This window comes from Zea mays, chromosome 3 (genome assembly GCF_902167145.1).
Source record: "Zea mays cultivar B73 chromosome 3, Zm-B73-REFERENCE-NAM-5.0, whole genome shotgun sequence".
Classification (NCBI taxonomy): domain Eukaryota; kingdom Viridiplantae; phylum Streptophyta; class Magnoliopsida; order Poales; family Poaceae; genus Zea; species Zea mays.
The window spans coordinates 191,439,992-191,508,771 of NC_050098.1; the positions used below are offsets into that span (position 1 = coordinate 191,439,992).

General features: G+C 50.9%; 5 protein-coding genes across 18 annotated transcripts; 2 read left to right on the top strand and 3 right to left on the bottom strand.

Moving 5' to 3' along the window:
• The first annotated feature begins 22,633 nt into the window (after positions 1-22,633).
• On the top strand, positions 22,634-28,048 carry LOC100281037 (uncharacterized). Of its 2 annotated transcripts, none has more exons than NM_001366159.1 (5): positions 22,634-23,042; positions 23,129-23,302; positions 26,573-26,735; positions 26,820-26,975; positions 27,580-28,048. In NM_001366159.1, exons 1-4 carry the CDS (start codon positions 22,783-22,785, stop codon positions 26,946-26,948), a joined length of 726 nt encoding a protein of 241 aa, NP_001353088.1. In that variant the 5' UTR covers positions 22,634-22,782; the 3' UTR covers positions 26,949-26,975; positions 27,580-28,048. The 2 variants fall into 2 exon arrangements, 1 of the variants encoding a protein (NP_001353088.1); NR_158753.1 differs by having other exon boundaries at positions 22,655-23,042; positions 26,573-26,700; positions 27,580-28,037.
• A 538-nt stretch (positions 28,049-28,586) lies between these two features.
• Positions 28,587-38,409, top strand: LOC100216791 (uncharacterized). 11 transcript variants are annotated; one of them, XM_035965686.1, is made up of 8 exons: positions 28,587-29,306; positions 29,868-30,295; positions 30,800-32,654; positions 33,885-34,278; positions 34,366-34,485; positions 35,159-36,681; positions 36,817-37,519; positions 38,102-38,409. In XM_035965686.1, the coding sequence occupies exons 2-3, from the start codon at positions 29,903-29,905 to the stop codon at positions 31,370-31,372; spliced, it is 966 nt and encodes a 321-aa protein (XP_035821579.1). In that variant the 5' UTR covers positions 28,587-29,306; positions 29,868-29,902; the 3' UTR covers positions 31,373-32,654; positions 33,885-34,278; positions 34,366-34,485; positions 35,159-36,681; positions 36,817-37,519; positions 38,102-38,409. The 11 variants fall into 11 exon arrangements, with proteins under 11 accessions (XP_035821579.1, XP_035821577.1, XP_035821576.1 ...); XM_035965684.1 differs by having other exon boundaries at positions 35,113-37,519; XM_035965683.1 differs by having other exon boundaries at positions 35,159-37,519.
• On the bottom strand, positions 32,663-33,512 carry LOC111591137 (UDP-glycosyltransferase 72B3). Its single transcript, XM_023302028.2, has one exon. It carries the CDS (start codon positions 33,222-33,224, stop codon positions 32,736-32,738), a length of 489 nt encoding a protein of 162 aa, XP_023157796.1. The 5' UTR covers positions 33,225-33,512; the 3' UTR covers positions 32,663-32,735.
• A 50-nt stretch (positions 38,410-38,459) lies between the features above and the next one.
• LOC100382299 (Pentatricopeptide repeat-containing protein chloroplastic/mitochondrial) lies at positions 38,460-40,720 on the bottom strand. The gene is made up of 2 exons (NM_001175048.1): positions 39,673-40,720; positions 38,460-39,363 (listed from the first exon to the last, which is right to left on the bottom strand). The coding sequence occupies exons 1-2, from the start codon at positions 40,642-40,644 to the stop codon at positions 38,536-38,538; spliced, it is 1,800 nt and encodes a 599-aa protein (NP_001168519.1). The 5' UTR covers positions 40,645-40,720; the 3' UTR covers positions 38,460-38,535.
• Positions 40,721-43,124: 2,404 nt separating this feature from the next.
• Positions 43,125-47,528, bottom strand: LOC100217067 (uncharacterized). 3 transcript variants are annotated; one of them, XM_008674062.4, is made up of 6 exons: positions 46,771-47,528; positions 46,012-46,189; positions 45,545-45,650; positions 44,662-44,752; positions 44,498-44,563; positions 43,125-44,062 (listed from the first exon to the last, which is right to left on the bottom strand). In XM_008674062.4, exons 1-6 carry the CDS (start codon positions 47,359-47,361, stop codon positions 43,403-43,405), a joined length of 1,692 nt encoding a protein of 563 aa, XP_008672284.1. In that variant the 5' UTR covers positions 47,362-47,528; the 3' UTR covers positions 43,125-43,402. The 3 variants fall into 3 exon arrangements, 2 of the variants coding, with proteins under 2 accessions (XP_008672284.1, NP_001346484.1); NR_158551.1 differs by having other exon boundaries at positions 43,154-44,062; positions 46,728-47,418; NM_001359555.1 differs by having other exon boundaries at positions 43,200-44,062; positions 44,501-44,563; positions 46,771-47,401.
• Between the last annotated feature and the right edge of the window lie 21,252 nt (positions 47,529-68,780).

Genomic DNA, 68,780 nt, shown 5'->3' on the forward strand with positions numbered 1-68,780 from the left:
GGAGGGCATTCCGAAGCAGACGAGAAGGTCGAGTCGTCCGAGGGGCTGGACGCGCTTCCCGGGAATGATCCCGTGGAAGGGCGCAGCGCCTGCTTGGACGGAGGACAGATCGACGCGCAGGAGCCTGAGGGTCTCGGCGTAGATGATGTTGAGGCAGCTGCCCCCGTCCATAAGGACCTTGGTGAGCCTGACGTCGTCGACAATGGGGTCGACGACGAGCGGGTATTTCCCCGGGCTCGGCACGTGGTCGGGGTGGTCAGCTTGGTCGAAGGTGATGGGCTTGTCGGACCAGTCTAGGTAGACTGGCGCCGCCACCTTCACCGAGTAGACCTCCCGGCGCTCTTGCTTGCGATGCCGAGCCGAGGCATTCGCCGCATGCCCACCGTAGATCATGAAGCAGTCACGGACCTCGGGGAACTCTCATGCTTGGTGATCTTCCTGCTTGTCGTCGTCGCGGGCCCTGCCACCCTCCGCGGGTGGCCTGGCCCTGTGGAAGTGGCGCTGAAGCATGACGCACTCCTCAAGGGTGTGCTTGACGGGCTCCTGATGATAGGGGCACGGCTCCTTGAGCATCTTGTCGAAGAGGTTGGCACCTCCGGGGGGCTTCCAAGGGTTCTTGTACTCGGCGGCGGCGACAAGGTCCGCGTCGGCGGCGTCGCGTTTCGCTTGCGACTTCTTCTTGCCTTTCTTCTTGGCGCCGTGCAGAGTAGACGCCTCGGGAGCATCTTCCAATGGGCGGCCCTGGGGCTGCTTGTCCTTTCGGAAGATAGCTTCGACCGCCTCCTGGCCAGAGGCGAACTTGGTGGCGATGTCCATCAGCTCGCTCGCCCTGGTGGGGGTCTTGCGACCCAACTTACTCACCAGGTCGCTGCAGGTGGTGCCGGCAAGGAACGCGCCGATGACATCCGAGTCGGTGATGTTGGGCAGCTCGGTGCGCTGCTTCGAGAATCGCCGGATGTAGTCCCGGAGAGACTCTCCCGGCTGCTGCCGGCAGCTTCGGAGGTCCCAGGAATTCCCGGGGCGCACGTACGTGCCCTGGAAATTGCCGGCGAAGGCTTGGACCAGGTCATCCCAGTTGGAGATCTGCCCCGGAGGCAGGTGCTCCAACCAGGCGCGAGCGGTGTCGGAGAGGAACAGGGGGAGGTTGCGGATGATGAGGTTGTCGTCGTCCGTTCCACCCAGTTGGCAGGCCAGGCGGTAGTCCGCGAGCCACAGTTCCGGTCTCGTTTCCCCCGAGTACTTTGTGATAGTAGTCGAGGGTCGGAATCGGGTCGGGAACAGCGCCCGTCGGATGGCCCGGCTGAAGGCCTGCGGACCGGGTGGTTCGGGCGAGGGACTCCGATCCTCCCCGCTGTCATAGCGTCCCCCACGCCTGGGGTGGTAACCTCGGCGCACCCTTTCGTCGAGGTGGGCCCGACGGTCGCGATGATGGTGCTCGTTGCCGAGGTGGCCCGGGGCCGCAGGCGCGGTGTTGCGCGTGCGCCCGGTGTAGACCGAGGCTTCCCGCACGAATCGGGAAGTCGCGGCATGAGGTCCCGAGGGGTATCCCTGCCTTCGGGAGGTAGAGCTCTCGGCCCGTCGGACCGCAGTGCCTTCCAGGAGATTCTTGAGCTCTCCCTAGATTTGCCGACCCTCGGTGGTTGATGGCTCCGGCATCGCGCGGAGAAGCATCGCTGCTGCAGCCAGGTTCTGACCGACCCCACTGGATGCGGGTGGCGGCCTGAGCCTGACGCCGTCGGCGACGCGGCGCTGGAGACCCTGGGGCAGGTGACGTATTTCTCCGGCCGGGGGTTGGCCCGCCCATGCCTGCCCGACGTCCCGGCGGATCGGCTCAAGCGCTTCTGCTCCCTCGTCGAGCCTGGCCTGCGCCCCACGGACTTGCTCGAGCTGTGGGTCGTGACCCCCCGCCGGAACGTGGACCACAGCTAACTCCCGCGGGATGTCAGCGCGAGGCACCGGCCTAGGGAGATCACCGTCCTCCGGTATGCCGAGATGATTGCCTTCGAAGGGATCCCCTAGCTCGACGTGGAAACACTCGCGGCTTGGGCCGCAGTCCTGGTCATCGAGGCTGCGGCTACCGTCGGAACAGTCGGAGAGGCAGTAGTCACATGCGGTCATGAAGTCCCGCATGGCACTGGGGTTGCCAAATCCAGAGAAATCCCAATAGATGTTGGGGTCGTCATCTTCCTCGGACCCAGAGGGCCCGTAGGTCGAGACGTCCGTCAGCCGGTCCCAAGGCGACCGCATGCGAAACCCCAGAGGGTTTGAACTCGCCTCTACGAGAGCGCCCGCCAAAGCAAGGTCGCTAGGCGGGTTGAGGCTGAGTCCAAATGACGTGGGATGGGAATCGGTCGGTACCTTTCGGTCGACGAGCAGCGACATAGTCACGTCGGGGACTGATTGCACCGCCGTCTCAGGTACGAGGGCGACGTCTTGCAGGCTCTCCGCGAGCGCGCTGGCGTCGTCCACTTGCTCGGGATTGGCGTGTCGCGGGGAGACGGCGCTCGCCTTCGTCTCAAACGCGAGGTCGATGCCCGGCGCGCCCCCCGTTGGAGCGCTGGGGACGTCGACTCGCTCGACAGCCGACGAGGCGCGGCCTCCCGCTTGGCCTTGGTTGCCCCGCCTCCTCCTCTGTTGGTGGGGGAGAGGACGGGGCGAGCTCGAATGTTGTTCTTCCACCGCGCGGGGAAGACGTCGTCGATCTCGCCGCCGGCGGGCGGGCTGTCGGCCGCCATCGTTGTTGTCGCGCGGCGGTGGAAGGAGTATCATGTCGTAGCTGCCGTCGAAGGACATGAACTCAAGACTCCCGAAATGGAACACCGTCCCGGGCCGGAGAGGTTGCTGGAAACTGCCCATCTGGAGCTTGACGGGAAGCTGTTCGTCAACACGCAGCAGGCCCCTACCTGGCGCGCCAACTGTCGGCGTTTCGAGACCGGGGGGTCCCTAAGCCGACGAGTGAATGTCGCCGCGTGCCCCAGCCCAGATGGGTTGAGCGCGTGGGCGAGCGCGAAGGGGGGAAGTGAGGTGGCCGGAGATGGGCGTGAGAGAGGTGGAAATCCCGCGGCCTTCGTGTTCGTCCCGCGCCCAGGTCGGGTGCGCTTGCAGTAGGGGGTTACAAGCGTCCACGCGGGAGAGGGAAGCGAGCGGCCCCAAGAGAGCGCTTGTCCCGTCCTCGTCCCCGCGCGGCCAACCCTCTCTAAGAGGGCCCTGGTCCTTCCTTTTATAGGCATAAGGAGAGGATCCAGGTGTACAATGGGGGTGTAGCAGAGTGCTACGTGTGTAGCGGGGGAGAGCTAGCGCCCTAAGTACATGCCGATGTGGCAGCCGGAGAGATCTTGGCACCCAGCTGGTGTGATGTCGTGGCCGTCGGAGGAGCGATGGAGCCTGGCGGAGGGACAGCTGTCGGAGCGGTTGAGTCCTTGCTGACGTCCTCCTGCTTCCGTAAGAGAGCTGAGAGCCGCCGTCGTCACAGAGCTTGCGGGGCGCCATCATTGCCTATCTGGCGGAGCTAGCTAGATGGGACACCGGTCTTGTTCTCTGCGGCCCGAGTCAGCTCGGAGTAGGGTGATGATGGTGCTTCCTGTTAACGTGGCTGGCTTGCGCCCTAGGTTGGGCGACGTGGAGGCTCCTCCGAAGCCGAGGTCGAGTCTGTCTTCCGTGACCGAGGCCGAGTCCGAGCCCCTGGGTCGGGCGAGGCAGAGGTCGTTCGGCAGAGGCCAGGGCGGAGTCCGAGCCCTGGGGTCGGGCGAAGCGGAGTTCGTCGTCTTCTGGGGCTGAGCCCGAGTCCGAGCCCTGGGGTCAGGCGGAGCGGAGTTCGTCGTCTTCTGGGGCTGAGCCCGGATCCGAGCCCTGGGGTTGGGCGGAGCGGAGTTCGCCGTCTTCCGGGACTTAGCCCGAGTCCGAGCCCTGGGGTCGGGCGAAGCGGAGTTCGCCGTCTTCCGGGACTTAGCCCGAGTCCGAGCCCTGGGTCGGGCGGAGCGGAATTCGCCGTCTTCCGGGACTTAGCCCGAGTCCGAGCCCTGGGTCGGGCGGAGCGGAGTTCGCCGTCTTCCGGGACTTAGCCCGAGTCCGAGCCCTGGGGTCGGGCGGAGCGGAGTTCGTCGTCTTTCGGGACTTAGCCCGAGTCCGAGCCCTGGGTCGGGCGGAGCGGAGTTCGCCGCCTTCCGGGACTTAGCCCGAGTCCGAGCCCTGGGTCGGGCGGAGCGGAGTTCGTCGTCTTCCGGTACTTAGCCCGAGTCCGAGTCCTGGGTCGGGCGGAGCGGAGTTCGCCGTCTTCCAGGACTTAGCCCGAGTCCGAGCCCTGGGTCGGGCGGAGCGGAGTTCGCCGTCTTCCGGGACTTAACCCGAGTCCGAGCCCTGGGTCGGGCGGAGCGGAGCTTCCTATGGTGCCTTTGGCAGGGCCTGACTGCCTGTCAGTTTCACTCTGTCAAGTGGCACTGCAGTCGGAGTGCTGCAGCCTGCAGGCGGCGCTGTCCTTTTGTCAGGCCGGTTAGTGGAGCGGCGAAGTGACGGCGGTCACTTCGGCTCTGTCGGGGGGCGCGTGTCAGGATAAAGGTGTCAGGCCACCTTTGCGTTAAATGCTCCTGCGATTCGGTCGGTCGGTGCGGCGATTCAGTCAGGGTTGCTTCTTAGCGAAGGCAGGGCCTCGGGCGAGCCGGAGATGTGTCCGCCGTTGGAGGGGGGCCTCGGGCAAGACGGAAATCCTCCAAGGTCGGCTGCCCTTGTCCGAGGCTAGGCTCGGGCGAGGCATGATCAAGTCGCTCGTATGGACTGATCCCTGACTTAATCGCACCCATCAGGCCTTTGCAGCTTTATGCTGATGGGGGTTACCAGCTGAGAATTAGGAGTCTTGAGGGTACCCCTAATTATGGTCCCCGACACTTTTGATGCATCTTATGTTTTGACTAATAAATCCGGCAAGGTAGTTGCCAAATATGTTGGGGGCAAACACAAGGGATCAAAGACTTGTGTTTGGGTACCCAAAGTTCTTGTATCTAATGTCAAAGGACCCAAAACCGTTTGGGTACCTAAAATCAAGAACTAAATTTGTTTTGTAGGTTTATGCATCCGGGGGCTAAAGTTGGATCATCGATAGCGGGTGCACAAACCATATGACAGGGGAGAAGAAGATGTTCACCTCCTATGAGAAAAACCAAGATCCCCAACGAGCTATCACATTCGGGGATGGGAATCAAGGTTTGGTCAAAGGTTTGGGTAAAATTGCTATATCACCTGACCATTCCATATCCAATGTTTTTCTTGTAGATTCTTTAGATTATAACTTGCTTTCAGTTTCGCAATTATGTAAAATGGGTTACAACTGTCTTTTTACGAATATAGGTGTTACTGTCTTTAGAAGAAGTGATGATTCAGTAGCATTTAAAGGAGTGTTAGAGGGTCAGCTATACTTAGTAGATTTTGATAGAGCTGAACTCGACACTTACTTAATTGCTAAGACTAACATGGGCTGGCTCTAGCATCGCCGACTAGCACATGTTGGAATGAAGAATCTTCACAAGCTTCTAAAGGGAGAACACATTCTGGGACTAACAAATGTTCATTTTGAGAAAGACAGGGTTTGTAGCGCATGTCAGGCAGGGAAGCAAGTTGGTGTTCATCATCCACACAAGAACATCATGACGACCGACAGGCCACTCGAGCTCCTACACATGGACCTATTCGGCCCGATTGCTTACATAAGCATCGACGGGAGTAAGTACTGTCTAGTTGTTGTGGATGATTATTCTCGCTTCACTTGGGTGTTCTTTTTGCAGGAAAAATCTCATACCCAAGAAACCTTAAAGGGATTCTTGAGACGGGCTCAAAATGAGTTCGACTTAAGGATCAAGAAAATAAGAAGCGACAACGGGACGGAGTTCAAGAACTCTCAAATTGAAGGCTTTCTTGAGGAAGAGGGCATCAAGCATGAGTTCTCTTCTCCCTACACGCCACAACAAAATGGTGTAGTGGAGAGGAAGAATCGAACTCTATTGGACATGGCAAGGACCATGCTTGATGAGTACAAGACTTCGGATCGGTTTTGGGCGGAGGCGGTCAACACCGCCTGCTACGCCATCAACCGGTTGTATCTACACCGAATCCTCAAGAAGACATCATACGAACTCCTAACCGGTAAAAAGCCCAATGCTTCATATTTTAGAGTCTTTGGTAGCAAATGTTTTATTCTTGTTAAAAGAGGTAGAAAAATCCAAATTTGCTCCTAAGGCTGTAGAAGGCTTTTTACTAGGATATGATTCAAACACAAGGGCATATAGAGTTTAACAAGTCATCTGGACTAGTTGAAGTTTCTTGTGACATTGTGTTTGATGAGGCTAACGGCTCTCAAGTAGAGCAAGTTGATCTTGATGAGCTAGATGATGAAGAGGCTCCGTGCGTCGCGTTAAGGAACATGTCCATTGGGGATGTGTGTCCTAAGGAATCCGAAGAGCCTCCAAATACACAAGATCAACCATCTTCCTCCATGCAAGCATCTCCATCAACTCAAGATGAGGATGAGGCTCAAAATGATGAAGGAGAAGATCAAGAAGTTGAGCCACCTCAAGAGGAGAGCAATGATCAAGGGGGAGATGCCCATGATCAAGATGAGGAAGATGAACAAGTTCAAAGACCGCCACACCCAAGAGTCCACCAAGCAATCCAACAAGATCACCCCGTGAACACCATCCTCGGAGATATTCAAAAGGGGTAACTACTCGATCTCGTGTTGCTCATTTTTGTGAACATTACTCTTTTGTTTCCTCTATTGAGCCACACAGGATAGAGGAAGCACTTCAAGATTCGGATTGGGTGGTGGCGATGCAAGAGGAGCTCAACAATTTCACAAGGAGGTATGGCATTTAGTTCCATGTCCTAACCAAAATGTTGTAGGAACCAAGTGGGTCTTCCGCAATAAGCAAGATGAGCATGGTGTGGTGACAAGGAACAAAGCCCGACTTGTGTCCAAGGGGTATTCACAAGTCGAAGGTTTGGATTTCGGTGAAACCTATGCACCCGTAGCTAGGCTAGAATCAATTCACATTTTACTTGCCTATGCTACTTACCATGGCTTTAAGCTTTACCAAATGGACGTGAAAAGTGCCTTCCTCAATGGACCAATCAAGGAGGAGGTCTATGTTGAGCAACCTCCCGGCTTTGAAGATAGTGAGTACCCTAACTATGTATATAAACTCTCTAAGGTGCTTTATGGGCTCAAGCAAGCCCCAAGAGCATGGTATGAATGCCTAAGAGATTTTCTTATCACTAATGGCTTCAAAGTCGGAAAGGCCAATCCTACTTTATTTACTAAAACACTTGCAAATGATTTGTTTGTATGCCAAATTTATGTTGATGATATTATATTTGGGTCTACTAACGAATCTACATGCGAGGAATTTAGTAGGATCATGACACAAAAATTCGAGATGTCGATGATGGGGGAGTTGAAGTACTTCTTAGGATTTCAAGTGAAGCAACTCCAAGAGAGCACCTTCATTAGCCAAACGAAGTATATTCAAGACATTCTCACCAAGTTTGGGATGAAGGATGCCAAACCCATCAAGACACCCATGGGAACAAATGGGCATCTCGACCTCGACACGGGAGGTAAATCCGTAGATCAAAAGGTATACCGGTCGATGATAGGTTCTTTACTCTATTTATGTGCTTCTCGACCGGACATTATGCTTTCCGTATGCATGTGTGCAAGATTCCAAGCCGATCCTAAGGAAGCTCACCTTAGGGCCGTAAAACGAATCTTGAGATATTTAGTTTATACTCCTAAGTTTGGGCTTTGGTACCCTAGGGGATCCACATTTGGTTTAATTGGTTATTCGGATGCCGATTGGGCGGGGTGTAAAATTAATAGAAAGAGCACATCGGGGACTTGCCAGTTCTTAGGAAGATCTCTGGTGTCTTGGGCTTCAAAGAAGCAAAATTTTGTCGCTCTTTCTACCGCCGAAGCCGAGTATATTGTCGTAGGCCATTGTTGCGCGCAATTGCTTTGGATGAGGCAAACCCTTAGGGACTATGGTTACAAATTAACCAAAGTTCCTCTTCTATGTGATAATGAGAGTGCAATCCGCATGGCGGATAATCCCGTTGAACATAGCCGCACTAAACACATAGCCATTCGGTATCATTTCTTAAGGGATCACCAACAAAAGGGGGATATCGAGATTGCATATATTATCACCAAAGAACAATTAGCTGATATCTTTACCAAGCCACTAGATGAACAATCATTTAACAAACTTAGGGATGAGCTAAATATTCTTGATTCTCGGAATTTCTTTTGATGTTTTGCACACATAGCTCATTAATATACCTTTGATCATATCTCTTTCATGTGCTATGACTAATGTGTGTTTAAGTGTATTTCAAACCAAGTCATAGATTGAAAGGGAATTGGAGTCTTCGGCGAAGACAAAGGCTTCCACTCCACTCCATCAAATTACTCACCCTTCGCCGTCGCTCCGAGCCGCTCTCCAACTTTGGTATAATCTTCATTCTTTTGTTATTTACCATTGGGAGAGAAAGTAAAAGGGCGTATATTTCACTCTAGTATCCGTTTTTGGCGATTCATGCCAAAGGGGGAGAAAGTATTAACCCAAAGCAAAAGGACCGCACCACCACCAATTTTCAAAAATTTGAGTTACGAAAAGATTTTTCAATTTGTGATTTTTCAATCGATATCTTATTTAGAATTTCAAATTGGTATAGCCCTTTCAAAACTAATATCTAAAACCCTCTTGAACACTAAGAGGAGGATTTGATTGAGGGGGAGTTTTGTTTAGTCAAAGGAAAAACATTTGAAACAGGGGAGAAAATTTCAAATCTTGAAAATGCTTATCAAAATCTTATTCATTTACCTTTGACTATTTGCAAAATGACTTTGAAAAGAATTTACAAAAGAATTTGCCAAAACAAAACATGTGGTGCAAGCGTGGTCCAAAATGTTAAAAATAAAGAAACAATCCATGCATATCTTATGAGAATTTAGTGGTTCAATTCTTAGTAACCTTTGCACCTACATTCTGCAAACTAGTTCAATTATGCACTTCTATATTTGCTTTGGTTTGTGTTGGCATCAATCACCAAAAAGGGGGAGATTGAAAGGGAATTTGGCTTACACCTTTTCCCAAATTGATTTTGGTGGTTGAAATGCCCAACACAAATAATTGGACTAACTAGTTTGCTCTAGTCTATAAGTTTTACAGGTGCCAAAGGTTCACAACAAGCCAATAAAAAGACCAAAGATGGGTTCAAATAAAGAGAGCTAAAGACATCCCAAAGGCACCCTGGTCTGGCGCACCGGACAGTCCGGTGTGCCACCGGACAGTGTCCGGTGCACCAGGGAACTTGACGCTGAACTCGCTACCTTCGGGAAAATGGGAGGCCGCTCCGCTATAATTCACCGGACTGTCCAGTGAAGCACCGGACAGTGTCCGGTGTCACACCGGACTGTCCGGTGTGCCAGCGGAGCAACGACTACTTCGCGCCAACGGTCGACTGCAACCGCATTAAATGCGCTACAGTGTGCGCCAGAGTCAGAGCACGCGCAGAAGGGGCACCGGACAGTCTACAGGACCTGTCCGGTGCACCACCGGACAGCCCAGAGGCCCCACTAGTCAGAGGTCCAACGGTCAGAACCCAACGGCCGGCTGACGTGGCTGGCGCACCGGACAGTGTCCGGTGGCGCACCGGACTGTCCGGTGCGCCATGCTACAGTCAGCCTCCCAACGGTCACTTTTGGTGGTTGGGGTTATAATTGCATCCAAGTTTTCCAACTTCCCACACCTTACAAGAGCTATAGCATTCAATACAAGACACACCAAAGAGATCAAATCCTCTCCCAAGTCCTTAGTTCATTCCAAATCAAATAGCGACTTGTGAGAGAGTGACTTGTGTTCATTTAAGCTCTTGCGCTTGGATTGCTTCTTTTTCTCATTCTTTCTTGTGATAAACTCAATTGTAACCAAGGCAAGAGACACCAATTATGTGGTGGTCCTTGTGGGGACTTTGTGTCCCATTTGATTGAGAAGAGAAGCTCACTCGGTCTAAGTGACCGTTTGAGAGAGGGAAATGGGTGAAAGAGACCCGGTCTTTGTGACCACCTCAACAGGGAGTAGGTTTGCAAGAACCGAACCTCGGTAAAACAAATCCTTGTGTCTCACTCTTTATTTGCTTGCGATTTGTTTTTCGCCCTCTCTCTCGGGCTCGTTTATATTTCTAATGCTAACCCGGCTTGTAGTTGTGCTTAAGTTTATAAATTTCAGATTCGCCCTATTCACCCCCCCTCTAGGTGACTTTCACACACCAACATCCTCTAAGCCCCCAACAACATACTCTAAACCAGGCGCTAAATTTACAGTGCGTCACAACAGATGCTAAATGTAGCACATTCCAGATGTCTGCTATATCGTACACGCCCAACACTTATGCACATGACAACCACTGTTGGTTGACATTACCCACGTTGCATGCATACATGTTGTGTTAAAAAATGGTGCCCTATGCTGGATTGTTGCATAATGCAGTTGCGAATAGCTTAGTCAAACTATTTTAGTATTGATAGAGACAAAAGGGTATTTGTTTGCGTATATGTTGGAACTTGCTCTCAAACGCAAGGAGGCCAACAAGGGTGAATAGTGGTGACGACAGGGTTACGTGCAAGGAGGCAATAGCTCTGTTCATCTGGCCTCCCACGGGCACTGTACAGGGGTATTTATAGGTACCTGAGCGCCCAGCGCCTTGTGCTAAGGACGCATGTGCCCTCAGCTACCTAGGTTATCCCCAGAATATTCCCATAAAGTGGGGTTACAGACTGTAATTACAGGGGTGCCTTTATAGATCAGGCCCGTAACCCGCGGCGGCCACGCAGGGCCCGTTACAATGGGCCGGAACGCACGTGGGCCTCTGAGTTGGACGAGGCCGCACTGTGGGATGACTTCGTCGCCGGTCTTCGTCTGGTGCCGATCAAGCGAAGGGTGTCCCCGCCTGCTCTGTCCCTGTCTGACCAGCGGTTATCAGCGAAGTCTTCGAGCGAGGGGTGGCGCCTTTGCCTTCGCCCCAACATTTGCCCTCCGAGGGACCAGTTCGACAAAGTCACCTGGTGCCGAAGACGTCGCTAGATGGCGGAGACGCTGCCCTCGCTCGAAGTGGTTCCGCGGGGGTTTTTGATGTGACCGTTGATGGACGGCGTACTGTTGGATTGCGGGTTTCCCGAAGCGCCGCGCCCTGTCGGATTGCGGGTTTCCCGAAGAGCCGTGCCCTGCCTATAAAAGGGGGCGGGGGTCGGCGCTTTTTGAACTTTGCCTTCCGCGCTCCGTGAAAACCCTAGCCGCCCGCCGTCTTGTTGCTCGTCTGCCCGTCGTCTCTTGTTCGTCGGAGATCTGGCTCGAGTGAAGCAGACCGCCCGCCGCCGCCGACGGTACGTAGCGATGTCGTCCTCTTCTTCTTCCGCTGCCGCTACGCCGCCGGCCGCCGCCTCGTCTGAGGAGACGCTGAGTAGTTTGATGGTGGAGGAGTTGCGCGCCGGCGACTCTGTTGATTTTGGCGTGTCGCGGATGACGTCAGCCCGCGTTCAAGATATGCAGCGGTTGGGTTACTTTGGCGGCGGAGTCGCTCGTGCTCCGGGGACGGAGGAAGTCCCCGAGCCGGAGGGTGAGTTGGTCGTTTTCGAGGCGTTCTTCGCAGCCGGTCTCCGCTTGCCTGCGCACCGGTTTGTTGGCGAAGTCCTGCGTAGGTTCAACGTTCAAATACATCAGCTGACACCGAATGCCGTGGTGGCGCTGTCGAAGTATGTCTGGGCGACGACTTTGTACGGCGAACAGCCATCGGTTGAAGTTTTTGCGAAGTATTATTGTTTGCACTGGCAGAAGAGGATGATTGGGGACGAAGTTGCTCAGTTTGGGTCATGCACATTCACGCCGAAGACCGGCAAGACCACAATGCAAGTAGTGGAGTTGGTTCCATGCGCCCGCAACAAGTGGGGCAACTGGAATGAATTTTGGTTTTACGTTGCTGAGGGTACCGTCGAAGGCCATGAGGGACTCCCCGTGTCCGAGATGTGCTCTCATTATTACTCAGCGTATCCGCCCTTTGAGGTGGCAGAGGAGGATGCGGACGAAGGGGCCCTTCGCTGCGCCGCCGGTCAGAGCAGTGGGCGTGATTTAGTTGAAGAGTTCGTGGCGTACGGGGTGTGGTCCTTGGCGCATGGCTGGGCGTTGGGAGAAGTGTGCCCTCGCCAGATGCCTTTTCACGGAGGAAGGGTGGTGCGAAGTCCGGCCTTCGCACTGAATCTGCGGAACCGCGACCCGGCCGCCTTTGTGCACGATGCGGAGGATGGGGCGGTGCAGCTCGTGGGACGTTACGTGCCGAGGACGGAAGGCCAGCGCAGCTTTGATATCCGCGGGTCAAATGACCGTTTGAACAGGGTTTTCGAATTAAATCAATTGCCGTACGACGGCTATCCTGGTCAAGACGAAGCGGACCGCCGTGGAAAGAAGCCGGTGGTGGAGACTGGAGACGACCCTGCGCCGGCGGCCGCCCCTTCCTCAAAAAAGAGAAAATTAGGTACTGCGATGGGAGGACTTGGGGTGTCTGATAGTTTTGCTAGAGAGTTGATGAGGACGTGCGCGGCCCCGGGGGAAAGGATGTCTTCGCCCGAGCTCCAGGAGTCTTCGGCTCGGATGCTGAGGGTTACCGGGGGTTGCTGGCCTAGGAATGTTCCTATCCCCTGCGCGGCTTACGAGGACTGTTTTACATCTCGCATGGTTCGTCAATGGAGAGTTTTTCCTTACAGGCGGAATATCGCTGCTGTTGTGTCGGCAGTGATGGACAAGGATCGCTAAGGGGCGGCGCAAAAACGCCAGGCGGCTGTCAGGCTGCATGAAGCTAGGCCGAAGAGGCAGCGGGGGGCTGCGAAGGCTGCGGCCTCCGGCGGAGGCAAGCCGCCGCTGGCGGCGAAGTCGGGCGCCTCTGCACCTAGCAAGGCGCCGGAGGCAACGGCGGGCGCCGGAGGCTCCAAATCGACGAAGGTGGTGCCACCGGCCAGCGGAGTGGCGGAGGCTTCGAAGGCGGCCCGAGCGTTGCCGTTGTCGGCCAAACGTGTTGCCGACTTCGGCACCGATATTACTGTGGACGACTATCTTGGTGGTAAGTCGTTGGCTTGTTTTTTTTAATTCGTTGATGCGTTGCAGGGTCGGACGAGGGCCAGCTTGCTATAGTTGCGCCTGGCGCAGCGATCGCGACGGCTGCCATAGTGCCGAAGGCGAGGGGCGAGGCTCTTGGCGCCGGAGGCGAGGTGTCGGCCCTCGCGGTTGTCAGGGACGAGGCGGGCGCAGCGACCCGCCGGCTGAAGGAGGTGACGGAGGCACTGAGTCAGGTCCGCTGAGCTATACTCTCTCCCCCCCTCTTTCTTTTGGGGCAACGACCTTACGTGTGCTCTGCAGGTGGCTGACTTCGCCAACCGTACTGCGTCGGGGGCCCTCACGGCAGCTGTGTCTGCCGAAGTCGAGAGACTTCGGATGCAACATGCTGACACTGTCCGTGAGAAATCAGCCTCCGACAGCAAGTGCCGTAAACTGGCGGACAAGGTGGCCGCACTGGAGAGGGAGAAGGCTGACCTCCGGCGCCAACTGGCGGCGGAGAGGAGGGAGGCCAACGAGGCCATCGCCAAGGAGCAGGCTGCGCAGGCGGAGGCCAAACTGGCGCGGGCGGAGGGCAATCTTGCCAAGGAGCTCGCCGAACATCTGCAGGAGCGGCTCACCGCCCTGGAGAGCCGCGCGAAGGGGGCCGAGGCCGCGATGCGTGCGGAGGCCGAACGGACGCGCACGCAGCTTATGGATACATATCGTGAGCTGGGTGCGCGGACCGGTGACTTCGAGGTGCCGGACCGAGAGCCCGGGCTTCGTTGTCTGCAATGGGTGCAGGAGAAGCTGCAGGAACTCCCCACTGTCGTGGGGGGGGGGTTTATGTCGTACGCCTCCCTGGTCACCTGCGAGGGGGCGATGAACGCACTCTCCCGCGAAGGGTGTCGGCACTTCGAGGTCTTCGACCAGGCAGATGAAGATTTTGAGCGAGATGTCTACAAGGTCGAAGACCCCGTCGTGAAGGAATCCGCCGGGGCCCTCTATGACCGGATGTGGGGTCCGCACGGTCGTGAGGTGGTCAGGGAGCGGGCCGAGACTGCGAGGGCTCAGGTAACGTTGTTGTTTGTTTGGCGTTTGCTGTATGTGGGCTGTGCGTGTGTTTGCTGAATTTTGTGTGTTTTGTCTTAGGCGGCGCGTGGCGAGCGGGTGGACGACTTCGGGGCATTGAACAGCGCGCTGCCTGACCCGGAGCCGACCCCTGCGGAGGCCGTGTCTGGGGTCGCCCTGGAGCCAACCCCGGAGACCGCAGCGATCGCGACAGCTGCCCCACATCTGCTGCGGCCGGCGAAGACCTGCCCCTAAAGGTGGCCGAAGGCGCCCGTGATGCCCCCGCAGCTGCTGTGCCGAGTGCTGAAGATCCCGCGGCGGTGGCGGCGGAAACAACGGCGGAAGCGGCGGCGGAGCCAACGGCGGAGGCTCCCGCAGCGTCAGGGCCTTCGCAGGTGGCGTAGTGGGTGTATATGGTTGGGGAATTTTGGATATTTTGCTGAATTTTGGTTGCTGCGCAGGTTCAAAATTTTGGGCCTGCGCACGCAACCGCTACTACTGAATTTTTGGCGGCTTCGACCGCGGAAGGTGGTAATGGATATGGTGAATCTGCATCTGAGTTTTTTGATTTTACTGACTCTGGGAGCTCGGTTGAGTGGACTGAGGAGTCGTCGGAGGAGGACTTGGATTATTTTGTGGCCTTGGACGTGGCTGCGGCGGAGGCTACGCCACACGCCGCGGACGCGCCAGACGTGCCAGGTCCTAGCACCGGGCGCCGATGACGAAGGGCGGTTGCAAAGCGTAGGGTTAGCACGGAGGAAGGGGCTCGGCTTCGTGTGAGTAGGGCTGGTCGGCAAGAACTGTTGTCTTTGTCGGCCGCCGCGAGTACAGGGGAAGGGGAACTGCGAAGTCTTTTTGCGGGTGAGGAGCTTAGGATAATGTTATTTAATTATAGGGAGATGGGAATTATTCCTAAGGTTGAGCCGATGTAGAGTGTGGCGCCCTCGCTTGTATATGTGTAAAGGCTTGTACGATGAAGTTGTGTGCCCTCGCTTGCCTGTGCCTGCGAGGGCGTTGTGTACTTTGTCTGGGATGTTTGGTTATGCTGTGCTGGTGTGATTATAGTCGGTCTTGGCGCGGACGGTTTGATGCTGTCGTTTCTGCTTTTGTTGTACTAGTCCGGCTGCGCCCTTAGGCGGTTTCTACGCGGATAGTCTTCGCGGTAAACTTCGGTTTTTTCGCACTTGTTGTGCTGGTCCGGCTGCACCCTTAGGCGACTTCTGCGCGGATAGTCTTCGCGGTAGACTTCGGTTTTTTCGCACTTGTTGTGCTAGTCCGGCTGTACCCTTAGGCGACTTCTGCGCGGATAGTCTTCGCGGTAGACTTCGGTTTTTTCGCACTTGTTGTGCTAGTCCGGCTGCACCCTTAGGCAACTTCTGCGTGGATAGTCTTCGCGGTAGACTTCGGTTTTTTCGTACTTGTTGTGCTAGTCCGGCTGCACCCTTAGGCGACTTCTGCGCGGATAGTCTTCGCGGTAGACTTCGGTTTTTTCGCACTTGTTGTGCTAGTCCGGCTGCACCCTTAGGCGACTTCGGCGCGGATTTGTCGCACGCGAGGGTGGCTAGCGCTTAGCCTCGCGGTGACCTCGAATTGGTCGAATGTCGAAGACCGTCGTCGCGGTCTTTTTTCGACGCAAGTTTTTGCGGGGGATTTTTCTCACATATATTACATGGCTCCGCCTCGTTAAAAACCTCACCCCCCGGGAGGAAAAGAGTGCGGGCCGGTACAAGATTGTTTTTGGCGAATTACAAGGGCGAAAACAGCCCTAATGAGTCAAACAAAAAATTTGCGAAGGTTGTCGATGTTCCAGGAGTGCTCCAGGTCCTCGCCGTTTGGCGTTGTGAGCCTGTAAGCGCTGGGGGAAGCTTTTGTCTTGACTATAAAGGGGCCCTCCCACTAGGGCTCCAGCTTGCCCCTGGACTCCGTCCGAGCTGTTCGGACGAGTACGAGGTCCCCTTCGCTGAACTCCCTCGGGATGACCGCGTGGTCGCGCCATGCTTTGGTCTGGGCTTGGTATTTGTTTAGGGCCTGTAGGGCGAAGACCCGGTCTCCGTCAATGAGATCCTTTGAAGTTGGCTCGTCCACGTCGAGGACGGCTGATGGAACTGTTCGCGGGGACCCATGCTTTATTTCTTGCAGGGTCATGGCCTCCGATCCGTATAGAAGGCGGAAAGGAGTGAACCCGGTCGCCCTGCACTCAGTTGTGTTTAGCGCCCAGACTGCCTCAGGTAACAAATCGGTCCATCTGCCTTTTTTCATCGAGGAGCATTTTCTTGACAGCTGTGAAGATTTTCCCATTGGCGCGCTCCACGACCCCGTTGGACTGCGGATGATAAACTGAAGCGAAGGCAAGCTTGGTGCCGATGGAGAAACAAAAATCTTTGAAATCTTGGCTGTCAAACTGCTTGCCGTTGTCAACTGTTAGTTCGGATGGTACTCCGAAGCGGCAAACAATGTTTTGCCAGAAGAATTTTTGGGCAGTCTTTGATGTTATTGTAGAAACAGCCCTCGCCTTGATCCATTTGGTGAAGTATTCGACGGCTACGAAGGCGAACTTAAGGTTCCCCTGAGCGGTGGGCAGGGGCCCGACAATGTCCAGGCCCCAGCGCTGGAGAGGCCATGTATGGGCAATCAGCTTTGTATACTGCGAGGGGTTGCCTGACCGAGGAGAAAACTTCTGGCAGGCTTCGCAGGACCTTGTGACCCGATTTGCGGCGCAGATCATTGCGGGCCAGTAAAACCCTTGGCGGATCACCTTGGCAGCTAGGGCCCTTGGCCCTGCGTGCGAGCCGCACGTGCCACTGTGGACTTCACGTAGGATCTGCATGCCTTCGGTTTCGGTGACGCACTTAAGCATTGGCTGACTGACCCCTTTCTTGTAAAGTTGGCCCTCAATCCGTGCGAAGTCCCGACTTCGATGTCTGAGGCGCTTGGCCTCGCTGACGTCGGTTGGATGATAGTACCCCTGTAGGAACAGGGTTATTGGTGCCCGCCAGTCCTCGGTCATGATTAGGTTGACTATGCGGTGGCCCTCGCTATCATTAGTTATCTGGAGCCCTTCGGGGCTCCGGACGGATGGCGTGCCGATGATGTGAAAGAATACGTCGGAGGGCAAGGACTCGCCCCTGGCGGCGGCCTTGGCCAATGCGTCGGCCTCCTCGTTCTTGGCCCTATCCACATGCTGCAAGGTGAACCCCTTGAACTGTCTCTCGAGACTTCGGATGGCCGCTAGGTATTGCATGAGCGCGGGGTCTTTTGCTGCGTAGTCTTTCTCGACCTGGCCGGCAACTACCTTGGAATCTGTTTTGATGATACATGTGGTGACTCCGAGGGCCCTTAGCTTGCGGAGGCCGAGGATAACCGCTTCATACTCTGCTATATTGTTTGTGCATCTGTCGGATTCCAGAGCGAAGCTGAGGCGTGCTGCATATCTGTGTTTGACTCCGGCTGGTGAGGTGACGACTGCAGCGACGCCTGCCCCCGCATGGCACCATGCGCCGTCGCAATGGATAGTCCAAACCTTCTCTGTGGACGGGTCTGGCTGTGTTATTGGCCCAGTCCAGTCGACGACGAAGTCTGCCAGGACTTGTGACTTGATGGTTGTCCTGGGCTCGAAGCTGATGTGGTAGCCGGATAGTTCGGCTGCCCACTTGGCAATCCTCACCGATGCCTCCGGGTTTCTGAATAGTTCGCCGAGTCCCCTGTCTGAGGTGACTCGGACCTTGAATGCTTCAAAGTAATGGCGCAGCTTGCGCGAGGACATAACGACTGCATAGGCGATCTTCTCCAGCTCTGTCATGTTGCACTTGGACGGTGTCAGTACCTCGGAGACATAGTAAACAGGACACTGTCTGACCGCACCCTCAACTGTCTGCTCCTGCACTAGTGCCGCGCTGACCGCGTGCGGCGAAGCCGTGACATAGAGCAGTAGGGGGAGCGAAGAGTCGGGGCTTGTGAGGATGGCCAGCTCCGACAGGTACTGTTTTAGTGAGGCGAAGGCCGCTGCTTGCTCCGGTCCCCAGGCGAAGTCTTTTGCGCCGCGGAGTGTTTTGAGGAAGGGGAGACTTCGCTCGGCGGACCTGGAGATGAATCTGTTGAGAGCGGCCAATCTGCCTGTCAGACGCTGGACGTCCCTGGCGGACTGCGGAGGCGACATGTTTACGATGGCCTGGATCTTGGTTGGGTTGGCCTCGATGCCGCGGTGTGACACCAGGTAGCCCAATATCTTGCCCTGACGAACACCGAAGACACACTTTTCCGGGTTTAGGCGGAGTCGTGCATCTCGCATGTTCGCGAATGTCTCGGCGAGGTCGGCGAGATGGTCCTCCTTATTCTTGCTGGCGACGACGATGTCGTCCACATATGTAAATATATTTCTGCCAACCTGCCCTTCGAGTACTGTTTTGGTGAGTCTGGAGAAGGTGGACCCGGCATTCTTGAGTCCCTCCGGCATTCTGATGAAGCAATAAGTGCCGAAGGGTGTTATAAAGCTGGTGCTAGCCTTGTCTTCCTCCTTCATGTATATCTGGTGATAGCCAGAGAAGCAGTCGAGGAGTGACATGACCTCGCATCCGGCCGCGCTATCGACTATTTTGTCGATCCGTGGCAACGGGAAATTGTCTTTTGGGCAGGCCTTATTGAGACTGGTGAAGTCTATGCACATTCGCCATTTCCCGCTTTTTTCTGCACCATTACAACATTAGAGAGCCACGTGGGGTAAGCCACTGGCTCGATGAACTTAGCCTCTAGGAGGCGGTGCACCTCCGCCTTGGCGGCCTCTGTCTTTTCGTCGGACATTTTGCGAAGCCTTTGCTTTTTTGGTCGCACCGAAGGGTCAATTCCCAAGCTGTGCTCAATTATGGATCGGCTGACTCCGACCAGGTCGAGGGCGGACCAGGCGAAGACATCTTTATTCTTGGCCAGGCAGCAGAGAAGCTTCTCTTCTTCATGTGAGGTAAGGTCTTCGCTGATAGTGACTGTCTGCTTGGGCGTGGCCTGATCGAGGGGGACAGTCTTGGTCCCGTCTTGGCTCTGCAACTGTGCCTTGTCGTGCTGCTTATCGGTTGGGCTGGCGGGCGCAGGGACCTCGCGCTGGGTCATGAGACAGTGCACGTTCCTCTGACCAGGCACGAAGTCCCGCTCTATGTTGCGCGCCGTCTGCTGGTTGCCGTAGATCGTAATAGCGCCTAGCGGACCTGGTATCTTCATACATAGGTACAGTCCGTGGATGGCAGCTTCGAACTTATTGATGGAGCCCCGGCCCATGATGGCGTTGTATGGATATACCATGTCGACAATATCGAAGGTTACTTGCTCACTTCGGGCATTGGGTGCTACACCGAAGGAGAGGGGCAACTCTATTTTGCCAACGGGAAAGGTGCTCTTGCCGCCGAAGCCATACAACGGGTTGTCCGAAGGCTTGAGCAGGTTGTGGCTTATACCTATGCGGTCGAAGGCGTGGAGGAAGATGATGTCCGCCTGACTGCCGTTGTCGACTAGGACTTTGTGTAAGTCCCAGCCTGCCACGCTGCAATTGATGACCATAGCGTCGATGTGGGGGGCGCTGCGCAGGTCGACGTCTCGTGCGTCGAAGGTTAGCGGTATGTGGGACCACTTTGTCTGCACGACTGGGCCAGTGACGGCGACATGGTTGATGATGCGGTAGTGGTCCCGCTTCTGCCGCTTGGTGTCGAAGTCAGTGCTGGACCCCCTGTTATCATGTGAATGACTCCGCGATATGGTTGATCGGCGAAGTCTTCCTGCTTTGGGGCATGGGGGATGTTTTGATTTTGCTGGTGTGGTGGTGGGGGTGGAGGGGGTACGATTTGTACTTCCTGATGGTGTTGGTAAGCGTGGTGCGGTGGATGCGGGGCGGGAGCGTGGATATATGGTGGAGGGGGTGGCTGGTAATTATGCGCGACAATTCTGGGATTGTCGGCTGGCTGCGCCCGCGCCATTCTGTCTCTGGTGGCCTTCGTTTCGGGGCAGTCTTTGGTTTGGTGGGCGCAGTCTTCGCCGTGGAAAAGGCAGTAGAATCGGCGTGGCGGCTGTGCGCGCCCTCGGCCCCTGCAACGAGTTCCATTTCCGCGGCCCTGGGGGGGGGATATTCCTGGCGACGAGGGGGGTCAGCAGCAGGCTGCTGGTTGGCGATGTTGTGCACTTGCTGCTGACTGCGGCCATCTCGACTGGAGTCTGGCTGCGGAGTCCTCGTCCACGTGCGGCTGGACTGCGGGGCATCTTTGGGTTTCCGCTGTGACTCAACCTTGCGCTGGTGGAGCTCTTCGGATTTGGCATATTTTTCAAAGAGCTGATATAGCTCCTGGAGGTTCTTGGGTGGATCTCTGATACAGTGGCTGTAGAGGACGCCGGCCCGAAGGCCACTGATGGCGTAGTGGATAGCGATCTGATCATCGACGGAGGGTAGCTGTGACTTGAGTGTTAAGAATTTGCGGTAATACTCCCGCAGAGTCTCCTTTTCCAGCTGCTTGCAAAGCGAGAGCTCGGCCAAGGCGTCGGTGTCTGGGCGGTACCCTTGGAAGTTGAGCAGGAACTTGTCCCTGAGACTTCTCTATGAATCAATGGACAGCGGAGGCAATCTGGTGAACTAGGTGAGTGCTGGGCCCTCTAGGGCGATGATGAAAGACTTCGCCATTGTGGCGTCGTCCCCTCCGGCAGATGCAACGGCGACCTGATAGCTCATTATGTATTGCGCCGGGTCGGTGCTGCCGTTGTACTTGGGATAGGTCCCTGCTCGGAAGTTAGCTGGCCAAGGCGTCACTTGCAGGTGTGGCGCCAGGGGACTTCGCTCGTCGAGGTAGTTGACCCCTTGGAATGGCGCGCCGTGCTGGAAGGTGTAGTCACGCTGGGGGAAACGCGGGTTCTCCGGCTGTGCTTGGTGTTGCAGGGGTGGCCCATGCTGCAGGCCGAGGTGGCCTTCGCGCGCGTCTTCCGGTTGTGCGCGCGGCTGGAGGGGTGGCTCTTGCTGCAGGCCAAGGTGGCCTTCGCGCTGCATCAGCGCGATCTCGCGCTCGAGGTCTTGGGCCTTCTGCTCCTCGTCGTGTATCATTTGCTGCACTTTGGCTAGTGCGGACACACGTTGGCGCTTGGCCTCCAGTATCTCTTTCTGCCTCTGGAGATTGCGGTTCTTGAGGCGCAGGGCGCGCAACTGTAGCTGTTCTTCCGCTGAGACGCCGAGGACCTCACCGTCCTCGGTGTGGTCCGCGCCTTCCAGTGGGGCGAAGCTTGGGGGCGGCTGCGATTGTCCTTCGGGCCCGCAGGTGCGGAAGGTGTCGTCTTCGCAGGTGCGGGGAACATTGTCTTCAGTGGGCTCTTGGTGGGTGGATTGGGTGAGGGCGAGGGCCTTGCCCTTTCTTGCGGCGAGCAGTGCTGCCTTCGCAGCCTCGTCAGCCTTCGGGTTAGCTCTCTTGGGTGCCATCGCGGGTGGTTTTGTCGTAGCACGAACGGTGAGCGCCAAATGTTGGAACTTGCTCTCAAACGCAAGGAGGCCAACAAGGGTGAATAGTGGTGACGACAGGGTTACGTGCAAGGAGGCAATAGCTCTGTTCATCTGGCCTCCCACGGGCACTGTACAGGGGTATTTATAGGTACCTGAGCGCCCAGCGCCTTGTGCTAAGGACGCATGTGCCCTCAGCTACCTAGGTTATCCCCAGAATATTCCCATAAAGTGGGGTTATAGACTGTAATTACAGGGAGTCTGTAATTACAGGGGTACCTTTACAGATCAGGCCCGTAACCCCGCGGCGGCCACGCAGGGCCCGTTACAGTGGGCCGGAACGCACGTGGGCCTCTGAGCTGGACGAGGCCGCACTGTGGGATGACTTCGTCGCCGGTCTTCGTCTGGTGCCGATCAAGCGAAGGGTGTCCCCGCCTGCTCTGTCCCTGTCTGACCAGCGGTTATCAGCGAAGTCTTCGAGCGAGGGGTGGCGCCTTTGCCTTCGCCCCAACAGTATACAAGAAGGAAAATATATAATACAGATTTGTGATAAATTGTTTTGCTATATATGAGTGATGAGTAATTTCTCCGTAAAATGAGAATGTATTGTAATAAGTATTTCAATTTCACGATGTACAAAAAATATTCTTTTTATAAAAGCGATAGGTAAAAACAATATAAATAATGAAATCTGGTAACATTGTAGATATAGAGGACCGAATTTAGGAGACGTTGCTGGAGACTAAAAAGATATAGCTGACAAAATCTTTTAGGGTGTGCTGTAAAGTATAGAGAATATTTTTTAAAAGATATAATTTAGGAGACAGGCTTATTCACTCGTTGTCTCTAAACCCTCTCTCCGGCGCCGCTTAACCTTTTGGACTAATTTGATGACCAGAGATCGTAAGGATTGGAAGGGATAAAAGAAAAATTAGTTTATTTTACATCAATCCCCTCGCCCTGGTCACCAAATCAACCGGAACTGGATTCCTCCACATCCAAACGACCAAACGCGGCGGCCGGGCTCCTGTGCAGCGGCTTAGCTCTCTTCTCGCCCTCCCGCCGTCCGCCGCCTTGGCGTCGCTGTACTCGCGCCCGTGCCGTGCGCTACCGACCAAGCCTAAGAGTGACATGTCGGCGTCGGATCTTCCCGACGAGCTGTGGGCGCGTGTCCTGGAGCTGGGAGCCGCGTCGTCCGCGCTGGGGTTCCGCGACCTCTGCTCCATTGCCATCGCGTCCCGCCGCCTCGGACGCCTCTCCGTCTACCCCGCCCTCTGGTCGAAACTCCTCTCTCGCGATTTCCCCTCCCAATCCGAACCCTCCACGTCCTCGGCCTCCACCTCCCAGCCGCCGCCGCAGCGGCTCCACCCCAAATCCCTTTACAAGACCAAGTAATTTCCCCGCCTTCTCTTTCGCCTAGATCGCTATTGTCGGTGTTGTGCGCGCAGGTTGCTGGACTGATGAACCTCTGCTGCAGGTTTGAGAGGCACAAGGTGAGGATGGCTGAGGCGAGGCGGCGGGCGGTGTTCGAAGCGGAGGCGCGGGTGCTAGCTTCCAGGAGGCGACTGGTGGAGCTGGAGGAGTCCATTCGGGAAGAGGGGGAGAGGATGAAGACGGCTGCGCAGGAGCTCGACAACCTCGAGAGGGTCAGGTGGGCTTGCTAGCGTTTTAGGCCAAATCTCCTTTATGTTTCATTCGTTTGGTGCTGTCTTTGTACACTTCCAAAGGCTTAATTAATTATCTGCGTCTCAAAGAAAAGAACATATCAATTTAGACTCTTAACATTAGGCAATCAAGAGATGTATTTGAAAATAATAATAATTTAGAAGGCTTGTCTGCATATGTTCTTGTGTGTGTGTGGGGGGGGGGGGGGGGGTGTGATTATTAGAGCTAATATGTGTACAGTTTTGTCATGGCAGTACAACGTCTTTCTGAGCACTCATCTAATTCGCAGTGCACTAAAAAAATGTTTACGACTGTTGTTTCCATGATATATTAAGCTGTTTGTTCACACGAGCAGGCAAAGATGGTTCTTTCAAATCACATATATGGCTGGTTAATTCGGTCAACGATCTACCATTGTTTGTCCTATACTCCTATCCAAACTGAAGTGCCCAGAAGGTAGTGGGTTACTCCTAGAGCACGTTCTTGTATAATGCTCAAGGCTTTAGGCTGAGTAGCAAGAGCAACTTTTAATTTGTTATGAGCCCAAACTATAGATTCAATGAGTTCTTGCCAATAATCATGGCCGCTGAATAAAAATATTAAACTGAAAGCCTAGACAAAATGAGTGCCTAAGAATAAAAGACCATATGTAGATAATGAAGAACCATAAGACTGGATTCTCCTGTATGTAACTCATTACAAAAAGGACATCCTGCACGAGTGTCATATTGGTCAAGACAGTAGCTTCAATGATATGTTGAGCTGCTTGTTTACATGAGCTTGAGATTGCTTTTTTGGACCCCTGATTATAGATACTAGTTTACTATATAGCATGACACATTGTGTGACCTGGCCATGATTAACACACATTCGAATTATATAGCATGCTACAAACAATAGACATCCATGGTCAATATCTTGTAGGTACCTTTAATTTTTTTTAAAAGAAGGAAAGTAACGTAACAGTAAGGCCACACTACCAAACCTATTTATATTGAGAAGAAGTTTTGTTACTCGCATACCACATCAATATTTGAGAAGAGTATAGGAGCCTATAGTGATTGGGAAAAATTGCCCTGCGCGTGACAAGGAATGTGGTTAATAAACTTGTAAAAATAGCTTTACACATGATATTTTGCAGTTCACTACGTAAATAGATACACAAATGTGCATGTAGACTTAACTGCTGCAAGAATTAATGCGCATATTTAAAGGAAAGAAGCACCATTACAATTACTTGATATTTATAATGTAGTGCAACACATAGAGAAATAATATAGGGGCTAGTTTGGCAACTAAATTTTTCCAAGGGATTTTCATTTTTCAAGGGAAATTAGTTCATTTTTTCTTGGGAAAATGGAAATCTATTTGAAAATGGGGTTGCCAAACTAGCTCTAAAAAACAGCCAATGAAATAATTTTTTATAAGGATGCTCGAGCTAAAAAAGAACCTTAAAACCAAAATCCTAATCCTCATAGCTCGGTTCGCCGGCTTCTTCGGCCTCGCACCGCCGTGTGCGCTCTGCTCCCGCCTCGGCATTGGCAGCCTCTTCAGGACCCACCTGCACCACAGAGGCGTCAGCAGAGGTGGGGCGCCGAGCGCCTGCGCCGCTTGCTGTGTGATGCGCACGCCAAAGACCTGTCGCGCCTTGGCTACTGCAGCACGTACCGCTGGCTCGTGGACGCCGGGGACATGTGCGAGGACTGCGTCGCGGCGGCGGTGCCCGAGAAGGCGTTGCTGTCGTCGATGGGCCAGTGCGATCTGGATGAGCGTGACCTCGCCTGTGCCTGCTGCAGCGTCGCGCTCGAGAGCGGTTTCTACTGGCTGTCGCTCTTGCTCACCATGTCGGCGCGGCATGGCTCAGACTGTGGCCACAAGCAAGAGGAGAAGGCACGGAGGCCAAATGGAAGACGCCGGAGTGAGACGAGGTGGATGAAGCGAGGAGAGGCATCTAGAAGCATGTGTGGACGGAACTCTCGAGAGGCAGAGGGACCGTGGGAGCATGGAGAGTTTTATCTTTTTACCCGCTACCGGACGCAAGCCCTTGATTGATGATCGAGGGGCTGAAAATAATTCAATTGACGTGGAAGGCTAGGAATGCACGTTTCTTACCGGCTTTCATATATAGTAAATAAATTAACGTTTTTTCTGTTAGTCATGTTTATCGAAACGGAAGGCTCATACATTTTATTCATTTCAAAATTGAAGAAGTATCGTATTGCTCAAGGCAGTTGCTTCCATGAAATATGATCTGCCCGCTTACGCAAATGTTAGGCCAATCTTTCAGACCACATGTACAACTAGTTAGGTCATGTCAATGATTTGCTGCTATTTGTTCCCCGCATTGAAAGCCCCTTATATGTTACAATACTGAAACAATGTCTTCACAAGTATTCAGTAGCTAAGTTTTACTGCATGATCATTTATTTGGCTTGATTTTACTCAAGGCGAGTGTATGTTACAGTGTAGAAAACAGCTGTGCTTAGTATCTTTCGAACTGTAACAGTGAATCTCGGTTAGCTCATAGCCTCATATGTGTGGCTGATCGGCAATCATCCTACCCACCAGGCAGAGAAAGCTGCTATCGTTTCTTTTTTGTTGAATTAGGCTAAAAAGATGACCACTTGTCCTTTTATCAAGGGAAGCTTATGAATAAGAAAAATTCAAAGGAAGCTTATGACAGGTTTGTTATTGGAGCACATGAACAAGAAAACAAACTGAACAATACCGCTTATAAGAGGTTAAAGATGTCTTAAAACCAGTGGGTTGAAACATCAAGGACGGACCTTTCTTAGTCCAGCACAGTTGAATTGGAAAATGATAGTTACAAACCTCATCTCCAGCACCTCTATAACGAACTGAGCTCCTTTCCTGTTTCTGTTTTATATTTCAATTAGCTAGGAGCTTGGCCATCCTCTGATGAGAGGAGGGTGGTACATTAGTCATGATTTGAATGGAGAAGTCAACACAATGGCATCTCTAATTATCTAACCTTCAGCCACGAGCTGAATCATGTGGAGAGATGTTGCTTCATCGCCTAGCACTACACTTCTACAGACTACAGCCCTGCCATATAAATGGACAAATACAGTCTTTCTGAAGCATGTCGCTACTCGCTAGTGTGTGTTATCTCCATCCATTGATGACTTGATGTTAAAATGGCTTCTGCGCCATTTCTTCTTTACTGTCATGGTTGCATATTTCTTATCACTAGTGTGTTGATTGTGCAATTTCTTACTCTGTGAAACATACGCAGGAGAGCTTCTGTGGCATTAAACGTATGGCAACCACAAGTTGTTCGTGGTCGTCAGAAGCAGTTGGTTCAGCAATGCACAGTTCCTGTTGATTCCCGTCTTAGTGATCTAAACATGGAGCTGAAAGTTTGTAAGCAACAAATAGCAACTTATAAGAATGCCTATGTATGTGATCACGGGTTTAACTACAATTGGCAGAGAAGAAAAAGGCTGGCTTTACTATAGTTGTGCTTTTGTTATTGTCATCAGAGCAAGGAGAAGCACAAGCTGAATGATTGTGAGGAAGCATTGAAACGAGCAAAGTATCACCCACTGCAGGATAGTCATACAAGTGGAACTATCAATGAGCCACGTGCAAAGAGGAAGAAACTGAAATGAGCCATACGATTTGCCTCCGGACTCAAGGTACCAATAGCTCTTAATTTTTCTAGATTGATTGAATATACTTGACACATTTTGCTTTCACAATAAGAGTAATTGTGCCTGAAAGTGACTTGTATTTTTACCTTTTTTTTGTATGTATGCTTGCCTACATATTTAGTTGATTATTTACATCACCACATTGTCAGAATATATATATTCCCCTACTCCGTCCCTTTAAAATTGTAAGTCGTTTTAGCTTTTTAGGTACATAACTTCTGTTGTACACCTAGAATCCTAGATATTATTATGGGCATGTTTGGTTTTGACCCCTGACAAAAGGTGCCTAGCCCAGGCAGCTCCCAGGCCGTCGATTTCCAGCACCTGCCCTGGCGGCCGGATCTGCCTGGTCGAGTGCCCTAGGCCAGTGTCCCAACTAGACATATGCCCTATGTCTATAACTGATTATCTACGCCACAAAATATTGCCCTCATTGTCTATAGTATATGCTGATGTGGACTCCCTCCATTCCTATTGCAAGTTGTTTTGGGTTTTTCAGGTATAGCTTTTGCTATGCATAATGCATCAATATATATGCCAACACAGCAACACCTGCTTTGCACCAAGCGCTAATACATCTGTCTCACAGATTGGACAGCGCAGCGAACCGGCTTCATCCTTGGTCTCTCTGTCCATGCGCGCACATGAAGTCACGAAAGGTGCTATATTATGATATAGGACCAGGAGGCACCTCGGCTGTGCAATTCTTTGCCATTTTTCCAGGCACGAAGGTGCTATTATGAGGAAGCACCTCGGGTGTTTCCATATATTGCTGAAAGTGTCCACGACTCCACGGATGTTGTACACCGTCCACCGACCAGATAATTCCGCAGCAGAAAGGCGCCGACTATTCCTATCGTGGAATTGTTTATCCTCCACGAAGCTGTGGGCTAGAGCCCAGTGCTGAAGCTTACCAGATTTGACTTTGAAAACCACTACTAGTAGCTTCTAGCTTGTACACAACTAGGTATCGTGTATATCATCATCGTCGTCATCATCATCATTCTTATAAAGACACTAATCTATTTTCGTTCCTTGAAATCAAAAGAAACTTACCCATGTTCTCGCTTGATATGCCCTTCGGCTTATTATACGTGAGCACGTACCTTTCATGCGTCATCGAATCTGTGCAAAACGTCGAAAAGTCTGGTGTTAAGCATAATTACAGAATCGGCAAAATAGATCTGTGCACCTCAGCGTCTTTTCTTGGTATTCTTGCTTTCTCAAAAGCTTCACGACGAAGAAAGAGAAAGAGAAGGGTTCTTCAAACTCAAATTGTGCGCCAATGCTGTTACGGATCAGGACGGGGAAACGATCTTTTTTTTTGAAGAAAAGAACAAGGGTGCCCATGCTGGTTGCATTGCAGCTCAGCACCAGTACATTGTTTGGACGACCAACCACAGGAGTCCAGGACTCGGAGAACCACACCCACCCGGCGCCCCTCTCTCCCAAGTCCGACGTGGCAAAGCCATCCTCCCGCCAGCCGCGGTCGCCTTTGACCGGAACGTCTATCTTGTCGCCGAGAGCCACGCGGAGTGGTTCCACCTGTCATTCAGACGCCAATAACTTTTCTAGAAAGAAGCCAATAACTCAGTCCCAAATTAAAATTTGTTGTAGTTTTAGGTCCATCGTTATCCATTTAAATATAAATAAAAAAGCTAAAATCTATTTTGGGACGGAGGGACTATTATAAAGACACATCCCAAAGCGGCCTCTCGCCGCACCAACAGCCAATCCACACCTCGCTTGCGTTGTCCTCGCCGCGGCCTCGCCCTGATTCGGTTCCCCCGTTCCTCGCCTCTGTCATCGTCTCCTCTGACCCAAATTGAGCCAAGCGAAGCCGTGGCCGTGATCCGGTCCATGCGCGGAGCGTGGTAGCCGGATTCTATCGCCGTCGCCTCCCCTTCGCCGCTATTTTCCAGTCGCCGGGATCAGCCGAGTTGGATCTCGAGGCATAAAGCGTTGCGGGCGCCCGGCGAGGATACGATGCCTGCGGTGCTCGCCGCATTCGCTACCCTTCGAGCCGCCGCTGCCATCGCCTCCGGGGACTCCTCCTTCCCCTGTTCCCATCGTCTCAAGCATCGTTTTAGTAGTAGTAATTTTAGTAGTAGTAATTGTCATTAACCTTTGCGTTCCCTCCGTCGCGCACGCTCCTCGGCTCGGTCCTCACCTTCGCATTTCGGTTTTGGTCTGGTTGTGCTCGATCCGAGGCTTACTTTGGTTTTGCGGCTTCTCTCCTTGTCGAAGCTTGGTGTCTGGATTCGACCTGCAGATCGGAAGGAAACAAGGTGGTCATTATCACCTACAAGATAAGAGGTATCAAAATCACTCTGCTGTTGCCATGGAACCATTTATTAGGTTACAATCGTGAATCGTGGGAACTGGTTCCGAATTCTGATGTTTAGATCATTGTATAGGTGACATTTCTGTGTGATCCTGTCAGTACGTAAATTGGTATATGCAATTTCCTAGATCTTTCATCAAACAAAATAAGAAATAGTTGTCTGAAACCAGCCTATTTTTCTGTGTCCATGATTGTCCCTCTGATCAACATCCCACTACTTGCTGTTTTAGGTGATCCAAGGGTGTAGAGATTCCAAGCATTTTAAAAATAGTCACACCAAAAAAAACATGGCTAAGACGATACCTTTTTATGGATCTCATCATCTTCTGGTAGCTGTGCTCCTAGGTTGAAAAACAAATATGCTTGAAGGCTCAAATTTCAGCAAAATATGTTAATGCATATGGTTGTGACATCATCTATTTCTCCATTATAGTTTTCATAATTCTATCCAGTAATTGTGCGAGAACCCTTATGCAGCCCTTGTATTTGCATACAAATTGTTTATTGCTTATGCACATTCTTCTTTTCAACAGAAATTTCTCTTTGTAATTTGGGATCAAGCCTGTGGATGGACGAACCCTCGGTGGACTTCAGTGCTGAAGGTGTTAGTAGCAGATCAGGTCTCTGCCAAAGCACCTGTTTAAATCCTGGTTGTAAGCATGACCGTGCTTGCTGGGAAGATGATTATGTCAAGGCTGTAATATCTCATGGGCAAGATGATTTGGCGGTCGATGAAATTGGATTGGCTCTTACTGAAGTGATGCATGCATATGATGATGACAAATGGTCAAGTCTGTATGAAGATTTTGACGACGGTGTCGGCGATGAACCAATTCTTCCTCTGGAATCAGATTCAACTGGTGATTTTGTGGACATTGACTCCGCATCACCTACCTTTCCTAGTGACGATGCAATGGAATCATCAATTACCAATTCATTTGCTCGGAATTGTTCAATTAATGTATGTTTCTAATTTACCTTAAAGTTGATTTTCTTTCATTCTTTGCATATATATGTTGTCAGATATTTGCTCCACACTTATATTATTCTGATATCTAGTTACTAGTAGCTATGCAACTCAATTTTCAATCACATGATTATGTATAGTTGTCTTCTTGTGTTTTAGCACCTTTGATAACTGAAGCACACTTGAAATTTGATTCCATTTATTTATCCTCATGTTTGGCTGATTATCTCTTTGAACCAATTGATCATGTGATCCTATTTTTGTGAAGCTTAATGTTTTTGGGAGCCGATGGGTTTTGGTATTGTTCCTAATTAATTGCAATTATGGTTTCTTAGTTCACTATAGCTAGCAGCCTTATTGGTCCTTATTTATTTGAGTGAGCAATGAGTGTAGCATCTCATGGGGTGGTTACTTCCATATTTTATTTGCTGATTATGTAAAACAATGCATGAACCAATTCTATTTTGTCAACTTGAATATGAATTTATCTCCATGTAGGGCACTCCAAGTTTAGTTTCTGCAATGAAAGGAACACGTGTGAAGAAGGGAATCACGACAAAGTTGAGCGTTTCTTGGGCCCCTGATGTATACGACCCTCCTATTACTTCTGACTCGCACACGGTGAAAGGGCACCATACGAGTTCAACTAAGGGTAACTACAAATACAAGACCTCCAAGAGCAGCAGTACCACTAGAAGGAAAAAGGACAAGAAGCATTCTAGGCACAGTAGTAGCAATGGAGGTGGCAGCAAAAGAGACAAGAAGCATTCTTACCGCAGTAGTGCCAGCAGCAGCAGAGCTATTACCAGTGGTTCTCAATATTGTGACGCATACAGTGGTGGTGGCATCAACAGCAGAACTGTTCCTGAATCTGCCAAGATATCTCCATTGGTGGTAGCTGAAAATGTCACACCGCAAGAGATGGTTCCTGTACTGAAGACACTGGAACCAATCAAATGTACTACCAGCTGCGGCAAAGAGAAGCCATTTGCCTTGCTGTCGCGCCAGTTTTCCCCTGCAAGGTACAAGGGGATGTTCACCTTTTGGAACCAAAACCAACTGGCTTCTTGACAATTTGCTATGCGGAAGCTCACCTGAAAGTTTCCTTGCCAAGGGCTGTTCGGATCCCCTCCAAACTTTAGAGCTTCAAAAATTTTAGAGCATTTTAGCTCACTTTTGAACTCTAAAGCTCTAATCTAAGGTTGACCAAAGTTTAGATCTAACTGAGCTTTACCTCTAAAGTTTAGAGAAGGAAATCTAAACATGCTCTAATTTGATTGTATCAAAGATTGTTGCTATTGTTCTCTTCGTTACCATGTTTGTTTCGCCTGTCTGAAACTTCAGAGATCATGTTTTGGAAAATTGCTTGGCAAAGTGCTTGTGTTGTATTATTTGCACACCTACATTGTAGGGGCTGATTCAGTCTTCTGTGCTTTTGTTATGTTGTATCACGACATAGGTTGATTTATTAGGAGATTTGTTTGGAACTATGGAAAACACGCATGGAACAACATGTCAGTATTTGTAAAAAAAGAGTCGCTCATTGCGGTGAAGTTGAAGAAGTTATCAAGAGGCAATAGCGCAGTTAGTCAAACATGAAAATAGCAGCAGCAGAAGAAAATTATTCTTCTTATGGCAAAAGGTGTCCTAAGAAAGAACAAAACCAAGAAATATTGCTACTGTCACGGCTAAAGAAGCTCAAGTGGTTTTTGCTCGTTCGCTTACCGTTACCGGGCACCACCAACGCCGAATGATGCTTGCTGCTGCCCTAGTCCATCCCGATGTTATCGTTCAAGTCGAAGAATGAAAACATGCCAGCGTCGGCGAACCAGTTCACGTCAGAATTCACATCGCCGATGAAGTGTGCGTCAAGATCGGGGACATAATCGGGGCAGCGGAGCCTCGGCCGGCGCTGGTTGCTGATTGCCATGTCACATGTGACGCGGCGACACAATCACTCAATCAGCGAATAAATCTCCGAGCCGCAAACCGTCAGGGTAACCATGCAACAACCTAAATATCCCGTTGCAAATGGACGGATATATCTCTACTACTCTATAAGGAGGTAACGTGGGCGTCCACCGTGCCCCCGCCCGTGCGTCCCCACTCCCGCGCCGACAGCGGCACAGCGCCCCTGGACCGCCGCGCGATCTCCTGCCCCGCCCCGTCGTCAATCCCGTCCGCCGCGCCCGCCAAGTCTTGAGATCGAGCAGATCCGCCATCCCGCGCCCTCGCACTCCCTCTCCAATTGGCTTGGCGTGTGCTCGTGCGGCGGTCGAGGCGGAGGCACCTGCGTCGACTCCAAGGAGGAGCAATGCCTCCTCTAGATCCAGGAGTCCAAGGCGGCTGTGGAGTACGTCATTGCTGTCCTCATCATCCACCATCTCATCGCTCTCGCTCTCGCACTCCCTCTCCCTGTAGCTCCACTTGCAAGTCACCACCAGATCTCCCATCCCGCGGCTGCGAGGAGGTCGCCCCCGCCCCACTTCTTCCTCCCCCACGACACCTCTTTGCCGCCGTCACCGCGCTCCCGACGCTCCGCTTCTTCGCGTTGGAGGAAATCGACATCGACGCTGCCGCCGTCGTTGGGCTCGGCCTGAAGGATCTGGGTCGATAGGGTACACTGGTGGCCGCCGGACTTTGCTGGATGGCGCAGAACCTCGACGGCCTCAGGCTTGATAGCGTCGAAGGAGTTGATGAGGATGGCTTCGGCGGCTTCGCGGCAGCGCACGACGAGGTGCAGCATCACCACGTACGATGGGTCGAACCGGTCCTGGAGCGACGAGACGATGTCGGGCCCTAGGATGGGCACACAGCCGGGTAGACGCACCGGCTCGGCCAGGTCTCTGAACTCGCCGGGCAAGGAGGCAGCCAGCTCGGAGAGGTGGACGACGAGCGAGAGCATGTGGAGGTTCATGGGCATGAAGAGGCACCGCGCGGACACGGCAATGTCGCGTGCGGTGGCGAAGGAGGTCGTCCTGAACTGGTTGGCCCGAACGCGACAAGGTGGGTTGTGTCGCGGAACTCCACGAGCAGACTCGCGAGCGCCGGGAGCGAGCGTGCATACTTCTCAGTCATGACTCATGAGCTCCATGACGCCTCATCTTCCTCAAGCTCCACGGCGCCCTCGCCCTCGCGAGCTAGCAACACCCTCCTCCCTGTCGTCTTTGTTCATCTCCATGACACTTTTGGATGCGTACGCCAAGACCAGCCGCCTTGAGCTGGTGCTGCAGGTGCTCGGCGAAATGCCTAGCAGGAACGTTGTCTCGCGGACCATGCCTGTCGCCTCGCTGGTGAGTGGTGGCCAGTGGCACTACACGCTCTTTCCTCCAGTGTGGCCCACGACTCCCATGCCTACACGGTCATGCTCACGGCAATGTCCTCGTCCTCGTCCAAGAAGTCTAACTTCTTTGGCCACGCGTGGGATAGAGCACGTGGTAAACCATGTCTCCCTGCCTTGCACACACATGTCTAGCTATCGCCATTTCTGCAACCTTTTCATTTCTTTTCTGTGATCTGCTCATGAGAAATGGAATATCGTCACATCGAGTTTGTCCATCCTAACAATGAGTTCACTTTGCAGGCAAGTCTGACGTTGAAAGGATCTGCAAGGAAGTCTTCGAGGACCTGTCAGACAAGAACACGGGGCTCCTGGACATCACAACTTTTGTAGCATGATTTATTCATACAGTTCATTTTTTCTTGTTCAGTAGTCAGCACGTTGGTCTAAAATTCCAGTTTCAGTAAAGCTGCATTGCCTCATTTATTTGATTTCTACATCAATACTTCATTGATTTACATATCGCCATGATATAACTTGAATTTTAAACATCTTAACAGGTATATGCATGTGCATAATGTCGAACTGAAATTGAAAACTAAATACTTGTAGCGGCTGTTCTGTTCGCCTTATCACTAGGAAAGCAGTACATTGGATGGGAGCATGTTTCTGATAGACAGCTAATTATTTGGCTTCAGTTGAGTATTACGATTATTTACTGTACCGAATGGAAATACTGGATGGGAATGGATGTTTCTAACAGTCCGTTAACCCTCCTCTTCAGTTCAAGATTGTGATGATTTGTAGTAATGAATTGGAGGCTTCGATCCACTGCAATTTATGTGGTACAAGGGTTTTGTTTGAGAAGGCGAATGAGATTCTAATGGAGGAAAGAAATATTCAGGTTTGCTATTTTGATCACTTTGACTTAATATTACCAGCAATTCCATTCTATGACCATTTGAGATATCATCTTGTTTGGATAAAATACATAACAAACTGAATTGTACTTTGTGAATTAGTATTGAATGACAATGTCAGGTCCAGCATATATATGAACTATACATTAAAAAGGATGTTATTAAACTCATATTATGTATTTATGTCTGCATGATACTAGGAATGTAGTACTTATAGTATGGGTACAAGAGTGTTGGAATCGGTGATGAAGTGATATCGTCAATTGATTATAGTTGAGAAACTTAGTGTCATCTGATTTCTGGTCATGACATAGATTATGTTTATATCCCACAGAAGCAAGTCGCATGGTATGTTCTATGTCCAGGTAGCATAACCTTGAGACGGTCCTTTAGTTGTGATCTGAATTTGGTTTCAGACTTTCAGTGAGTGGTAGCTTTTCTTTGTTTCTAGCAGATGGCAAAAACCATGGAAAGACGATATTTCTTATGTGTCAAGCCAAAGAAATTTAGTCAATGAATTTTCTTGCACATGGGAATGGATGTTTTATTGGAAATTACCTGTTCTGTTTTGTGTATTTTATCCGTTCAGTTCGTCCCTTCTTTTTTCGCAGTTTGTGGGTAGATGTGGATCATAATCAGCTGCTCTATCTGTAACAGTGTGAGTATTTCCACCACCAACACCCGCAAGTTGAAAGCCTAGACGAATGAACTATTCAGACATTGGCGACAACGCTGGCATGTTCAAGCTGTCAATTTTATTTCTTCCTGCATCGCTTTTCCTATTGTCATTGTTGACGAGAGCCTGCATTTTGCTGTTGTTTAGCATATAAGGATGGCAAACATATTGCAGCACGTATCATTTACAAATGTCTTTTGCACTGGCATGCTTTTAAATCAGAGGGGGCTGCTGTTTTTTATCAGGTGATTGAGGCCATAAATGATGTCCTAAAGCTAAAATAATTTGAGCCCAAGTATATTCTATTTACAACAGGTGTCAGGTGTGTCATCGATATAAAATCAATTTGGGATTTTCAGTTTTGGTGCCACTACAGGGGAACGAAGCTGATGGTAGATTACCTTATTGGTTGCCCAATACATCTGTAGTCCAAAGATGTCGTCTCCAAAGAAACATTTTCTTGGAGTGTTAACTGCTATTTTAGTCTTACCAACAGTATGGTCGCGAGATCTTCGAGTACTCTCGTACCTTTCAGATCTGACTGTTAATAATTTGTTTTTTTGCACATTATTATTAGTATTACTAAAATAAGGATCAAGTGACTCTGCATGGTTTTAACTAATTATTATGCATGCAGCGAGTGGTGTGATGGCAACTCTTCTTGTATTCCTGTCCGTTGGTTTAGTTGGTGCTACTGATGGTACAGGCTTCCATTTAACTGGGAAGGTAGTAAACTGGAGTGGCATGCCCTTTACCATTGGTATTTATGGATTTTTCTACTCTGGGCATTCAGTATTTCCAAACATCTACCAGTCAATGTCTGATCACTCTAAGTTCCCTGTGGCACTATTCATATGGTATGCTTGGCTATATTCATGTTTCGGTTTACCTTGTTACTGAATAATGAATATTTTTTCGCAAGGTGTGATGGTATTTTCGCAAGGCTTCTACCTGTTGCATATGGCCCTTGGATAGTTCCTTTTTTGCATTTAGCATGCAATCCATTCTTTGTTCTTATCCCTTCTAACTTCAAGTCACCACCACTAGCCGCAATCACATTGCTTTGTTTATTTTCCAGTGAGCTAGCTCTTTTGGCCTCTGATTCTTTTTATCTGTGTAGTACTATATTAATCCAGTCAGTGGATATGAATTCTGCTCTTTGAAGGATGTGCACAGTGCACTGCTATCTTGAACCTGGCGATATTAGCCAGTGCGCCGTGAGACCAAAGAAGAGTAGCATCTGTGAAGTTCATATAATTGAAAGTCAAACTCATGTGAGTTCATTGCATCTTTTTTTATCTGACTACTATATATTCATCCATCAGAAACATTAGAGAAACAAATCCCTCTATTTTGTTTACTGCGTATGATTTTTTTGTGAAGTGGGAATGGTCCACTTGAATGTTAACGTTTGAGAAGATGTACCTAACAACTGGTTGCCACCTCCATGGGCACTTCCTCTAATGGATATCCTTGGGTTCAACAAGCTTATGACATTACTGAGGTTTTTCTTCTTCTATAGAAACATACATGCATGCCAGTTTTGAATTATTACTTTTGACTAGGCTAACTTCTTCACTTGAGTAACCGGAATCTGCTTTACCTGTTTGTCTTCTTTGTGATTATCTCATTGTAAAAGCCATCTGGGTCTAATCAGAAATTGGCAGGGAATTCCAACACAATTTTGTAATTATTCAAACAGGTTTGCTTGCTCTTTCTCTTCCCTTCCTGCTTGATAATTCCTGAATTGTGTTAGGCCTTGTGCTATTTTATTTTTGTTCAAATATGCATGGCTTTCATTTAATAGAATTGTCTTTTGGATTACTGCTCTCAGGACAAGTCCAATTGAGTTTGTTGTCCCATGTGATTGCTATATGTAACCTTTAGAATTTCCTTATCACAAGTCCAAATCGATTTTTATCTATTTGATTTATCTGTCCCCTGGACGACGCACAATAAAGCTACCTTTCCAAATGGAAGTTTAGGTTACAATATTTCCTCTCCCTCTCGAGATTCAACTGTTAAAAGTGGAGAGCCTATGAAAGCTGAAGGGGAGATCAAGGTTGGGATTTTGGATAAATTAGTTGTTGATAAGGAAAAGAAAAAAGGTATAAGAAGCCGCCATGACCTCTAAGATCACCGACTACTTCACCATTAGACACTGTTGATCAGAAGCTCATCAGTGAACTAAACTATCGGAGCTTGCGGTGTTAAAGAGGACTAGGATGGAGAGCGTATGAAGGCATTGGAGAAGATGAATAATTCCAAACCAGCATCTTCAATTGCGAATCTGGTGGCTTTGATCATTTCCGTCATCTTTTGCTTCTTCATGCTTTGGCAAGGTATAACAACTGATAACCCATAAGTTATGTTAACATGCATTATGTTCTATGCACAATCAGATTCTTGTTCACTAGCACTGGTTGTGCATAACAGTAAACCATCTTTGTTGCTCCTACTACATCCATTTTGAGATAGAAATTTCGTACTTAATCACCATTACAATATGACCATTACAATATGACATGTGTTCACTACAGTTATACTTGCATTCACTTTGCAACCAATATCTTGTTAGTTATTTTTAAAATGGTCTTTGACTAATTCCTTCAATGTTCTACTGGTCTACTGCATCTCTGCTAACCAATACCATTAGTCTTTATTAATTTGACTTTGCCTAGAAACAACAGATGTGTAGGTTATGCACAAAAGCACTTATTGAGTTGAGTGGTAATATATACCATCAACTCCTAGGGAATTTGATTTTATTCCTCAACGTTTATGCATTTCATTTACTACCTTCATTCTTTTTTTTTCAAAAGTGTTTAGTGCATCAACATTGTTTTTAGTAAATGTCTTTGATTGTTGCCTTTTATTGCTATATGCTGGACCGTTTTGTTGCGTTGTTTTGCACACAAATGGAGTGCATATTGTGGCGGCTACGAAGGACCGATGTTTCTGTGTGGCAGTGACAACGACGTCGTGGAGCCAAGTCAATGCCGGCAAGCTGATTTTTAGATTGGAATCTGTGGTTCTTTTATGTTCTAGGATCTTAAAAAATATTTGTCAGAACGTAAACATTTGTTCTGAGGTCATTTAGGCCTCAAACAAAATTTCTTGAACTTATTTTGTTGATGAAGGGAATGGGACATCTCGAGATCTAAATATGTATAGAAGATCCAAATGTGTATAGAACATATATTTTTTTATGGGTATTAAATATAATTGTGCACGGACATGGTACTATAACAATGAAACACACATTTGTACATAAGCCATCTTGATATTATATGTTGCCGTTGCAACGCACGGGCACTCACCTAGTTTGCTATTATATTAATAAGAAAAGAAAAAAAGATCACCAAAAGTCCTTACAGGAACAACTTCCTCCCATAAATTTGTGGAAACGAACACGATCCCTAACGACGATTTCTCGGTTGTATGCCTTGCTTATTATTTTGGCCACTTCATGACAATCAAGGCAAAACCTCAAGTTCTTCACCACCCGAATGACATGAGGGGCTCTTGTCTTTAGCAACCCATATGCGATGGCTAGCCTTTCACTGTGTTGACAAAGCGCAGCTTCCTTTTCCTCTTCACCGACGTCATGCAGAACGGCTGCAGTCCAAGGTTTGTGGCCAGCTCGTCGCACTCGATCCGCCATCTCTCTGAGAACCAGCCTTATCTCCCTGATTTCAGGGTGTGAATCATCACTCACCACAAACTCATGCAGGTGGCCGTTTATTTCAATCGAACTACGTCCAGCAATAGCAGTAACATTCTTGCCTTTCATCTTTCTCCTCAGATAGCTCACTCTGTCCCACTGGGAGTTGGATGCGTACAAGTTGGAGAGCAGAACGTAGTTCTCTGGATTGTGAGGTTCTAACTCAAGGAGCCTCTTTGTTGCTGATTCTGCTATGTCAATCCTGTTCGAGCTTTTACAAGCCACGAGAAGTGTCCTCCAGATTACTGAATTCGGTGAGACAGGCATGCCAATAACAAAGGAGTAAGCATCATCCAGAAGGCCAGATCGACACAGGAGATCAACCATGCAGCCATAATTCTCCATTGAAGGTTTAATTCCCAAATTTTGCATAATGGACCAATACCGCCGTCCATCTTCCACTAACCCACTATGAGCACAGGCGGACAGCACACCGATAAAGGTGACATTGTTAGGCCTCACCTAGAATATTTGTGATACACACAAAGAACTTGGGTGAGAAATGAGAATTGTAATAACCACTTTCTGGTTTGTGGAGGTAATATATGAAATCCTAATAATGATTGGAAACTAGTTTGAATATGTCAACTATCATTGCTTTTCTTTGGAGAAGTAAGTTGAGCATACTTCAGTATAAACTAGATTTTATTGCTGACCAATTGTATTGAACAACATATACAAGTCAATGAGTATAGTTTCATTATAACTTAACCAACAAAATCAGCAGGTACCTAACCAATCTCTAGATACATATCAGTGCAGCGTTCTTACCTTGAGCTCTAGCATTCTTGAGAAAAGTCCCAATGCATCCTCTACAAGCCCATGAATTGCAAATCCAACTATCATTGCGCTCCATGCCTTGGTATCCTTCTCCACCATCGCATCAAACACTCCTCTCGCCCGCTCTATCAACCCACACTTAGCATACATATCAATCAAAGCGGTGCTCAGCTCTAGATCGACGGTGATACCTTTCCTATCGATATAAGCATGCACCCACTTCCCCAGATCAAGTGCCCCTGCCTTGGCGCACGCGGATATCACACTGACCATGGTGACCTCATCCGGCTCCACACCCACCGCCTGCATCTCCCGGAACAGCCCCAGCGCTTCATTCACCATCCCCACCCTCGAGTACCCACTGACCATCGCGCTCCAAGCGACAAGATTCTTGTCCCCGGCCATGCCATCAAACACAGTCCTCGCAAGCGCAACCTGCTCGCACTTGGCGTAGAGGTTGAGCAGCCCGGTCTGCACGTAGGCGCTAGTCGCTAGCCCCTGGCGGAGCGCCTGCGCGTGCAGCTGCCGTCCCTCGCCAGGAGCTGGCACGGCCGCGCAGGCCTTGAGCGCGAACGCGAGCGTGAAGCTGTTGGGACGCGGGGACCCCGCCCGCAGCATGCGGCGGTAGACGGCCAGGGCGGGAGCGGAGCCCGCGGCGGGGAGCGCGCGGATGAGGGAGTTGTAGCAGAAGGCGGTCGGGTCGGGGATTTGGTCGAACAGGTTGCGGGCGTAGGAGGACGCCGCGGCTTGGGCTGCGGCTGGTGCGGGCGCCGAGACGCAGGAGGCGAGGAGCTTCGAGAGCGCGAAGGCGGCGGTGAGGCGCGGGAGGCGGAGCCGCGTGAGGTGCGCGTGCGCGCTGCGGAGCGCGAGGAGGCCCGGGCATCGGCGGACCAGCGAGACGATGTGGGCCTCGAGGGCCTCGCGCGGGAGTGTGGCGGCTTCCTTCGGTTTGAGCAGTTGCATGCGAGGCGTTCTTTCTCTGCGGGGCTCGGCCGCTCGGGACGTAGCAGCGGCGTGGTTCCTGTTCGTGTGCAGGGACTGCAGCCTGCAGATAGAAATAATAGTTCACTGTCTGAAAGTATAGTAAAACGTAATCAAGTCATGGCCTTATTTTGGAGCTGTTTGTTTCAGCTTAATTTCAACTTCTGGCCAGAAGCTGCTGCAAACTGCCTAGTTTTTCAGACCGATTTTGTGAAAATTGTTCCAGTGAAAATCGTCCAAAACCAACGTGAACATATAATCGGCTGAATCATCACGATACTAGAAATTCATCACTTTCTGGATCTTAAACCATATAGACGAGTTCATCTTCCTTCATACGTAGTTCTCACTGTACTCATATTTTCCTCACAGCCAGACAGATTCTTAGAAAAATTTGTTAGAAAAAAGTTGCAACCAACAAGCATTTTAATAGTTGTGTAGGATCTTTCCAAGAATCCTAGCCACTAGATGCAAATCAATAACACATCGTACCATCGGTCGTTAGATCTGGTCGTCATCACGTTTGTCGGTGAAGCTATGTGCTATGACAGTGACGGTTGGAGAAGGACCTCGATGACGGTAAAGACCAACGGTGAACTCCTCGCTAATGACAGCACACCCTCTCGATCGGTCTAGGGTTTAGATGGAGAACACTCTGACTCGGGATTTGGAACCTCTTTAGGGCTGATTTGGTGATTAGGGATCCTTATGGGATTCATGGGGAGGAATCCCCTTGCAATTCAATTTTGAATAGCAAGAGAATTTCTTCCCCTGGGGATCCCCGGTCACCAAATCAGCCCTTAGGCATTGTTCGGTTATTCCCAATACACATGGATTGGATGATATTGGAAAAAATTCTTAAGAATTTTGACTTGTTTAGGATTCAAACCCATCCAATCTCACTCAATCCACATGGATTGAGAGCTAACCGAACAAGCCCTTATGTAGGGCTGCGTAACAGAGGTCCCATTGGCCTCGGCCTCGTATTGAGCTGGACGCTCCCGATCAGGACGTGAGGTTAAGGATCTAGTTAGCCGTTGGTGGATATCAATTCTAAGGACATATACAATCTAGACACTGCTGCACGGTACTCTAAGTACAAGACATAAATAAAACACAACATAATCCTGTGATCATATCTAAAACATGTGTCTTACTATGTTCATTATACCAATCAGAGCATTCAATAAATTAAAGTGACCAATCAGCTAATAATCTATCTCGAACATAGAGCTAAGACACTGTTTCTTCGTCAAGATACATGTCTTGAGTTTTTTTACATTCACCCCTTAAACACACTCTAAGACACAACTTAAGACACTCATTGTACATGCCCTAACACATTTGGGATCTAGAGCAAGTTCCAATTCGTAGGTGGGACTCGAGCAACCCGGCCAGCAGGGATTGTCCGGGTGCCGCACCTTGGTCGCGGCCGTCACGTACCTCAGGCAGTCCGACATGTTGAGCACCGCGTTGAAGCATTCCAACTCCAGAAGTCCAGAGTCCATACTCCAGGCATGGCTGCTTGCTCGCGCACAGTGATGACCGATCTACTGCTACTAGCACCATTGCTACCAAGTGTGCGTCGCCTTTAGTTTAGTGTGATCTGAAAATCAGTTAAGGCCACGAGGTGTTCGGCGAGAAATCTCGGCTCCTCTGCCGGCATTCAAGCGCCGTCCTGGATAGGGTGAACAATATGCCTCCGAGCCTCTTCTCTCATCATGCTTTTGTGTGTGCCACGTTGCATATCGGAGCCCTAAAATTAGTTTAGGGCTAGTTTAGAAACCTAAATCTCCTGGATTGAGACAAAAATGAACTAATTTGCCTCTCATTTTGCTCCAATCTTGGAGGGGACTTGAGTTTCTAAACTACCCTTAGATTTGAATGTCAGGGCTTAGCATAAGATGACTTGAAGTCTTGAGTTGTGTTCCAAACCTATTGCTAAGTTGTCTTCGGTGAACAAGCTTATGCAGTTTTTATTGTGTTTGAACACAGCATATGCTTTGGAGCTTCTACATGGATGGTTCTTGAGCAATTCAGTAAGCGTCCTTTTGGGCCTGAAGACGTGGTACTCTGCACAAAATGAGTGCAAATCTGCAAGGCTGCGGTCCTGCTCCTGCCTCCTGCGAGGTCCAGAGCATGCTGCTGTGTTTTGAGTAAAATGCACCTATCACTTTGATAAAGTTAAGGGATCCAGAGCATGCTGCTGTGTTTTGAGTAAAATGCACCTATCACTTTGATAAAGTTAAGGGACCCAAGTGATGCATTATGCAAAGTTCAAGGATCCAGCTGACATAGCATGATAAGTTCAGGGACCCAATTCCAACATGACACACAACGTTAATATTCGGTGTTAATATTCGGTTTGAGCAAACTCAGTTTTAGATAAACCACCAAGTCCGCTCAAACTCGGTTTTAGATAGACCACCAAGTCCCAACACTCGTTTTCCTACTCTTAAGAGTTCGGGACCCAAATAACACATGTTAATTTCAAAGACTCCTAATACATTTTACTCTTTTGTATACATTCAGAAAAGGACAGAGAACACGTCCGCATATTGTATATATATTCCCGGCGATAACATAACAATTCAACTACAACAAAGTACAAAGTTTCTTTAAACACCAGACCCTCTCCTGGAACAGGAATATGCGAAGAGCTACAGAATGTGTTGTGCAAAAACTCTACTCAAGAAGAAGCGCTTTGTCTTTTTGATGTGGATACCCGGCCCAGTCAAATTCAGACTGCCGTATCATCTTCAGGCTCATTAAACTGCTCTTCGTACCCGTCCTCCTCGGCCCCATCCTCAATGCTGCTGTCAACACTGTCATCATCGACGTCTTCATCATTGTGGTTGGCGCTATCGGTATCCTCTTCATCAATCGAGCTCAACTCTTTCCAATCACCATTTTCGTTTACACCAAGGATGCTGTCTTTGGACATCCCAGCATTCTCCAAGTCATCTGTGCTAATATTGCTTCCTATTTCAATCTGATTCATCTTAACACTAGGAAACTGTAAAGGCCTGTCAGGCCAGTCCTTAAAGAAATTGTTCAAGGTCATGAATCTGAACACGTGAAGAAGTCTATGTCTATCCCTCTTGATATCAGAGCTAAGAAGCTTCTGCAGGAGGGTTGGTTCTCTGCTCTTGACCATCCCGTGATCAGCGTGAGGAGTACAGTTCCATACCTTAGATCTTTTAGACTGAAAACCTCCACGCTCATACCTTGATCTTTTGTTATTATTGAAACGATTTCCAAAATGAGAATCCCTGAATTGAGTTTTCCTATTATTTTTATTTTCAATGCATTGATCCCCAATTTCTGATAGATAGCCAGGCGGTAGCTCAGGTGGGTCAAAACCCAGCTCTTGTTGCTTTGCTATGACTTCCTTCAGTTCCTGCACCAAATAAAACTGTAGCATCTAAGAGCCAGACCAACATACATTTCCAGACTGAAATAATAGAATCATATCATCAGCATTTATGTGCCCACTACTTGAATGCTGTGGGCAGCACTTATACCCAGTCCAGTCACAAGCAAGTGACTTTTTGGACATCGACACAGTCTCCAAAACACAACTTTGACTAATACCATTTGCTACAAAACATTTCAAGACAATTCTACCCATATCATTTTCGAATATCCAAACTCAATAAGTAAAAAAAAAGTATGAGAAGAAATTTTGGAACCAATGGCTTGGAACCCCAAAACATCACTTAGTTGTGACTGGAGAGGGAGTAATTAGAAATCATTTAAAGCCAAACCAATTCCATTTCCCTTTAAAAATGAAAGGTACATCATGATCATAAATTCGTAATAACAAATATACGACAACCTGACGTCGCAGTTGGGCATCTTTGTCCTTGTTTTCATTATCTGATTTCATCTCAGACAACTTCTGCATTTTGGAGTATATAAGAAGCTGGTCAGTAAAGGTTCCTTTCATGCAGACATGAAGTTGGTCAGGCCTAGTAAAAGAACGGTACAAGCATGGACCTTATTTACGTTGACACTTGTAGGGTAGTTCTTTTTTCGTGCCTCTACCCACTGTTTAACTTCATTTGCATCATAAATTATTGGAGGGGGCCTGCAAGTACATGTTCTCCATTAGAAATAAGAAACTGTAACCCAATGGTTAATTTGTGTTTGTACAGAAATAAAGAAAGAATGGTTAATTTGTGCTTGTACAGATAAACTTCGAAGACACAAATAAAAAGGCACCCATAGAAAGTGAATTAAAAAACTATGAAGTTGAGGCTCTCTTGTTCAATGTGCTGTCCTAGCATATCAGCAGATCAGCCTATTTCTAAACATTAATAAACATATTAAAAAAAGTCAACACAGAAGCATGTACTTCAACTATTCTAAAAATAAAGGCATATGAAGTTCTGAGGGTTTGATTTCAACATAATCATACTGAGCAGTGGACGTTGTATCCAAGCTACCTAAGTGCTACCTCCGGTCAAAACTACCTGACACATTTGACTTTGAATGGTCTTCCATGCATATACTTGACCACTAATTTCTTCTAGAATAATATTCTTAAAATCCTCAAAATTTAAGAGGTTTTGCAAGTATTTTGAATACAAATAAACACACATAAATTACATGTGCCCAGACTAAATAATGTAATAGCTATTGATGTTTGTAGTTTTCAAGTTAGGCCAAATCTTGTCGCAATGACAATTTTTTGTGACTGGAGGGAGTACTTAACATGAAAATATGGTAAAAAGCATTATAAAAAGGTCTGAAGTCATTTTAACTTCAAACAGACTAGAAGAGATGTCAACAAATCTGGTTCCTAATCAGACATGTGTAGCCGGCTTCTTACTAATAGCAATGATATTAACAGTAAAATACACCATTTAGTAAGCCATACTTTCGGCGTCCTCCAGATGCTGGAGCTGCAATATCACTGCAATGCTTTGATGCTGAACTTTTGTGTCCCATGAAGTTTGATTTTATTTCTCCCCAGTTGTTGCTTCCTGATAAAGCGATGAGAGATATTGTTCAATAAGATAAATGATGAAAGTAATGAAACAACAGTGGCAGATATTGGAGGGGAACATGTAAATGTAGCTTAGAAAGATATTTAAGTGGATGTGAAGGCTAGTGTTGCATATTGTTGGAAAAAGAATGCATTGCAGACTTGCAATGATGAAATACGCTCCAGCTTGATGATTAACATTTAGCATAGCTTCAGTCCAAAACATACAATCCCAACTCCTTTAATATGGAGAGAAGGTAATCATTGTCTAGTTTAGCAATCTTAGAGTGTATGGATGTTCAAAAGCAAGAGGTGAAAAAAAATATTTATGGTTAATAGCATGTCATAGATCACACTACCTCTTCCACGATTTTGATTAGGATGCCTTCCTCTGCCCCTCCCTCTAAATGCACCAAATTGCCTGCCACCTCTACCATCTCTTCCAACGCTAAATCCTGATTTCTGGTCTGTTATTTTGTTCCCATTTTCAGAGACAAAATTAGATATGCCATCCGCTCTATTCTCAAAGTGATACGGCTGTTACATTCAACAAATCAAAAATTAAATTTCAATACATTATTTAATTAATGGAAAAAGGTCACTGAAATGCAATAATCTAAACAGAGGCTGGTGATGTTAAACTTATCGAACACAATTATTAACAAATGATAGTAACATATGATACACTACAAACCCTTAAAAAAGAATAAGGAACCAATCTAAGAAAAGTTATAGAGCGTAATAGGAATATAACTAGACCACCAAAAGGTTCAAACAACTAATGTGCAAATGAACAAAGGGCATCAAGAATAGAGTTAGTCCTACTCATAGGGTCAAAACTTTGATGGGCAATCAGGTGACTTAGCAATGTTAGGCAAGACATTTATTGTTTGATTGCAATACAGCATGGTTTATCTCTACTGAAAATCATGCTTGAAATCCGGCACAATGGTTGGAATCTTAAGCATATGGAGTGGCCATCTTAATATCAACTCCTACTAATACCCGTGAAAAGCTCTGCAGAAGACAAAGCTATGACAATGCAAATGCTTAGAGTTAGTTCATAGTTTCATACCCATATATCAATTTCAACAAATAATGGCACATGATTCAATCACCTCGCCGTTGCCGCCAGCACTGCTATCCCGGTCCTTCCTCCCAGCGTCGAGAATCGGCCTCGGCATGCCACCGCTGCCAGCTATATTGTTGTGGTCCTTCCTCCCAACGTTGAAAATCGGCCTCGACGCTCCACCGCTTCCAGCGATGTTGTTGTTGTTGGAACCGTTCCCCGCAGGGCTCATCATGGGACTGGGTGGCCGCGGCCCACAAATCCAAGCACCGCCCGGTCGAAACGCCCCGCCGCCATTGAAACCGACAGGCGGGGGGCCACCCGCGAAAGGCGCAAACTGATTGGGGTTCGAAGGGAACCCTCCAGGAAAGAACGGCGCCTGCTGCTGCTGCTTCTGGAGCGCGGCGGCGGCGAGGAAACCGAGATTCTGGAGCTGCTGGGCCTGGCCTAGAAGCTGCAGCGCCAGGAAAGGGTTGGCCGCCGCCGCTGCAGCCATGGGGTTGGCGGCGGCGGCGAGGTTGGGGACAGGTGGCGGGAAGGCGGGGTGCATGGGGGTACCGGGAAGGTGAGGCGGGCCCGGGTCGCCGCCGGGCCGTGCGCGGTGATGTTGGTTGGGGCGGGGAGTGTGGAAGGGGCGCATGTCTGCGGCGGCGTTCTTGACGACGAAGAGGTGGCCGCCGTCCCAATAGGGTTTTAGGCTGTCACGGTAAACCGAACACTACCATTGTGTATGTAGTAATAAAAACGCGAGATAGCAATGTGTAAATACACACCGGATATTACTATCTCGTACTCATACCCACCAGGTCACCACACAAAAATAACTCTATCGGATCACACATATATATTAGCAGATATAGATTTACCCACATACTCATACTCATATAGGGCTGGAAAATAAGCTCTAAGCTCGAGGCTCGCGAGCCGGCTCGAGCTCGAAGCGGTTCGGCTCGGCTCGCGAGCCTCGAACGAGCCGAGCCGATCCCCTTCTTCGAGCTCGTTTTTGCAGCGAGCCGAGCCGAGCCGGCTCGTTCCAGCTCGCGAGCCTTGCAAAAACGATCAATTTATGAAATAATAATGAATATTAGATAATTTTATGAATAATAGCTCATTTTTTAGTCTCTGATGATGAATATATTACACTTTATAATTTAAATTACTCATAATGTTGAATGATGATTCTATATTTTAAATTTATATAATGTTAATTTAGCAAATAATGCAACGATAAATACTAGAATATGGCTTGCGAGCCGAGCAAAGGTCGAGCCGAGCCGAGCCACTTTCGCCAGCTCGTGAAATGGGCGAGCCGAGCCGAGCTCGGCTCGGCTCGTTTCCAGCCCTAACTTATACCTATGTGGGTATGAGTCACTCATCAGTCCACTTGTACCCACAAAAGCTAAACATCTATCAAAATATTATACGATATAAATGTCAAGTATATTTATCTAAATACTATTATAAAATTTCTAGCATTATTTAACAATTTATTCAACATATTAAAGATAATTAGATAAAGTAGAACAGCGTCGCTCGAAGCGGTGGAGCGTGGAGGCCGATTTTCAACGTTGGCAGACAACAATATAGCTGGCAGCGGTGGCATGCCGAGGCCGATTCTCGACGCTGGGAGGAAGGACTGGGATAGCAATGCTGGCGGCAACGGCGAGGTGATTGAATCATGTGTCATTATTTGCTGAAATTGATACTACTTCCGTTCGTTTTAATTGTCGCTGGATATTGTAAAATTAAATTATCCAGCGATAACTAAAAAGAAACAGAGGGAATATATGGGTATGAAACTATGAACTAACTCTAAGCATTTGCATTGTCATAGCTTTATCTTCTGCATCATTTAACCATCCATTCAGCATATTACATGTTCCATTACATGGTCATTAAATTGTCGTTAAGTCTTATATGACATTATGTCCTAAAAGGTTGTTAAATAATAAAAAAGATGGATAACTAAAGTCAAAGTTCATGCTTGGACTAAGTTTATATTGGGTATTTTATACCCACGGGTTAACGGGTATGAGTGAAGGCGAAACGTTCTAATACCGGTTTACCTATTGGGTGAAGATTTTTGCCCAATAACAGACCCACGGGTAGAATATTTAGCCCACATACATACCCTAATGGAGTAAATACCCATCGGGTATCGGGTCGCGGGTACCCATTGCTATCTCTAAGCGGATACTTCACCAGCGACCCTGGGCTTGAAAAACAGTTACATCGCATACTCTCGGCTACTCCGCATACTCTATCCTACTCCAAACGTCTTTTCTATCCAACGCAACGCAGTAGTAGGACCCCAAGGCGACAGCGGCATCTGGCACGGTAATTTCCTTATTATTAAAGCATAAAGGATTTCCGCTCCCACATTCGTCCACGTCGGCAAAAAAAATCTTGGTCGTTCGATCGTTGACCAATGGTGGCATTCTCACCCCTGCGCCATATGTGGATGGTTCTAGGAGGTGTTTCTTCTCTCACCAGTTCATGCGTCTCCAATCCCGCGCTCCCTCCTCCCCCAGAACCTCACCTTCCCCCACGTGCTCCGGTGACGGCTGCTTTTGGTCACCGGTACCCTCCACCGGCGCTCCAAAGTTCGCCCTCCTCCACCCCACCCCACCCCCCTCCACCCCACTTCGGTTTCCATTGCTAGGGTTCGTTGTGCTAGGGTTTAGGGTAGACACGGCGGCGGTGGTGGCTTTCCCACCTCCCCCTCCTCATCCGTTTTTTTCTTGCTAGGATGTCCCCCACCCCATTTCGTGCCCTCATGCTGCCATTTAGGGTTTAGGGTTCGTCGTTAGGTTCCGGTGCTTTCCTTTTTTCCCAAGATCTTTGCTTTCGCCAGATCCGGTGTCTTTCGTTGACTGCCTTTGCTTGCGCCGCTAAAGAACAGCAATAGTCAATTAATCAGATCAGAGGAGAGACAACAACAAGAGGTAGCCAGGCGGGGAGCAGCAATAGGAGTCGAATAGATGAAGAAGGAATGTTGCGGCGGCCGACGACTAGGGTAAAAGTGGAGTGCAATATGATGGATAATGGTGGTGGACTCTGGAGGAGTATTCACACAACCCACTGATATGCGGATAACAGATGCCCTTCCGCTCCTCCTACCGGCCGGAGCATTCTAGATAGTGCACGAAGGGGCTGTTGGAGAAAAATACAAAGCAACGCCGTCGTCGCTACCGCGGAGAGACGGCGATGCCATCTCCCTGCACGGTCCCCCATCCATTGCATCCCTCCTCGGCATTGCCTTTGCCTTCATCCTTTTTAGCCTCCTGCTACTATTCAGTTTGGGTTCTAGATGGATTAGGTAGCCAATGTACAGTGCAAAGGAAAGGTGTGTTTGGATGGAAGACCGCACACGCATGCATAGAAGAAGGGAGTCCTTGTGTGCGTGCACCTTTGAGTCCCACTCCCTATCGACAAATTGTCTGCAAGCTCGATCAAAAAGTTGAGCACATCGAAGACGATGTACATGGTTCTTGCTTTCATAGGGAATTCAGGCTTGATGGTTCGAGTTACATGATATATATACGTAACTGGCAGCTACTACTAATTTGAATTCCTAGCTACATACATTATGTTTTTCATTTTATTCAATTCTCTCCCCTGCTTCTTTATTACTCCTATTCTCTAGATGACATACATCAAAAACGGGATGCTCTTTGTTGGCTTCCTGCTCCTGCATATAACATACTAATTTCGATATAGAATATATGTATGTACCTTAACTGCGGCAGCTACTGATTTAGATTTTTCTTCAAAACAGGCAAGGAGAAGCTGGAATTCCAAATCGTAGTTCGTGTGAACCAGTTGAATCCCATCAATCTTATCAGGTCATCTAAAAAAGTTTCAATTTTTTTCCCCCAAAAAATAGTGCATCTGATCTTTTCATTAGTATATGGTGTTGTATTTAGACGTTCATATAGTTCCCTACTGCATTTAACTCATCCATAAGCTAGACGCATCTATGAATCTATTTATAAATTGCTGCTACTATTTTTCCATTGCATAAATTTAAAGATGCTTAACACTGATGTTTTCCCCTATTTGAAAAATGTTAAAGTATATCATTTGCTAAGCTATCCACTTTAGCTAAACAGGAAAACACGGTGCAAAACTTCTTACATAATAACGTCTTTAAGTTTATGTAAACCATCTTGTAGATACATAATTGTCGGCGTTTCGGACCTGCGAGGACCGTCAACCGACCAGTGAATTTATCGCTGCGTGTCCCTGCCTAGATGAGTTGATGCAAGATGGAACACAAGAGGGGAAATGAGGCTTATGTTATCTTGCTCCGGGATGCTCGTAGTAGGGGTTACAAGCGTTGCAAGAGAGCGAGAGCGAGAGCGAGAGAGAGTTTGGTCCTGAGGTGAGGTGCCTGAGTTGGCCTCCACCGCGTCTCTCCTACTCTGCCTGCCTCCACTCGTCCCCCGTCTCTCGTCTCTTTGTTGTGTGCGTGTGTCTGTCGTGTGCGTCTCATCTTGAAGGCCATGGACATCCCCTTTTATAGATGCAAGGAGATGGCCCAGCTGTACAATGGTGTAGCTATGTGCTAACGTGGCTGGCGAAGAAGTGCCTTGAGCCCTGTACATGCGCTAACGTGGCCATCGGAGAAGTGCCTTGAGCCCTGTAGAAGCATAGTTGGTAGTGCAGCATGGATCCTGCTGACGTTTCCTTGCTTCCGTAAGGAGCTGAGAGCCATTGACGTCATGGTCGCACGCGGGGAACCATCATTACCTGCTATCGGAGTGGTTTGATGTGACTCCGGTCTTGTTCCCTCGTAGCAAGGGGTGGCTAGCTAGCGGTAGGGTAATGATGTATCCCCTGTAGCGTAGTCGGTCCGAGGCCGAGGTCGGCCGAGGCGGAGACTTCTCCTGAGGCCAAGGCCGAGGTCGGGCGAGGATGTGACTCCTCCCGAGGCCGAGGCTGAGGCTGAGGCCTAGGGTCGGGCGAGGCGGAGACCTTCTCCTGAGGCCGAGGCCTGGGGTCGGGCGAAGCGGAGCTCCTTGTTGCGCTCGAGGCTGAACTCAGGGGAGGTTGTGACTTAATGTTGCCAGTTTTACCCTGGTGGTTGGCACAGTAGTCGGAACGGGGTGAATAGCGCTGTTTTCCTGTCAGAACGGTCAGTAAAGGGGCGAAGTGACTGCGGTCACTTCGACCTTGCTGACTGAGGCGCGCGTGTCAGGATAAGGTGTCAGGCGATCCCCGCATTAAATGCGCATGCGATACGGTCGGTTGGTAAGGCGATTTGGCCGAGGTCGCTGCACGACGAAGTCTGCCCAAGCTGGGCTTCGGGCGAGCCGAGGGTGCGCCCACTGCCTGAGGAGGCCCTCGGGCGAGGAGTGAATTCGTCCGGGACTACTGTTCCCGCCCAAGGCCGGGCTCGGGCGAGGCGAGGTTGCGTCCCTTGGTAGACGAGGCCCTGACTTGAACTGTGCTTATCAGTCGTTTATGGTTTGTTCTGAAGATGTTTTCCAGCCGTGTTTAGGAGCATTGGGGGTACCCCTAATTACGGTCCCCGACAATATCCCCCGAGCCTCGAAGGGAGTGTTGGTACTCGCTTAGAGGTTCTGTCGGATTTTTTGCAAGGGGACCAGCCCTTCTCGGTCATATTTTGTTCCGATGGGTGCGCGCGAGCGCACCCGTCGGGTGTAGCCCCCGAGGCCTCGGAGGAGTGGTTTGACTCCTCTGAGGTCTTAATCCTTTTTGTGATGCCTCGGTCAGCCTTGTTGTTCCCTCATGCGGCCTGGCCGTAGCTCGGGTGCACGGTTAGGCTCCGAGTTTTTAAGCTGGTTTGTTGACGTGGTCAACAGTTTGGCCGTAGCCTGGTGCGAGAGCAGCCCCCGAGCCTCTGCACGGAGCGAGAGGACGATCAAGGACTGTCTCGACTTTTATTGTATGCCCCTTCGTCGCCTCTCCGCAAGGAGGAAGGGGGGGGGAAGCGCCATGTTACCCTCGGAGGGCACCGAACAAGGTGTTTCCAGTGAGTTGCTAGCGGGTAATCCGAGTGGACGCCCGAGCCCCGTTCGATAAGGGTCGGCTAGTGGCTAGAGGCGTGCTCCAAAAGTACCTGCGGGTGATTTGCTAGACCCGGACCCATTCGATAGGGTCTGAGGGCTCGGTGCCTCTCTCCGGTGGGATTCCATTACAAATCGTTCTCGCTGGTCTCGGAAATGTCCTAGGGTACCTCGAGAGCGTAGCCCGAGCCTCGGCCATGTAACAGACGTACCCAGGGTCATCCCTGACTCTATGTGCTCTGGGGTAGCTGTTGAACCCTTCTGAGGGGCCAGCCTTCGAACCCCTGATCAGTAAAGGGCTCGGAGCCCGAGTGCTCTGGGGCGGTTGCCGAACCCCGGGGGGCGCAACCTTCGAACCCGTGATCAGTAGGAGGGCTCAGGGCCCGTTTCCTTCGCTGAGAAGGATCCTTTTTCGAAATATCCCCTTTCTCGATCCCTGTGGCAAGAGAGAGAGAGAGGAAAAGAAAAAGGATATGAATTTAAATAATGTGGCGCACCTTTTTTGACGCGGTCATCATGATGGAGGTGAAACGGTGCCCGCTTCGCCTGCTGGAGGTGTCGCTTGCGTTGCCAAGGAGTTAATGCGACGGGACGGGCGAGTCGCGGGGCGTCTGTTGCGCATGCGCGAGTCATTCGAGGAACAGAAAGACTGTTTTACCTTCAAGTTTGAATTTCGCGACGGGTTCGGGCGAAGTTTTGGGTGGATCTCGCCAGGGCCTTTATATACCCGGAAGAGGAGCCGGCGGTGGTTCTTTACCCTGCCATTTGCGCTTGCCTTCTGCTTTGGTTTCCGCAACCTAAGAGAATAGCCAGAGAAGAGAAAACTGCGCGCCTCATCCCCTCCGTCTCCACCACCTCCGTTCGGCGATGGCTGACAAGGTGACCGTCGTTCCGCCGTGCGACCCGTGGCCTTTCTCCACCGTTGCTATGGAGGACCTGGAGGCCCTTGATACCGATTGTTTGCTCCGTCCTCTTTCCGGCGGGCCACAGCCGGAGTGGATGGCCCCCGGGGGCGAGGCCGACCCGACTCCGCCGCCAGGGTATGTGGTCAGTTTCATCCCCTTCCATGAGCGGGGTTTTGGAGTGCCAGCGAGCCGCTTCATGCGGGCGCTCCTGCACTACTACGGGGAGGAGCTGCATAACTTCAACCCCAACTCCATTGCGCAAGCGGCCATGTTCACGGTGGTTTGCGAGGGTTTTTTGGGGATTGACCCTCACTGGGACCTGTGGACCCATCTCTTCTCCGCGAAGTTCTTCGCCGCGTCGATGGAGGCGAAGAAGGTCCGTATGGCGGTGCGGGCCGGTAGCTACACCCTCCAGCTGAGGCCGGGGCATGCGCAGCAGTACATCCCTGACTCCCTCGTGTCTTCAAACAAGGGGTGGCAGAACCGGTGGTTTTATCTCCGGAACGATGGCGGGATGCTTCCGCCGTTTTCTCAACGAGTGGTGACCGCCGCCGGCAGTAACTGGCGCTGGGGGGCCACGCGCGAGAACCAGGAGAAGCTCTAGCCTATTCTGCAGGCCTTGCATAAGTTACGAGATGGGGGCCTTACCGCTGCGGGGGTCGGCGCCGCTATCCATCGTCGGAGGGTGCTCCCTTTGGCAGAGCGGCGGTTGCGGCTTGCAGAGATGAAGCCGGGGGTCGATTTGGAGGGCTCGCGGTTGTACTCGACCTCCCTCTCCGCCGATGACCTCCTCAAGCGGGTAGCAGGTACGATAGGGAGGCTGGATGCTGGCGCCCTTAGCCAGCCCGCGATGCGTCCCGACCGTGGATATGTGTCCTTGGTAAGTGTCTGATCCTCCTTTTGTTTTCCGCCAAGTTCTCTACGCCTTTGATTCTTACTGTTGGGATTTTTGTTCGTCCCTAGGGGTTGAGGATTTTTAAACCCGCCCGGCCACCGGTCCCGGAGGATGCGGCGGACCGAGCCGTGCGTAGGCTCGCCACAGAGAAGGAAAAGGAGAAGAAGGACACGGAAAAGGCCCGAGCTCGCGAGAGGATGCGAGCTCGGGAAGCCTTGGAGAAGCGTCGTCGGAGGCAGGCGAGGGATGGGCTCCCGTTGGAGTCATCGCCGGAGACGCCTGACGACGACGACGACGACGATGATGATGATGATGATGATGATGAAGACGACGACATGGCGGCCCAACTTGGCCTCAGCCCGGACCCGAGGCTGGGCCAGGGGTCGCCGAGCCAGCCTCCAAGTGGGCTGGCACCATCAGTGCCTGGGGCCGGGACACCAAGGTCCCGGTCCGAGGAGCAGAGGCAGGTCGAGGGGGTACTTGACCCCTTGGCCAAGATAATTGAGGTGACTCCGGGGAGTCAGGCCGATTCGCCTGTCTCCCAAGAACAAGCGCCTGTGTCGGCTGTACAGGAGGTTGGTCCCCCGGCCGTTGTGACGACGCTTGGGAGGGCCGCCCCTTCGACTCCTCGGGCGCCCGAGGCGGAAGCGGTGCCGAAGCCAGCAGTGAGGCAACCCTCGGCAGCGCCTGCGGAGACTGGGGCCCGAGGGGCCTCCTCGCAGGCACGATTGGCCTTGCCCCAGAGCGGGTAAGTATCTGAGGATACCTCTGTTTTGGTTTTTCCACTGTGTGTCTTGAACTTGCCGTCTCTCTCTTTCAGCAAGCGAAGGTAGGGCTTGGCTAGTCTGGCCCCCACGAAGGCCCTTAAGACGAAGCCGGCTTCGGCGGCCGGTGCTGCGGCGTGCCATGCCGGTTGGTTGGCCTCCGCACAAGGCGCCCTCCAGCGGGGGGCCCAGGCGGCACGGGTTGCCATGGGGCAAGCCTCCCCGGCTGACCCCCCTATTGGAGCGGCCATCATGCCGGGGGAGACCGCTGATGCGGCTGCGGTCCTGAGCCCGCCTGACATGTTGCCGGCGCCGGCATCGACTCCTGCTGGGGCCGTCGCTGATTCGCCTGCGGAGCCGCCCGTCACCGTCAACGTCGGGATGGTTGAGGCGCCGCCGCCCATGGTCATCCCCGACCTCCCCGTTCTCGGCCATGAGGAGAGGGCGGCCGTCGTTGCCGAGGTCGGTGAACGGAGGCCTGCCACCTTAGCCGAGGGGGGCCTAGTACGTCGACTGCGGCGGTACCCGATGCATCGGCTGAAGGGGGACCTGACGCCTTGGTTGAGGGGCGCGCAGAAACGTGGCCTGTCTTGGGGAGCAGCGGCCTTATCCCCGCACAGCTCAACCCCAATGAGTGGTGTGGGCAGCCGCTCCTATTCTAGAGCCGCGCCACCTCGGACTCAGAACCCCTCCTCTCCCTCAACGATGAGCTGGAGGAGAGGTCTCGGGATAATTTCCGTGAGTATACCGAGGCGGCGATGAGGTCGCTTCGGTCGACCATGGAGATCCTTTCCAGGGACGTTCCCAGGGTCTTCCAGGTAAGGATTTAGATGTACACCTTGCGTGACCAGGGCATTCTTTGTAATATCATGTTTTCCTTCCTTAGGAACTTGCAGACGTGAGCACCGCCAAGTCGTTGTTCATCCGCCGCGAGAGCGACGTCTGGGATTCGCTGCGGTCCCAGCGGGCCGCGCTTACCGAGGCCAATGAGCGCCTCGCCCAACGGAGCGCCGAGGTGGCGGACCTTCGGCTGCTCTGTGATGAGCTGAAGTCAGAGGCAGCGGTGGCGCGGATAGAGGCGGCGTCGGCACGAGCGGAGGCTTCGTTGGCCCGGGAGCAGGTGGCTTCCCAGGCCGAGGAGATGCAGCAGCGGCAGCTGGAGCTTGGCCAGGTCATCAGCGAGCGGGACCAATCCCGGAGCCAAGCTACCGAGGCCGTGAGCCGGGCTGAGGCCCTTAGGGGTCAGCTGGCTGAGGCTACGGAGCGGCTAGCCGAGGCGTCCGCTCGAGCCGGGACCCTTGCGGAGAGCCCAGCCAAGGCCGTCGGGACTGCTCCGTCCGCCCAAGCTGTGGCCGCACAGCAGCGTGCCCGGGCCGAGGGTCTGTTTTGTCTGCATCGTGATTTTGTTCTTGTCTTCATTCTTCTCTTTGTGTCTGAAGAATTTTGTTCGGCTGTCTGCAGGGTTCGAGATGGCTCTTGATGAGTTCGTCAAGAACTGCAAGGCGCTTGCTCAGGCGGTTGAGCAGAAGGAGGCCGATCGCGCGGCCATGTCCAAGGCTATCTCGGCCTTTTGCCAGGCCTTGGGCCTCGACGGCGTTCCCTCGGGTACCTCCCCCCAGAGTCACCTGTGGGCCTTGGGCGGCCATGTGCGCAGCAGACTCTGCGGGGCACTGCACCACGACATTAGGCGGGCCTTCGCCGTGCTCGCTTCCCACTATGACGTGGATCTGGAGCGGGTCAGCGAGGGGGTACTGCTTACCCGACAAAGAGGAGGCTGCCTTAGCCGAGGTCTAGAGGCTTGACGCGGCTGTCAAGGGCCCGAGCGTGGTGCTGGCTTCCTCCTTTGAGGTGGAGATCCTTCCACCCGTGTCGCCGTCTGAGGCCGGGCCAGATTCTGCTGAGGGTGGAAACGATGCCAAGGGTGCTGCTCCTCCCCCTGCCGATGTCTGAGCCTGCAGGAACAGTCTATTTTTAAGTATGCGTATGTCTTTTGCGGCCGCTGAGGCCTAAACATTTTTAGTGTCGGATTATAAAGCTACGTATTCTTTCCTCTTGTTTCGTGCGTTAGGACTTGTTCGATAGCAGAATCCCTTGTCCGAGCGTGAGTTACTTTTCGCGAAAGGTGATGAATGAGGTATCCGTATCCCGGAGGCGTAGGCGTCCCTCGGCTCGGTCGGCCTTGCCGTTTAAGTGTCCTCTCGTCGTTTTTAGGATTCCGTTATCGATATAGTCGAAAAGCACGAAAGTCGTTTTGGTAGAAAAGTTTTCAAGCGTTAGGACTTGTTCGGTAGCAGAATCGCTTATCCGAGCGTGAGCTACCTTTCGCGGAAGGTGATGAGTGAGGTATCCATATCCCGGAGGCGTAGGAGTTCCTTGGCTCGGTCGACCTTGCCGTTCAAGGTCTCTCTCGCTCGTCATTAGGATTCTGTTATCGACACAGCCGAAAGGCATGAAAGTTGTTTCGGAAAACTTTTCCGAGGAAAATTCTAACGCAGAGGGGGTTCCCCCCTTCTAGCCCCCGAGGGAGGGTCGGGCTTTGCCGAGGCAAGGCCGATCCTTCCTTGATGGTTAGACTTTATTTATGTATGTAAAGAAAGCGAGATACATGAACGACTTTATTTTAAGGGTAGAAGCGACGTAGCTGTTCGATGTTCCAAGCGTTGTTGTAGACCTCGCCTTGATCGTTGGCCAGCTTTGTATGTCCCAGGCTTCAAAATCTTGGCGATGATGAACGGCCCTTCCCAGGGAGGAGTAAGCTTGTAGCGCCCTCGGGCGTCTTGCCGCAGCCGAAGTACCAAGTCTCCCACTTGGAAGTCTCGGGGCCGAACCCTTTGGGCGTGGTAGCGTCGCAGAGACTGCTGATACCGCGCCGAGTGTAGTAAGGCCACGTCCCGAGCCTCTTCCAGCTGGTCCAATGAATCTTCTCAGCTGGTCTGGTTGCTTTGGTCGTCGTAAGCCTTTGTCCTCGGGGAACCGTATTCCAAGTCCGTGGGTAACATGGCCTCGGCCCCATAGACTAGGAAAAACGGCGAGAATCCCGTGGCCTGGCTCGGCATCGTCCTCAGACTCCAAACCACCGAGGGTAGTTCTTTTATCCACCGCTTGCCAAACTTGTTGAGGTCATTGTAGATCCTCGGTTTTAGTCCCTGCAAAATCATACCGTTGGCGCGCTACACCTGCCCATTTGTCATTGGGTGAGCTACGGCGGCCCAGTCCACACGGATGTGGTGGTCTTCGCAGAAGTCCAGGAACTTCTTCCCAGTGAACTGTGTGCCATTGTCGATGATGATGGAGTTAGGGACCCCAAAGCGATGGATGATATTTGTGAAGAATGCCACCGCCTGCTCGGACCCGATGCTGGTTAAGGGTCGGACCTCGATACACTTGGAGAATTTGTCGATGGCGACCAGCAGGTGCGTGAAGCCCCCGGGTGCCTTCTGCAAGGGACCGACGAGGTCCAGTCCCCATACGGCAAACAGCCAAGTGATAGGTATTGTCTGCAGGGCTTGAGCGGGAAGGTGCGTCTGTCTCGCGTAGAATTGACACCCTCGACAGGATTGTACAATCCTAGTGGCGTCGGCCACCGCAGTCGGCCAGTAGAAACCTTGTCGGAAAGCATTTCCTATGAGGGTCCGAGGTGCTGCATGGTGACCGCAAGCCCCCGAGTGTATTTCTTGCAACAGCTCTTATCCTTGGGCGACAGATATGCATCGTTGGAGAATGCCTGAGGGGCTGCGGTGGTACAACTCCTTTTCATCACCCAGTAAAACAAACGACTTGGCGCACCGAGCCAGTCGCCGAGCTTCGGCCTTGTCGAGCGGCAGCTCTCCTCGGAGGAGATATTCCAGGTACGGGGTCTGCCAGTTTTGGTTTGGCGCAACCCCGTTCCGCTCTCCCTCGACGCACAGGGCCTCACCCTCGGCGGCCGAGGGTACCTCGGGCTGGGTCGAGGTCTCCTCAGGTTTGGGCGTGTCGTCGATTTTGACGGATGGTTGATATATCTCCCTAGAGAAGACGTTCGGGGGAACCGTGGTTCGCCCCGAGGCTATTTTCGCCAGCTCATCTGCGGTCTCGTTGTACCGTCGAGCAACATAGTTGAGTTCCAGCCCGTGGAACTTATCTTCCAAGTGCCGAACTTCGTCGCAATAGGCCTCCATTTTTCGATCGCGGCAGTGGGAGTTCTTCATGGCCTGGTCAATGACGAGCTGCGAGTCGCCACGAGCGTCGAGGCATCGAACCCTTAGCTCGATGGCGATGCGCAGTCCATTAACCAAGGCCTCGTACTCAGCCACGTTGTTTGACACCGGAAAATGGAGGCGCAGTACGTAGCGCACATGTTTCCCGAGGGGTGAGATGAAGAGCAAGCCAGCACCTGCTCTGGATTTCATGAGCGACCCATCGAAGTACATGGTCCAAAGTTCGGCCTGGATTGGAGCTGTCGGCAATTGGGTGTCGACCCATTCAGCCAGGAAGTCAGCCAGGACTTGAGATTTTATGGCCTTCCGAGGGGCGAATGAAAGTGTTTCGCCCATGAGCTCCACTGCCCATTTTGCTATCCTACCCGAGGCCTCTCGACATTGGATGATCTCTCCGAGGGGGAAGGATGACACCACAGTCACCGGATGAGACTCGAAGTAGTGTCGCAACTTTCGTCGTGTTAGAATTACTGCGTACAGTAGCTTCTGGATTTGTGGGTAGCGGATCTTGGTCTCGGATAGCACCTCGCTGATGAAGTAGACCGGCCTCTGGATGAGCAGTGTATGCCCTTCTTCTCGTCTCTCAACTACGATCGCGGCGCTGACCACCTCAGTGGTTGCGGCTACGTAGATCAAGAGGGCTTCTCCCGCAGCGGGGGCACCAAGATGGTCGCATTAGTAAGGAGTGCCTTTAAGTTTCCGAGGGCTTCTTCGGCCTCGGGAGTCTAAGTGAAGCGCTCGACCTTCCTTAAGAGGAGGTACAAGGGAAATCCTTTCTCACCGAGGCGCGAGATGAAGCGGCTCAGAGCCACAAGGCATCCTATGACCCTTTGTACTCCTTTTAAATCTTTGATTGGTCCCATGTTGGTGATGGCCGCGATTTTCTCCGGGTTGGCCTCGATGCCTCGTTCGGAGACGATGAACCTTAGGAGCATGCCTCGGGGGACTCCGAAGACACACTTCTCAGGGTGGAGTTTTACGCCCTTCGCTCTTAGACACTTGAATGTTATCTCAAGGTTAGAGAGGAGGTCGGAGGCTTTTCTTGTCTTGACAACAATGTCATCGATGTAAGCCTCGACTGTTTTGCTGATGTGCTCCCCGAACACGTGGTTCATGCACCTTTGGTATGTTGCACCTGCATTCCTCAAGCCAAATGGCATAGTGGTATAACAATACATGCCAAAAGGTGTGATGAAAGAAGTCGCGAGCTGGTCGGATTCTTTCATCTTGATTTGGTGATAACCTGAATAGGCGTCGAGGAATGACAGGGTTTCGCACCCAGCAGTGGAGTCCACAATTTGATCGATGCGAGGCAGAGGGTAGGGGACCTTCGGACATGCTTTATTTAGACCAGTGTAGTCTACGCACATCCTCCATTTCCCACCTTTCTTCTTTACAAGCACAGGGTTAGCTAACCATTCTGGATGAAATACCTCTTTGATGAACCCTGCAGCCATTATCTTGTGGACCTCCTCGCCTATGGCCCTGCGCTTTTCTTCATCAAAGCCGCGCAGGGGCTGCTTCACGGGTCGGGCATCGGCTCGGATGTCCAGCGAGTGCTCGGCGACATCCCTCGGTATGTCGGCCATGTCCGAGGGACTCCATGCAAAAATTTCGGCGTTTGCGCGGAGAAAGTCGACGAGCACTGCTTCCTATTTGGGGTCGAGCTCGGAGCCGATCCTGACTTTCTTGTCGGCGTCGTTGCTGGGGTCGAGAGGGACAGGCTTAACTGCCTCGGCTGGTTCGAAGTTGCCGGCATGGCGCTTCGCATCGGGCGCCTCTTTGGAGAGGCAATCTAGGTCGGCGATGAGGGCCTCGGACTCGGCGATGGCCTCAGCGTACTCCACGCATTCCACGTCGCACTTGTAAGCGTGGCAGTACGTGGATCCGACGGTGATGATTCCCTTGGGGCCCGACATCTTGAGCTTGAGGTACGTGTAGTTGGGGACGACCATGAACTTGGCGTAGCATGGTCTTCCCAGCACCGCGTGATAGGTCCCTCGGAACCCGACCACCTCGAACGTGAGGGTTTCCTTTCAGAAGTTGGAGGGAGTTCCGAAGCAGACGGGTAAATCAAGTTGCCCAAGGGGCAGGACGCGCTTACCGGGAACGATCCTGTGAAAAGGCGCTGCACCGGCCCGGATCGTGGACAGATCTATCCCCAAGAGCCCTAGGGTCTCGGCATAGATGATGTTGAGGCTGCTGCATCCGTCCATGAGGACCTTGGTGAGCCTAGCGTTGCCGATGACGGGGTCGACGACGAGCGGGTACCTTCCTGGGCTCGGTACGCAGTCGGGGTGGTCGCCTTGGTCGAAGGTGATGGGCTTGTCGGAGCAGTCTAGGTAGACCAACGCCGCTACCTTCACCGAGCAGACCTCCCAGCGCTCTTGCTTGCGGTGCCAAGCCGAGGCGTTCGCCACCTGTCCGCCGTAGATCATGAAGCAGTTGTGGACCTTCGGGAACTCCTCTTCCTTGTCGCCCCCCTTCTTGTTGTTGCCTTGGTCTTTGCCACCTTCTGCCGAGGGTCCAGCCTTGTTGAAGTAACGCCGGAGCATGTCGCACTCCTCAAGGGTGTGCTTGAAGGGGCCCCTATGATAGGGGCACGACTCCTTAAGCATCTTGTCGAACATGTTGGCCCCTCTGGGAGGTTTCCGAGGGTTCCTGTGCTCGGCAGCAGCGACGAGATCCGCGTCAACGGCATCGCGTTTTGCTTGCGCCTTCTTGCTGGCCTTCTTCTTCGTGCCACGTGGGGCGGACGCCTCGGGGGCGTCTTCCTTCTGTCTCCCCTGAGGCTGCTTGTCCTTCCGGAAGATGGCTTCGACCGCCTCCTGACCAGAGGCGAACTTGGTGGCGATGTCCATCAATTCGCTCGCCTTGGTGGGAGTCTTGCGTCCCAGTTTGCTCACCAGGTCTCGGCAAGTGGTGCCGGCGAGGAATGCCCCGATGACTTCCGAGTCGGTGATGTTGGACAACTCGGTGCGCTGCTTGGAAAACCACCGGATGTACTCTTGCAGGGACTCCCCTGGCTGCTGGCGGCAGCTTTGGAGATCCCATGAGTTCCTAGGGCGCACGTACGTACCTTGGAAATTTCCAGCGAAAGCCTTGACTAGGTCGTCCCAGTCGGAGATCTGCGCAGGAGGTAAATGCTCCAGCCACGCCCGGGCAGCGTCGGAGAGGAAAAGGGGGAGGTTGCGGATGATGAGGTTGTCGTCGTCTGTCCCTCCCAGCTGGCATGCCAGCCGGTAATCCGCAAGCCACAACTCTGGCCTTGTCTCCCCTGAGTACTTGGTGATGGTAGTCGGGGCTCGGAACCGGGCCGGGAACGGCGCCCGTCGTATGGCCTGGCTGAAGACTCGCGGACCTGGTGGTTCGGGCGAGGGGCTTCGATCCTCCTTACTGTTGTAGCGTCCTCCGTGCCTAGGGTGGTAGCCTCGGCGCACCCTTTCCTCGAGGCGGGCTCGACGGTCGCGGCGGTGTTGTTCACTGCTGAGGTGATCCGGGGCTGCAGGCGTCCCGTCCCGTGTGCGCTCGGTGCGGGCCGAGGCCTCCCTCATGCGTCGGGAGGACGTTGCACGATGCTCCGAGGGGCACCCTCGCCTTCGGGAGGCAGAGCTCTCGGCTCGTCGGACTGCGGCATCTTCCAGGAGATTCTTGAGTTCGCCCTGGATACGCCGCTCCTCGGTGGTGGATGGCTCCGGCATCGTTCGAAGTAGCATCGCCGCTGCAGCTAGGTTCTGGCCGGCCCCACTGAAGGTCGGGGGCATCCCTGCCCTGGCATCGTCGACGATACGGCACTGAACGTCCCAGGCCTGATGACGCGCTCCTCCGGTGAGTGCTCGGCCTGCCCACTCCTGCTCGATGTTTTGTCGGAGCTGCACAAGTCACCCCTTTTCTTCGTCGAGCTTGGCCTGCATCTCGCGGAGTTGCTCGAGCTGTGTGTCCTGACCCCCCGTAGGGACTGAGACCACAGCTAGCTCCCACAGGATCTCAACGCGAGACGCAGGCACAGGGGCGTTGTCATCTTCCGGCATGCCGAGGTGGTTGTCTTCATCGTGATCCCCCTGATCGATGTGGAAACACTCGCAGTTTGGGCCATAACCCTCGTCACCGAGGCTGTGGCCATCGTCAGAGCAGCAGGAGAGGCAGTAGTCACATGCGGACATGAAGTCTCGCATGGCACTGGGATCACGAAGTCCGGAGAAATCCCAACCAAAGTCGGGGTCGTCCTCTTCCTCGGAACCCACGGGTCCGTAGGTTGAGACGGCCGCCAGTCGGTCCCAAGTTGACCACATATGGTACCCGGGAAGGTCAGGATATGCCCTTGCGAAAGCGCTTACCGAAGCAGGGTCGCTTGGTGGATCGAAGCTGAATCTAAAGGGAACAGGGTGGAAAACGGACGGTACCTTTTGGTCGATGGATGGTGGTGAAGTCGCGTCGGGGACGAAATGCACCGTTATCTCAGGTACGAGAGTAACGCCCAGTAAGTCCTCCGCGAGGGTGCTGGTGTCATCAGTCCGCTTGGGGTTGGCACGTTGCGGGGAAGCGACACCCGTCGTTGTCTCAGGCGCGAGGACAACACCCGACATGTCCCCCACAGGGGTGCTAGCGTCGTCGACTCGCTCTGGTCCGACAGCCGACGAGGTGCCGCCTCCTGCCTGGCCACGGTTGCCTCGTCTCCTCCTCCTCCGGCGAGGAGGGTGGCGGGACAAACCCGGGTGTTCCTCTTCCACCACGGGGGGAAGTCGTTGTCGAGTTCGCCGCCGCTGGGTGAGCCGACGACCGTCGTTGTTGTCGTGCTGCAAGGGGAGGAATACCATGTCGTAGCTGCCGTCGCGGGACATGAACTCGAGACTCCCGAAGCGGAGCACCGTCCCTGGCTGAAGAGGCTACTGAAGGCCACCCATCTGGAAGTCAACAGGAAAGTATTTGTCAACACGCAGTAGGCCCCTACCTGGCGCGCCAACTGTCCGCGTTTCGGACCCGCGAGGACCGTCAACTGACCAGTGAATTTGTCGCTGCGTGTCCCTGCCCAGATGGGTTGATGCAAGATGGAACACAAGAGGGGAAATGAGGCTTATGTTATCTTGCACCGGGGTGCTCGTAGTAGGGGTTACAAGCGTTGCGAGAGAGCGAGAGCGAGAGAGAGAGAGAGAGCGAGAGAGTCTGGTCCTGAGGTGAGGTGCCTGAGTTGGCCTCCACCGCGTCTCTCCAACTCTGCTTGCCTCCACTCGTCCCCCATCTCTCGTCTCTTTATTGTCTCCACTCTGCTAGCTAGCGGTAGGGTAATGATGTATCCCCTGTAGCGTAGTCGGTCCGAGGCCGAGGTCGGGCGAGGTGGAGACTTCTCCTGAGGCCGAGGCCGAGGTCGGACGAGGATGTGACTCCTCCCGAGGCCGAGGCCTGGGGTCGGGCGAGGCGGAGACCTTCTCCTGAGGCCGAGGCCTGAGGTCGGGCGAAGCGGAGCTCCTTGTTGCGCCCGAGGCTGAACTCAGGGGAGGTCGTGACTTACAGTTGCCAGTTTTACCCTAGTGGTTGGCACAGTAGTCGGAACGGGGTGAATAGCGCTGTTTTCCTGTCAGAACGGTCAGTAAAGGGGCGAAGTGACTGCGGTCACTTCGATCTTGCCGACTGAGGCGCGCGTGTCAGGATAAGGTGTCAGGCGATCCCCGCATTAAATGCGCATGCGATACGGTCGGTTGGTAAGGCGATTTGGCCGAGGTCGCTGCACGACAAAGTCTGCCCAAGCTGGGCTTCGGGCGAGCCGAGGGTGCGCCCACTGCCTGAGGAGGCCCTCGGGCGAGGCGTGAATTCGTACGGGACTACTGTTCCCGCCCGAGGCCGGGCTCGGGCGAGGCGAGGTTGCGTCCCTTGGTAGACGAGGTCCTGACTGGAATCGTGCTTATCAGTCGTTTATGGTTTGTTCTGAAGATGTTTTCCAACCGTGTTTAGGAGCATTGGGGGTACCCCTAATTACGGTCCCCGACAATAACATAATGAAACATATTTGACAGGTTCGACGTGTCTTAGAGTACTACTATGCATCCAAGAGTTCAGAGGTAATTTCCATGTGCTTATAATATTGACTTATGTACATAGACACAGATATATATTTTCTCTACTGTTAAGTTATCAAAAACAGATGGTGACAAGAACAATGCTTAGCCAGTTAAGCATGTGTACATTTGTTAGTATAAAAAATGCTCTCTCTCACTTTGTACCATCTAAGTTAACTAACACTTTTTCTTTTAATCACAGAACGTTGACAAATATACAGATCAGCTTACCAACAATGAATTGTCATCACCACCAAAAAAGTATGTATGGAAAGACACGAGTTATAAAATGAAGACAAATCACGCCTTTTAAGTTTACAACTACAACTTTTATTCCATATTAATATAATATACTACATGCAGGATGAAGCACACCCAGGTTAGCAAAGCCATGCCAGATTCTATATGTTCCAATAATGACGACAGTTAGACCATCCTGAAATACATCAAGGTATGGCACCATTCAGGATCCTTTGTACACAAATCTCACACCCTCATTTTCCATTTTTTATTTAACGCTACCCTGCCATTCATGATTTTTATTTAAATGCTTTGAACCTTTTATTCAAACATTACCTAGAAGCAGTTGCCAGTGTTCTTAATAAACCTGCTTGTATATTGCTCTTTCCTTAGATATTGTCATAAAGTGTGTTAGACTGTTAGCCTCTTGATATACCTTATTCGAGAAGCACTTTAAGTTTTCAATCAAGTTTTTGTAACTTGAGATCTTGGAGAGAACATGGCTTGTTGTGCTAATAGACTTAGTACCTGCTTGCCGTGATCAGAGGGAAAGATAAAATAAACATGTTATGTGTTATTGTTTCTCTCCTTTGAAAGAATATTATTTCTTTTATGATCCTGATATTGCATTGAGCTCTTTGATGTTGTCTAGGCTAACATACTCCTCTCATTTGTATACAAGTATAAGTTTTTTTTGCAACATAGAAGAGGCTCCATCACTTTTGGTCATGAGACTTTTATGTACATATAAACCTGATGCTGAAGCCTTCCTAGAACTGTGTGTGTCTATGCAAGAAAGGCTTCGTCACTTTTGGTCAATAGACTTTTATGTACATATGACTCTACTGTTGAAGTCTTCCTAGAACTATGTTTGTATATGCAAACTTTACATACACACTATTGTTGGACACTTAAGTATGCTACTTTGATGCAACTTGCTATGTATTGTAATCTAAGTTTGTATTACTACTGATATTGGTACCAAAAAATATTGTTGAAATTTCAGCAGGTGTTCTTAGATACTTGCTATTTGAAATAAAATAGGCTTATCAAAAAAAGGACAACACGCGCGCAGGTGCGCGCGTAACGCACTAGTAATATAATATGTTGATCCTTTTTTGGCCCAGCACGCAAGGACTCTGTCGAGTAAGTCCTGCAAGCAAGACGAGACGACCAAATACCCGTCGACCAAGTTTGCGAGGCAAAACGGCCGACTAAGTACCAACCGAGTAATACCTACAAGGAGGGACGACCAAGTCACCGCTGAGCAAATCTGTGAGGCGAAACGGTCGACCAAGTACCCGCCGAGCAAGGCCTGCAAGGCGGGACGACCAAGTCCCCATCGAGCAAGGTTGCGAGGCAGAACGACCAACCAAGTACTCACCAAACAAGGCCTGCAAGGCGGGACGACCATGTCCCCCGAGCAAGTCTGTGAGACGGAGCAACCGAGCGAACCCGAGTTCTGGACCGGTGCCACGAGCATATGTCGACCACAGCGGGATTAGAGATGGCAACTGGTACAAACCCGTTAGGTTTTGCCATCCCAAACTCGTACCCGTGAAAAATATCTACACCCATTAAAAAACTCATACCCATGACAGGTTTGAAATTTGGCCCAAATATGTACCCATCGGGTTAGCGAGTACCCCAGGTTACACGCGGGTTTCATCTTAAATATGCTTGTTCTTCTCATAATCAATAAGTATTATAATGATTAATGAGATCACGATCCAAAATTTATGTGATGAACAACGAGTTCATGATTTGGTATAAAATTATTAGTACAAAGAATGAAATACGAATAATAAGTTGTATAATCAAGTGAGCATGCACTAAGTTACCCATCCACCACATATATAATGCTAGTAAAAGCTATAATGGTAAGTAAGCAACGCTCTCACCACATACACGAGGAGAAGTGTTATTGTTGGGCAATGGGGAAGTGTTGTTGTTAGACAATAACAAACCTGCAACATATGTGAAAGCGATGATAGACCCAAATTTCGAGATATGGCAAGTCGCCATGAGAACCGAGATAGATTCCATGGGAGACAATCAAGTTTGGAACTTGGTTGACCCACCTAATGGTGTTAGACCCATAGAGTGCAAATGAATCTATAACAAGAAGAAAGACATAGATGAAAATGTTCACATCTATAAGGCTCGATTTGTTGCAAAGGGTTTTCGACAAGTTTAAGGAGTTGACTACGACATGACATTCTCACCAGTAGTGATGCTTAAATCTATTCGGATCATTATAGTTGTTGCCGCATATTTCGATTACGAGGTTTGGCAAATGGATGTCAAAACAACTTTCCTAAATGGAAACCTATATGAGGACATCTATATGATACATCATGAGGGTTTTGTCGGTCCAATCAATGCTGGAAAGATATGCAAACTTCATAAACCATTTATGGGTTGAAGCAAGCATCTCGGAGTTGGAACATCCGTTTTGATGAAGTGGTCAAGGTCTGGTTTTCATCAGAATGAAGAAGAAGCTTGTGTTTACAAGAATAAAAGTGGGAGCGTTATTGTATTTCTGATCTTGTATGTAGTTGACATATTGTTGATTAGGAATGACATTTGTTGGGGACTTGTTCTCAAATGCTATAAATTGAGAACAAGGCAACACAAAAACAGGTTATTTGTTAATGTCCTTCGTCCTTCGGAACATTATTTTTCTAAGGATAAAATGATCTTCGGACGAAGGTCATGAAGAACATACCTTCATCATCTCAACATATATATATAAACATATCAAGGGCGGATGAAGCATGTAAAACATAAGGGATAATGTGAACAAACATATAACATCATCATATACATTTCATATTATATAATCATAAATGAACAAATGAATAATGACAATATTGAATTACATTTGTACCTTTGGCTTGACAGAAAATGAAAGTACAAGCGTGACACAAAAATGAGTACAAGTCAGCGTGAACAGTACGGGGGCACTGTTCAT

Bases quoted from the DNA above. Each gene is read 5' to 3' on its own strand.
- LOC100281037 (NM_001366159.1), top strand. From the start codon at position 22,783: ATGTCGGCGTCGGATCTTCCCGACGAGCTGTGGGCGCGTGTCCTGGAG. The intron at 23,303-26,572 runs GTGGGCTTGCTA...AAACATACGCAG, and splicing joins GACAACCTCGAGAGGGTCAG to GAGAGCTTCTGTGGCATTAA. The intron at 26,736-26,819 runs GTATGTGATCAC...TATTGTCATCAG, and splicing joins CAACTTATAAGAATGCCTAT to AGCAAGGAGAAGCACAAGCT.
- LOC100216791 (XM_035965677.1), top strand. From the start codon at position 29,903: ATGGACGAACCCTCGGTGGACTTCAGTGCTGAAGGTGTTAGTAGCAGA. The intron at 30,296-30,799 runs GTATGTTTCTAA...ATCTCCATGTAG, and splicing joins CTCGGAATTGTTCAATTAAT to GGCACTCCAAGTTTAGTTTC.
- LOC111591137 (XM_023302028.2), bottom strand. From the start codon at position 33,224: ATGCCCATGAACCTCCACATGCTCTCGCTCGTCGTCCACCTCTCCGAG.
- LOC100382299 (NM_001175048.1), bottom strand. From the start codon at position 40,644: ATGCAACTGCTCAAACCGAAGGAAGCCGCCACACTCCCGCGCGAGGCC. The intron at 39,364-39,672 runs GTAAGAACGCTG...CAAATATTCTAG, and splicing joins CAAGAATGCTAGAGCTCAAG to GTGAGGCCTAACAATGTCAC.
- LOC100217067 (XM_008674062.4), bottom strand. From the start codon at position 47,361: ATGCGCCCCTTCCACACTCCCCGCCCCAACCAACATCACCGCGCACGG. The intron at 46,190-46,770 runs GTGATTGAATCA...TGAATGTAACAG, and splicing joins GTGCTGGCGGCAACGGCGAG to CCGTATCACTTTGAGAATAG. The intron at 44,753-45,544 runs GTATGGCTTACT...ATGTACTTGCAG, and splicing joins GCATCTGGAGGACGCCGAAA to GCCCCCTCCAATAATTTATG.